This window comes from Triticum aestivum, chromosome 4D (genome assembly GCF_018294505.1).
Source record: "Triticum aestivum cultivar Chinese Spring chromosome 4D, IWGSC CS RefSeq v2.1, whole genome shotgun sequence".
In the NCBI taxonomy this organism is placed as follows: Eukaryota; Viridiplantae; Streptophyta; class Magnoliopsida; order Poales; family Poaceae; genus Triticum; species Triticum aestivum.
The window spans coordinates 218,206,335-218,278,423 of NC_057805.1; the positions used below are offsets into that span (position 1 = coordinate 218,206,335).

At 45.8% G+C, this 72,089-nt stretch overlaps 1 protein-coding gene across 1 annotated transcript; it reads left to right on the forward strand.

The window, feature by feature from the left end:
- Positions 1–25,000: 25,000 nt before the first annotated feature.
- LOC123099863 (uncharacterized) lies at positions 25,001–49,321 on the forward strand. Its single transcript, XM_044521912.1, has 10 exons — positions 25,001–25,217; positions 26,178–26,663; positions 26,750–26,896; positions 26,978–27,250; positions 32,983–33,115; positions 33,197–33,359; positions 33,434–33,562; positions 33,647–33,841; positions 34,189–34,311; positions 48,943–49,321. Exons 2-10 carry the CDS (start codon positions 26,312–26,314, stop codon positions 49,054–49,056), a joined length of 1,629 nt encoding a protein of 542 aa, XP_044377847.1. The 5' UTR covers positions 25,001–25,217; positions 26,178–26,311; the 3' UTR covers positions 49,057–49,321.
- The last annotated feature ends 22,768 nt before the right edge of the window (positions 49,322–72,089 follow it).

Here is a 72,089-nt window from a genome sequence, read left to right on the forward strand (position 1 = left end):
CCTCCACGGGGGCCTGTTCATCCAGCCCCAAACGGCTCGATCGATCGGGGTCCTGTTCATCCAGAGGCAACACCACGGGGCCCTGTTCATCCACCCTGACCGGGAACTGTTCATCCAAACCCCCCCAGCAACGCTCACTGTTCATCCAGAGGCAGCATCGATTGGCTTCAGTTAGCAGCAGTAGCGAAGGAACCGCTCGATCGAGTTTAGTTAACAGCCATCAATCGATCGCTCGAGTTCAGTAACCCATAGCCTACAGTGCAATCGCTCGGGTTCAGTTAGAGCCCAACGCCTCGCTCGGGTTCAGTTAGAGCCCAACGCCTCGCACCCACGCGCGTGCGTGTACGAGAGAAACGCGCATCGCTCGGCCCCGACCACCCACCGTAACCGGGAACACCCCGATATTTTCCTCACCCTCGCTTCTACCACGGTTTTTTCCGTCATGGACGGCCCACAGAATGTCATGCAGTTGTGTCTCCGGTCCGCCCAGGATGGAAGTCCATTTTTGTCATGATTTTTTTGTCATAGAAGTAGGAGCCCACCACATCTATGATGATACCGGGTTTTGTCACAATTATCGTCATAGAAGTGTCATAAGTATGACAGAAAAAATTCGTTCGGCCCAAAATGTCACGGATGTGTCTTTTTTTTGTAGTAGGTACAATTACGATGAAAGACCAAGACTACATCATCGTCGGAAAAATCTCTAATATTGTTTTTGATAAGTAGGGACCTAGCCCAAAAGTGATGGACCGTTACCTGAGGTTGCTGCCATACATACATCAGGTCATATGTGTCTGGAGGGCCTAAATTACTTGGAGAGTATTGATTGTGGTGGGTGGGTGGGCTTAAACTCGTATCCCAACCCAAAGTTGTGTCTGGAGCTTGTAAAGTCTCCGAGGTCACCAGTTCGGGTCCGGGAAGATCCAGGTGCTCCCTGGACCCTGTGTCCGACCCTGAGTTCGGGGGACGTGGAGTCCCATCCAAAGGAAGGGTATCCGATTCCAGGGGTTCGGAGATCCGAGCATAGTAGGTCTTAAATTTAGGGGAAGAAGTGTTTTCAGCTTGTTCCCCGACGACCGCTACCAAGTGAGTGATCGGCGGGAGATTGATTTCCCTCTGGTCAAGTTTAAGCCCGATCCGATCATAGGCCGTTGAAATCCCCAAGTCGGCGATGCGATCTAGCGGCTCGTTTAAAGACAAGACGTCCGCCGGATCCATCTTTTCGGAGTACTCGAGACTGATGCAGGGGCGGTGTTTGACGATCACGGGGGACGCTGTTGGCTTGACGATCGTGCGAGCACCCAAGGTGAAACCTCCGAGCTGGAGGACCTGTCCTGAAGTTAGGCTCCTTCCCGAAGTAATATCGTCGTTGATGACAAGGCGAGCCATAGATCGCTTCTCGCGACTACACATCAGAGCTCTCATTGAAAGCACCAATGTCGGTGTCGAAACTGGAAAATCTCGGGTAGGGGGGCCCAAGCTATGAGTCTAACGATCAATTGTAACAAGGGACAATGGGGACACGATGTTTACCCGGGTTCGGGCCCTCTTAAAGGAGGTAAAACCCTACATCTTGCTTGATTATATTCGATGAGTATAGGGGTTACATGAGTTGATCTACCTCGAGATCGTAATGGCTAAACCCTAGCTATCTAGCCTATGATTATTCTGATAGCCTCTACAGACTAAACCCTCCGATTTATATATACAAGGGAGGGGCCTAGGGTTGTACAGAGTCGGTTTGCAGAAGAAGGAAATAGTACATCTAGACAACAAACTTTCCGTCCACGCATAGAGGAGTCCTACCCGGACACGGGGGATAGTCTTTTGCTTTATCTTCACGACCCATCATTCCGGCCCATATCGAATAAGCCGGACACCTGAGGACCCCCAAATCTAGGACACCCTCAGAGGGGACTGAGGATGACGACCTGGAAGAGGTGTCCCCCCAGTCGCAGCGCGAGCTCCTCCGGAACCTCAAGGACGCCGACGACACCGACGAGCCCCGAGCCGTAGATTCCTTGCGCTTTGTCAAGGTCCACAGGTGGCTGGAGCCTGCCCCTCGGACGATGCTGCATCCGGCCGGGCAGCCTCAGGCTTGGGCGCGGCAGCGCCCCCTACAAGGTGCCCCCTACGCCTCAGTGGAGCAGCCAAGGAGTCGAGCCCATCTTTGGTGAGCCCCAGTCAAAGGGCGGGGCGGCCCCCATCGAGGCGGACACGGCCTCCTCGGCCATGACCCCTCAGGCCGACCCCCTTGCTCCTTTGGGTAGTGGCGACGCATCGGGGCCTGCTGATGATCGCTCGCCAGTCCCCAAGACGCGGCCAAGGACACACATAAGAAGAGCAGGAGCTCCTCGGCCTCTGCCGAAGAAGAAGAAGAAAAGAAGAGGAGGTGGGCCACGACAAATGAGTAAGTAGCCTCCCTTGCTCGCAGACGAGGTGTTGATTGCATGTGTACTCATACCTTTCCCCCTCTCAATGATCAGAGGCAGTAGCGTTGCGAAGAAGAAGAAGATGGGTGTCGTGACAAAGAACCCCCTTGTCCTCAGGGCACCCGTGGCGCCCGGCTGCGGTCGACCGCGCCGGCCTAGCGTGACCCTCAGGCGCTCAGCCGGCGTCGCGCCAGGGCGTACTAGTGTGCCGCCTGCTCCCGGAGCCTCGTCGGCACCGCCCGAGGGGGGATCGCGGAAGCCACGGTGTGTTGGGGAACGTAGCAGAAATTCAAAATTTTCTACGCATCACCAAGATCAATCTATGGAGTAATCTAGCAACGAGGGGAAGGGGAGTGCATCTACATACCATTGTAGATCGCGATGCGGAAGCGTTGCAAGAACGTGGATGAGGGAGTCGTACTCGTAGCGATTCAGATCGCGGTTGATTCCGATCTGAGCACCGAAGAACGGTGCCTCCGCGTTCAACACACGTGCAGCCCGGTGACGTCTCCCACGCCTTGATCCAGCAAGGAGAGAGGGAGAGGTTGGGGAAGACTCCGTCCAGCAGCAGCACGATGGCGTGGTGGTGATGGAGGAGCGTGGCAATCCCGCAGGGCTTCGCCAAGCACCGCGGGAGAGGAGGAGGAAGAGGGGAAGGGCTGCACCAAGAGAAGAAGAACTTCGCATGTTAGGCTGCCCCTTTGCCTCCACTATATATAGGGGGAGAGGGAGGGCTGCGCCCCCACCTAGGGTTCCCTCCCCAGGGGTGGCAGCAGCCCCCAAACCCATCTAGGGTGCGGCCAAGGGGAGGAGAGGGGGGGCGCCACTAGGGTGGGCCTTAAGGCCCATCTGGACCTAGGGTTTGCTCCCTCCCACTCTCCCATGCACCTTGGGCCTTGGTGGGAGGGCGCACCAGCCCACCTGGGACTGGTCCCCTCCCACACTTGGCCCACGCAGCCTCCTGGGGCTGGTGGCCCCACTTGGTGGACCCCCGGGACCCTCCCGGTGGTCCCGGTACATTACCGATAACACCTGAAACTTTTCCGGTGACCAAAACAGGACTTCCCATATATAAATCTTTACCTCCGGACCATTCCGGAACTCCTCGTGACGTCCGGGATCTCATCCAGGACTCCGAACAACATTCGGTAACCACGTACATACTTTCCCTATAACCCTAGCGTCATCGAACCTTAAGTGTGTAGACCCTACGGGTTCGGGAACCATGCAGACATGACCGAGACGTTCTCCGGTCAATAACCAACAGCGGGATCTGGATACCCATGTTGGCTCCCACATGTTCCATGATGATCTCATCGGATGAACCACGATGTCGGGGATTCAATCAATCCCGTATTCAATTCCCTTTGTCTACCGGTATGTTACTTGTCCGAGATTCGATCGTCGGTATCCCCATACCTTGTTCAATCTCGTTACCAGCAAGTCTCTTTACTCGTTCCGTAACTCACATCATCCCGTGATCAACTCCTTGGTCACATTGTGCACATTATGATGATGTCCTACCGAGTGGGCCCAGAGATACCTCTCCGTTTATACGGAGTGACAAATCCCAGTCTCGATTCGTGCCAACCCAACAGACACTTTTGGAGATACCTGTAGTGCACCTTTATAGCCACCCAGTTACGTTGTGACGTTTGGTACACCCAAAGCATACCTACGGTATCCGGGAGTTGCACAATCTCATGGTCTAAGGAACTAATACTTGACATTTAGAAAAGCTCTGAGCAAACGAACTACACGATCTTGTGCTAGGCTTAGGATTGGGTCTCGTCCATCACATCATTCTCCTAATGATGTGATCCCGTTATCAACGACATCCAATGTCCATGGTCAGGAAACCGTAACCATCCATTGATCAACGAGCTAGTCAACTAGAGGCTTACTAGGGACATGGTGTTGTCTATGTATCCACACATGTATCTGAGTTTCCTATCAATACAATTCTAGCATGGATAATAAACGATTATCGTGAACAAGGAAATATAATAATAACCAATGTATTATTGCCTCTAGGGCATATTTCCAACAGTCTCCCACTTGCACTAGAGTCAATAATCTAGTCCACATCACCATGTGATTAACACTCACAGGTCACATCACCATGTGACCAACATCCAAAGAGTTTACTAGAGTCAACAATCTAGTTCACATCTCTATGTGATTAACACTCAATGACTTCTGGTTTGATCATGTTATGCTTGTGAGAGAGGTTATTTAGTCAATGGGTCTGAACCTTTCAGATCCGTGTGTGCTTTACGAATATCTATGTCATCTTGTGGATGCTACCACGCGCTACTTGGAGCCATTTCAAATAACTGCTCTACTATACGAATCCGGTTTACTACTCAGAGCCATCCGGATTAGTGTCAAAGTTCGCATCGACGTAACCCTTTACGATGAACTCCTTTTCACCTCCATAATCGAGAAAATTCCTTAGTCCACTAGAATCTAAGGATAAGTTCGACCGCTGTCATGTGATCCATTCCCGGATCACTATTGTACCCCTTGACCAACTCATGGCAAGGCACACTACATGTGCGGTACACAGCATAGCATACTATAGAGCCTACGTCTAAAGCATAGGGGACGACCTTCGTCCTTTCTCTCTCTTCTGCTGTGGTCAGGTCTTGAGTCTTACTCAATACTCACACCTTGTAACACATCCAAGAACTCCTTCTTTGCTGATCTATTTTGAACTCTTTCAAAATCATGTCAAGGTGTGCGTTCTTTGAAAGTATCATCAGGCGTCTTGATCTATCTCTATAGATCTTGATGCCCAATATTGAAGCAGCTTTATCCAGGTCTTCCTTTGAAAAACTCCTTTGAAACAACCCTTTATGCTTTCCAGAAATTTTACATCATATCGGATCAACAATATGTCATTCACATATACTTATCAGAAATGTTGTAGCGCTCCCACTCACTTTATTGTAAATACAAGTTTCTAACAAACTTTGTATAAACCCAAAAACTTTGATCACTCCATCAAAGCGTATATTCTGACTCCGAGATGCTTGCTCTAGTCCATGGAAGGATCGCTGGAGCTAGCATACCTTTTAGCATCCTTAGGATCGACAAAACCTTTCTGATTGTATCACATACAACCTTTCCTTACGAAAACTGGTAAGGAAACTTGTTTTGACATCCATCTGCCAGATTTCATAAATGCAGCTAATGCTAACATGATTCCGACGGACTTAAGCATCGCTACGGATGAGAAAATCTCATCGTAGTCAACTCCTTGAACTTGTGAAAATACTCTTTGTCACAAGTCGAGCTTCATAGACGGTAACATTACCGTCCACGTCCGTCTTCTTCTTAAAGATCCATTTATCTCGGATTTCATGGCTTCTAACCATTTGTCGGAATATGGGCCCACCATCGCTTCTCCATAGCTCTTAGGTTCAGTATTGTCCAACAACATGATATCTCAGACAGGATCACGTACCACTCTGTAGTAGCACGCATCCTCGTCGTCCTACGAGGTTTGGTGGTGACTTGATCCGAAGTTTCATGATCACTATCATAAGCTTCCACTTCAATTGGTATAGGTGCCACAGGAACAACTTCCTGTGCCCTGCTACACACTAGTTGAAGTGACGGTTCAATAACCTTATCAAGTCTCCACCATCCTCCCACTCAATTCTTTCGAGAGAAACTTTTCCTCGAGAAAGGACTCGTTTCTAGAAGCAATTACTTTTGCTTCCAGATCTGAAATGGGAGGTATACCCAACTGTTTTGGGTATTCTTATGAAGATGTATTTATCCGCTTTGGGTTCGAGCTTATCAGCCTGAAACTTTTCCACATAAGCTTCGCAGCCCCAAACTTTTAAGAAACGACAACTTAGGTTTCTCTAAACGGTGTCGTCTCAACGGAATTGCGTGGTGCCCCTTTTTAAAGTGAATGCGGTTATCTCTAATGCCTAACCCATAAACGATAGTGGTAATTCGATAAGAGACATCATGGTATGCACCATATCCAATAGGGTGCAGTTATGATGTCCGGACACACCATCACACTATGGTGTTCCAGGCGGTATTAATTGTGAAACACTTTCCACAATGTCTTAATTGTGTGCCAAACTCGTAATTCAGATATCTCTATGATCATATCACAGACATTTTATCCTCTTGTCACGACGATCTTCAGCTTCACTCTGAAATTACTTGAACCTTTCAATAATTCAGACTTGTGTTTCATCAAGTAAATACACTCAGCATCTACTCAAATCATCTGTGAAGTAAGAACATAACGATATCCACTGCATGCCTTAGCACTCATTGGACTGCACACATCAAAATGTATTACTTCCAACAAGTTGCTCTCTTGTTCCATCTTACTGAAAACGAGGCTTTTCAGTCATCTTGCCCATGTGGTATGATTTGCATGTCTCAAGTGATTCAAAATCAAGTGAGTCCAAACGATCCATCTGCATGGAGTTTCTTCATGCATATATACCAATAGACATGGTTCGCATGTCTCAATCTTTCAAAACGAGTGAGTCCAAAGATCCATCTACATGGAGCTTCTTCATGCGTTCTATACCAATATGACTCAAGTGGCAGTGCCACAAGTATGTGGTACTATCATTACTATCTTATATCTTTTGGCATGAACATGTGTATCACTACGATCGAGATTCATTTTAGGTGCAAGACCATTGAAGGTATTATTCAGATAAATAGAGTAACCATTATTCTCCTTAAATGAATAACCGTATTGCGATAAACATAATCCAATCATGTTTGTGCTCAACGCAAACACCAATCTCGATGGTAGAGGGAGCACGCGATGCTTGATCACATCAACCTTGGAAACACTTCCAACACACATCGTCATCTCACCTTTAGCTAGTCTCCGTTTATTCCGTAGCTTTTATTTCGAGTTACTAACACTTAGCAACCGAACTGGTATCCAATACCCTGGTGCTGCTAGGAGTACTAGTAAAGTACACATTCATATAACGTATATCCAATATACTTCTGTCGACCTTGCCTGCCTTCTCATCTACCAAATATCTAGGGTAGTACTTCTTCAGTGACCGTTCCCCTCATTACAGAAGCACTTAGTCTCGGGTTTGGGTTCAAACTTGGGATTCTTTACTAGAGCAGCAAATGATTTGCTGTTTCATGAAGTATCCCTTTTGCCCTTGCCCTTCTTAAACTAGTGGTTTTACTAACCATCAACTATTGATGCTCCTTCTTGATTTCTACTCTCGCGGTGTCAAACATCGCGAATAGCTCAAGGATCATCATAACTATCCCTGATATGTTATAGTTCATCACGAAGCTCTACTAGCTTGGTGGCAGTGACTATGGAGAACTATCACTATCTCATCTGGGAGATTAACTCCCACACGATTCAAGCGATTGTGGTACTCAGACAATCTGAGCACATGCTCAACGATTGAGCTTTTCTCCCTTAGTTTGCAGGCTTAAGAAACTTGTCAGAGGTCTCATACCTCTTGACGTGGGCACTAGTCTGAAATCCCAATTTCAGTCTTCGGAACATCTCATATGTTCTGCGACGTTTCAAAATGTCTTTGGTGCCACAATTCTAAACTGTTAGCATTATGCACTGAACTATCACGTAGTCATCAAAACGTGTATGTCAGATGTTTCGCAACATCTACAGACGACGCTGAGGTTCAGCACACCGAGCGGTGCATTAAGGACATAAGCCTTCTGTGCAGCAATGAGGACAATCCTCAGTTCACAGACCCAGTCCGCATAATTGCTACTACCAACTTTCAACTAAATTTTCTCTAGGAACATATCTTAAACAGTAGAACTAAAGCGCAAGCTATGACATAATTTGCAAAGACTTTTTGACTATGTTCATGATAATTAAGTTCATCTGATTAATGAACTCCCACTCAGGTAGACATCCCTCTAGTCATCTAAGTGATACACGATCCGAGTCAAACTAGGCCGTGTCCGATCATCACGTGAGACGGACTAGTCATCATCGGTGAACATCTCCATGTTGATCGTATCTGCTATACGACTCATGTTCGACCTTTCGGTCTCTTGTGTTCCGAGGCCATGTCTGTACATGCTAGGCTCATCAAGTCAACCTAAGTGTTTCGCATGTGTTCCGAGGCCATGTCTGTACATGCTAGGCTCGTCAACACCCGTTGTATTCGAACATTAGAATCTATCACACCCGATCATCACGTGGTGCTTCGAAACAACGAACCTTCGCAACGGTGCACAGTTAGGGGGAACACTTTCTTGAAATTATTACAAGGGATCATCTTACTTACTACCGTCATTCTAAGCAAATAAGATGCATAACATGATAAACATCACATGCAATCAAATAGTGACATGATATGGCCAATATCATTTTGCTCCTTTGATCTCCATCTTCGGGGCACCATGATCATCTTTGTCACCGACATGACACCGTGATCTCCATCATCATGATCTCCATCATTGTGTCTTCATGAAGTTGTCACGCCAACGATTACTTCTACTTCTATGGCTAACGCGCTTAGCAATAAAGTAAAGTAATTTACATGGCGTTATTCAATGACACGCAGGTCATAGAAAAAATAAAGACAACTCCTATGGCTCCTGCCGGTTGTCATACTCATCGACATGCAAGTCGTGATTCCTATTACAAGAATATGATCAATCTCATACATCACATATATCATTCATCACATCTTCTGGCCATATCACATCACATAGCACATGCTGCAAAAACAAGTTAGACGTCCTCTAATTGTTGTTGCAAGTTTTTACGTGGCTTGTATAGGTTTCTAGCAAGAACGTTTCTTACCTACGTAAAACCACAACGTGATATGCCAATTTCTGTTTACCCTTCATAAGGAACCTTTTCATCGAATCCGTCCCGACTAAAGTCGAAGAGACAGACACCCGCTAGCCACCTTATGCAACTAGTGCATGTCAGTCGGTGGAACCTGTCTCACGTAAGCGTACGTGTAAGGTCGGTCCGGGCCGCTTCATCCCACAATGTCGCCGAAACAAGATAAGACTAGTAGCGGCAAGAAGAATTGGCAACATCTACGCCCACAACTGCTTTGTGTTCTACTCGTGCATAGAAACTACGCATAGACCTAGCTCATGATGCCACTGTTGGGGAACGTAGCAGAAATTCAAAATTTTCTACGCATCACCAAGATCAATCTATGGAGTAATCTAGCAACGAGGGGAAGGGGAGTGCATCTACATACCATTGTAGATCGCGATGCGGAAGCGTTGCAAGAACGCGGATGAGGGAGTCGTACTCGTAGCGATTCAGATCGCGGTTGATTCCGATCTGAGCACCGAAGAACGGTGCCTCCGCGTTCAACACACGTGCAGCCCGGTGACGTCTCCCACGCCTTGATCCAGCAAGGAGAGAGGGAAAGGTTGGGGAAGACTCCGTCCAGCAGCAGCACGACGGCGTGGTGGTGATGGAGGAGCGTGGCAATCCCGCAGGGCTTCGCCAAGCACCGCGGGAGAGGAGGAGGAAGAGGGGAAGGGCTGCGCCAAGAGAAGAAGAACTTCGTATGTTGGGCTGCCCCTTTGCCTCCACTATATATAGGGGGAGAGGGAGGGCTGCGCCCCCACCTAGGGTTCCCTCCCCAGGGGTGGCGGCAGCCCCCAAACCCATCTAGGGTGCGGCCAAGGGGAGGAGACGGGGGGCGCCACTAGGGTGGGCCTTAAGGCCCATCTGGACCTAGGGTTTGCCCCCTCCCACTCTCCCATGCGCCTTGGGCCTTGGTGGGGGGGCGCACCAGCCCACCTGGGACTGGTCCCCTCCCACACATGGCCCACGCAGCCTTCTGGGGCTGGTGGCCCCACTTGGTGGACCCCCGGGACCCTCCCGGTGGTCCCGGTACATTACCGATAACACCCGAAACTTTTCCGGTGACCAAAACAGGACTTCCCATATATAAATCTTTACCTCCGGAACTCCTCGTGACGTCCGAGATCTCATCCAGGACTCCGAACAACATTCGGTAACCACGTACATACTTTCCCTATAACCCTAGCGTCATCAAACCTTAAGTGTGTAGACCCTACGGGTTCGGGAACCATGCAGACATGACCGAGACGTTCTCCGGTCAATAACCAACAGCGGGATCTGGATACCCATGTTGGCTCCCACATGTTCCACGATGATCTCATCGGATGAACCACGATGTCGGGGATTCAATCAATCCCGTATTCAATTCCCTTTGTCTACCGGTATGTTACTTGCCCGAGGTTCGATCGTCGGTATCCCAATACCTTGTTCAATCTCGTTACCGGCAAGTCTCTTTACTCGTTCCGTAACTCACATCATCCCGTGATCAACTCCTTGGTCACATTGTGCACATTATGATGATGTCCTACCGAGTGGGCCCAGAGATACCTCTCCGTTTACACGGAGTGACAAATCCCAGCCTCGATTCGTGCCAACCCAACAGACACTTTCGGAGATACCTGTAGTGCACCTTTATAGCGACCCAGTTACGTTGTGACATTTGGTACACCCAAAGCATACCTACGGTATCCGGGAGTTGCACAATCTCATGGTCTAAGGAACTGATACTTGACATTTAGAAAAGCTCTGAGCAAACGAACTACACGATCTTGTGCTAGGCTTAGGATTGGGTCTCGTCCATCACATCATTCTCCTAATGTTGTGATCCCGTTATCAACGACATCCAATGTCCATGGTCAGGAAACCGTAACCATCCATTGATCAACGAGCTGGTCAACTAGAGGCTTACTAGGGACATGGTGTTGTCTATGTATCCACACATGTATCTGAGTTTCCTATCAATACTATTCTAGCATGGATAATAAACGATTATCGTGAACAAGGAAATATAATAATAACCAATTTATTATTGCCTCTAGGGCATATTTCCAACAGGTGATCCAGCCCGCTGCGCCGCCCGGTTCGGCCGTGGTACCTCCGGTCTCAGGGGAGGGTACAGCGGCCCTGATTCCTCCTACTATTCCAGCCCTGGCCTCCGGATGCGACGGATCTCAGCCTGCTGCGCGGCCTCAGGCCACCTCGACATCGCGACCACGGTGGTCAACAAGGCAGCCATGATCGCCCGAAGCAGGAGCTGGTCAAGAGGGGAGGTCAGGAGCCCCCTGCACTCCCGACAGAGGGTGCCACGCGTCCAGTGGCGAAGTTGGTGGCAGCTGAGGACGCAGTGGCGGCTCCTCCTCGGTCAACCCTCGAGCTCATGAGACTCGACCCCCTAATCAGGTATGAGGCATTGCCCGATGCCCGCGCCGCGCTTGACCGGCTCAAGGTGGATCTTCAAGACGCCGAAGAGCGACTCCAGGAGGAGCGCCTGAAGCTCACCACGGGTTGGTGCGAACTGTCTACGACCAGCAAGGCAACATAGGATTGGGCCGAGGCCCTTGCCGCCAAGAGTAAGAAGGAGGCCGACGAGGCGAGGGCGGCCCGCGATGTGGCACTCTATGAGGAGAAGGCGGCCACCAAGCGCTGCCACGAAGCGGAGGCCATCCTAAAAGTGCTCCAAGAGGAGCAAGCCACTCGCGTGCAGTGATTCCAGCAGCAAGAAGACGACCTCCAGGCTCGCGAGGCGAAACTTTCGGACCGTGACCTCGCGCGGTTGAAGGTGAGTGTTGACCAAGCCGAGGAATGCGAGCGCCTGGCCAAGCTGAAGGAGGAGGTGGCCCAAGCCTGGACGCCAGGGAGAAGATCCTTGCCGATGCCGAGGGCACAACAGCCACGGAGCGCGATGCCTTCCCTTCCCTCGAGCTCAGGGCTCACCAGGCGCTGCAGTCCATCTCTAGAGGATGATTCAAGGCCCTGCTCATGACCATCGTGGGCGGCCACGTGGGACTCTCTTCCAATCTTGCTGAGGAGCTCGAGCGCACCGCCGCCAAGGTGGACTCCATCCTATAAGGTGAGTGCCACGACCTCTTCTCCATGGCCGCGACGCATGTCTTTAGCCACCTTTACCTTCGTGATCCCGCCTTTGATTTCGGCGCGGTGATCGGCCCGGTTGCTCTCGAGTCCCGTGCCACCACGGCGGCGGCCGTGAAGGGCCGTGTGGATGCACTGCTGAAGAAGTTCATCTGCACCCCTGTCGCCCGTCGGCGGTCGGGGCAAGCGCCAGCAATGACGACGACGGCGACGACATCGACATTGAAGACAATCCTGCCGCGGCCGAGTCAAGTGGCGGCGATGGCCATGGCAACAATAATCCTTCCTCCTAGAACTTATCCTGCAACACTTATCGTGCCTCGTGGAGGCGTAAGACTTTGCTCAAATTTGCAACACATTTTGGTGCCTGTAATAATTGTTTGAACTTCGCGTTTTCCTTTTCGTGCTTGGTTTCCTTCTTGCTTGCCTTTGTGCTCTATGTCGATAGGGCCCAACCCCGCACATACCTCGACCGCCGTCGGGACGTCCGGTCACGGTGCCAGGACAAAACCGAGGGGTGAGGAGCTACGTGACTAGTGAGGCCCCTGAGTCGCGATGCTCAGGGATCCCCCTTGACGTGCGAGCGGCCCTCATGAAGGAAACATGGGTGGCGGCGAGATTAATCCGGAGCCCTTCATACCTTTCCTCACCAGCTTTCACCTGGGAGGAACGCGGGAAGACCAGGTACCTGGGACCTGGTGAGGTGGCGCGCGCCGGGCCTGGCCCGAGCGCTGGCACCATGTCCAGCCCCCTCGCGCGTGCATCCTAGGGGAATGCTACGTGAAGAGCCGAGAGGCCATCCGAGGTTGGTGCAACCCCTAGGGCACCCTCAGTTGTTTGTCCACCAGCGCGGAGCATGGGGCTTTCACTTGGGCGTGGGCATAGTCGTTGTTCAACCGTTTCGTCCACCAGCACGGAGCATGGGGCTTCCACTTGGGCATGGGCATAGTCGTTGTTCAACCATTTTGTCCGCCAGCACGGAGCATGGGGCTTCCACTTGGCGTCGGTAGGGATCTATGTGTTAGAGTCTCTGGGCATGTACAACCCTATGTCATTCGTACGCGTGACTTGCATGGCTGAACTTAGAGGAGGTGTATCTGGGCACTCGTGAGTCAGCGCAGGACTCAGGGAGGCCCTACCTCAAGGAGGGTTGCGCCCTGATTTTTGGTGCGGGGTGCGCGTAAGAAACTTGTAAGGTGGGGGTGACCTGCGCCAAATGAACCTCCGGAGGACATTGCATGAGAAGGCTGGACACCAAGGACCCTAGGACGTGATGTGAGCAGGGCCCGCCCACCAGACCGAGCTCAGTCACTTGCTTTTATCAACGCTGCATGGATGGACCCGAGCACAGACGCCATGTCAAGTCTTCTCATGCAATAACCCAAGGAAGCACTTCCGGCGCGTGGCTCCCACAATGGCGAAGTGCCGAACTTCCGAACTGCGATTTATCTGAACCGTGACACGCGCCCTTACTCACCCACTCGCGATTAGCTCATGCGAGGGCAAGGCACCAAGGACCTCAGGAGGTGACGTGTACGGGAGCTGGCCCGCGAGATAGAGCCCGATCGCTTGGATTTAACAACGCTGCGGGGATGAACCCGAGCACACACACCGTTCGTGCTCTGAATCATGAGGCAGTCGCGGGCGGGGTTCATGGCGACGAAGCAGCGGGCATGCAGGTTGGAATATCAAGGAAATCTCACCAAAGGTAAAGCTAGTTCTGCTACATGTGCAAAATGATACAGCTGCAGGGGCGGGCCCAGACAGCTTGAGGATAATGCACCCCGGGGGCGCCCTCAATTGAACAAACCAAAAAGTTACCTGGCACCGGTGTTGTAGGAGTGTCGAGGTAGCTGACGCAGCGTGTCGTGGCCATTGCTCCTCATGAGATGGGTGGCTCCTGAGGCCTGGGGAGCTCACGAGGCCCAGGAAGCTCGCAAGGGTCCAGGACCTCCTGAGACGCGACCATCGAGCGCTAGGCCTCATGAGATGCCATAGCACATTGTGCGAGGTGCTGTCACGAGGCGCCCATGTTCAGCAGGCCGAACGGCATGCGAACATAGTTGCAGGGGTAGCCCCCACTCCGTCTGATGCGCGAAGGCCAGAAGAGGTCATGTGAGGCGGCCCTATTGAGGGTCGAGATGCTAACGCAGACATACAGCTCGCTACCCACGTCGGGGGCAGCAGCTGCACTGGCAGACCGGGCAGGGCGGCGCTCATCGTGCATGGCCTGCGCCTCCTGAAGCTTCTCGATTGCCTTGGTGATGAACTCTCGCGCGCCTGGTTTGTCGTGCCGTACTCCTTGCTCGTGGGGGCGCGTGCCAAGGCACGCCTCCAAGTGGTGCCCGAACACCTCCCTCGTTGCTCCTGTCAGGTTGGAGGCTCTCCATACGGAAGCCCCGAGCCCCGTCCTGAGGGAGGTGCCAGGTGCGCCTTCCTATGCGGGAGGAAGGGGAGCCCCAGCAGTGGCCGCGGAGCCCGAGGCACCACCAGCGGGCATCTCGGCCTGCTGACAGCTCTTGGGGAGGAGCTGCTTCTTCTTCATGGGGGTGGCCTCAGGAGGCAGGATGCAACCCTCGTCGTCAGAGTATTTGGCCGCTGCGACTCGGCAGGCTCGCTCAAGAGAGCAGACTACATCCTTCTCATCGCAGGCGACCATGATGATGCTGCTGCACCCTGGCATCTTGAGGACATTGTAGCCATGATGGATAGCCGCCATGAACTTGGCAAGGGCAGGGTACCCCAGGATGGCGTTGTACGGGAGGCTGATGTGGGCGACATCGAAGTTGATGAGCTCAGTGTGGCAGTTGTCGCGCTTCTGAAGGTGACAGGGAGGCGCACCTACCCCAGGGGGGCGGTGGAGCCGTCGGTCACCCCAGAGAATGGCTTCATGGGCATGAGCTGATCATAGGGCACCTGCAGCGTCTCGAACGTCTCAACAGAAAGAACAATGAGCCTGGCGCCACCATCGATAATAGTCTTGGTGATGGAGACGTTACTGATGGTGGGCGTGCAGAGCATGGGGAGCGCGCCCGTGGCGGCCGAGCACTCGAGGTGGTCCTTGGAGTCACAGGTAATGGCATACTGCGACCACCTGAGGGGACGCGCGGCCTCAAGCTTCGGGAGGGCCGCGTTCACCTCAAGAGAGAACTACTTGAAGATACGGTTTGAGGCAGGGACATTGGCACCACCTATGATGCAAGCGATCACGCGGGGTTCCTATAAGCCCTTATCCCCATTATCCTGTCAGTTGTTGTCATTCCTCCTTGGCGGTGGTAGCAGCGGAGGGAGGCCGGCATGGCCCTGAGGACGGGCCTCACAAGGCTGGTCACGCCAGGGGCCGTCACGAGGCTAATCACACCAATGATCCTCGCGAGACTGGTCGTGCCAGTCCCGACAAGAGTTGCGGTTATCCCAGCGGCCTCCTCCACAGCCGAAGCCATGGTGCTGCGCTCGGGGCGGCGGCCGAAGTGCTCATCGCGGATTGCCCTGAGCTCTTGGCAGTCATTGGTGTTGTCGCTATGCACGTTGTGGAAGACGCAGAACAGGCGGTTATCCCTGGGAGGTTCATCGTGGTCACGGCCGCGCTTCGTCTCCTGCTCTGCTGCTAGTACCATGGGGCCCTTGCGCTTAGCTTCTTTTGCCTTTGCTTTCTTGTCTTCGGGGTCGGCCTCAGGTTGCTTGAGGAGGGAAAGGCAGCCCTCTTCAGCCCTGGCGCACCTCTCCATAGGTTGAACATCTCCAGAGCTCAGCATAAGTCGTCGTGGATGGCAAGCTCCTCGTGCATCTTGACATCCCTGACGCCCTCGGTGAACGCCGAGATGATGGCTTCGTCCGGGACCTTTGGGATCATGAGGCGGACGTTCGTGAAGCACTGTATGTACTTGCAGAGATTCTCACCCGACTATTGCTTCACGAGCCGGAGGTCGGTGACAGCGAGGGCACAGTCACGGGTGCCTTGGATGTTGGTGATGAACTGCTCAAGGAGCTCATCCCACAAGGAGATCGAGCCCTCTGGAAGGTGTAGGAGCCAGGAGCGCACACCGTCCTTGAGGGCCATGGGGAACTTGTTCGCCATGACCTTGTTGTCACCATTCGCCTCCTCGATGCTCAGCGAGTAGAGCTGGAGAAACTCCGCAGGGTCGGGGGTGACGTCATAGCATGGAGGGATCTCTGGCTTGAACTTTCTAGGCCAAACAACATGGCGCAGCTCTGGGGTGAAGGTGCGGCAACCCGCTGCACTCACAGGAGCGACACGCACAAGGGGGGCTCGGTCTGGACGTCCTTGCGCCGCAGCCTCCAGCGGCGCGTGGTCCTGATGTTGGCGCGACAGTGCAAGGAGCGCACGTGTGTCACCTTGTAGCCGTTGCACCACCTGGCAGCTTTCCTCATCCCGTGCCTGCGCTCGCGCCCCACGCGGCGGGTCGCGCGGGGGCGCGTCGTGCCTGGGCTCAGGGTCGGCGCCGCACAGAGGAGGAGGAGGCGCGCCATGGGCCACGTCGCCCACCCTGGAGGGCGGGGGATGGAGCGAGTGGGACGACATCGGGGGCTCTCCTACGGCGTTGACGAGCTCGGCGATGCGTCTGAGCCAGGCGTTGTAGCCCTCGTCAGCAGGGCGGTAGCTCGCGCGCGATGAGCAGTGTAGCCTGCGTGTTCACCGGCCCGCGACGAGTGTTGGAGGACGATGCCTTGGCGGGAGTGAGAGATGGAGTGGCTATGGGGCCATCGCGCCGCATGGAGAGTGGCAGCAATGCTCGTGAGCAGCAGGGTCAGTGGCAGCGTTAGCTGCAGGAGAGGCAGAGCGGCTCGGGACGCCGCGGCCCACGGGCGTCGTCTGGGCGAACTCGGCAAGCGTCAGCCATGGGAGCGACAGAACGGAGACGAAGCGGAGCTGGAAGGAGGATTTCGACACGCCCCTACATGGCGCACCAAATGTCGGAATCGGTGCTCTGCGGACCCAAACAAGTTTTGAACTCTGGGCGTGTGCGAAGATCTAAAGCAGCCCCGTCCTCACGCTCGTCAACTCACGACCTTACCTCGTCGAGTTCGTGCGAGAAGGGAATGAAGGACATGGAAGTTTATCCATGTTCGGGCCACCTTGCGATGTAAAACCCTACTCCTGCTTTGTGGTGGATTGGCCTCACGAGGAGGTTTTGGATTAACAAGTACAGTGGATGAGCTGCCTCGCGAGGGCTCTGGGGGTGAAGGTGGAATGTAACCGATCCCCCTCTACGGCAGAGGCTAGCCTATACTTATAGTGGCCTTGGCCCTCTTCCTTCATAGCTTAGGCAGGAAGGGATCCCACAACGACCAATTTGAAAGGGGATAAGAAGTACATCTGTGTAACTCCCCGGACACACCCGCCAGTGGTCGTTACTCCTAGCGGGATCTAGACTGGCCCCACGGATCAATACTAGTCTTTTCCGCGCACTTTGTCCTCACTTGTGCGCACCCAGGAGCAACTTCCCGGTTGGTCACCCATCCTGAAATTACTCCAAGCTGAGCATGCTTAACTTTGGAGTTCTTTCCGAATGGGCTCCCGAAAAAGAAGGAACTCATTGATATGAGTAGTTTATCATCCCTAATAAGCCAGGCTATCACATACACCCCATTCAGAGGAACCGACGTCCTCGTCCGGCCATAGGAACGTTCCCTCTTGGCACATACGTCTGTGCATCTAGTCCGGTACATGTGCCATGCCGTGTGCCACGACGGGTCACAAACGTCATGAACAACATAACTGCGCACCTGTCCGCAAACATCCATGTAACCGCGAGGGTCGGCTCTGATACCAACTTTCAAAGCCCCAGACACCCCCCCGGTGATCGTTACTCCTAGCGGGATCTAGACTGGCCCCATAGATCAATACTAGTCTTTTCTACGCACTTTGTCCTCACTCGTGCGCACCCGGGAGCAACTTCCTGGTCGGTCACCCATCCTGAAATTACTCCAAGCTGAGCACGCTTAACTTTGGAAATCTTTCCGAATGGGCTCCTGGAAAAGAAGGAATTCCTTATTGATATGAGTAGTCTATCATCCCTAATAAGCCAGGCTTTCACGGTCTTATCATGACGAAAGGTGGTCTTCGCCTGCAAAGCTTCTGGTTGTGACGCAGAGGTGGGCTCGGTGATGACATTCGTTCTGCCGAGCTCGTGGTCTTCGTCTTGTTGCACCGGAATGGAAACCTTTGGGGGATTCCTTGGGAACCCATGTACACCCTTGCTTCCTTAGCACCAAAGAGGAAATTGTCCTCCTCTGCGCCCACTGGCGTCCGCCTGGCCGTGGTCGTCATGGCTTGCGTCATCGAGAGCCTCGTGAGGCTGGTTACCTCATAGAAGTCTCTGCTCCTCGGGAGGCAGGCTCGGGGAGCTGCCCCTCGGGAGGTGTTGGCGGCGTCCGCCTCACGAGGCCGGGGGCCCTCTCCAGGATCTTGTCTTGGGGGTCTTGTAGCTCGGCTGTACCGGGCCGTCGATGAGGCCGCATGCTGGGCTGCAGGTAGGAAAGTCTTGGTACCGTTGATCCCAGAATGCCGACACAAAGAAGGGGAGGGATAGCATATTTGTTGTCATGGATTGATTTTCGAAAATGGCAAACTTTATACCATGTCATAAAAGTGATGATGTTGCAAATGTTGCTAATTTTTTCTTTCATGAAATTATTCGCTTGCATGGTGTGCCAAATACTATTGATTCAGATAGTGATACTAAATTTCTTACCCACTTTTGGATATGTTTATCGGCTAAGTTGGGGACTAAACTGCTTATTAGTACTACAGGTCACCCCAAACTGATGGACAAACTGAAGTAGTTAATAAGACATTGTCTACTGTGCTTAGGGCTATTTTGAAGAATAACCTTAAAATGAGGGAATAATGCTTGCCTTATATTGAATTTGCTTATAATCATTTTCTGCATTCTACTATTAAGATGTGCCCTTTTGAGATTGTGCATGGTTTCCTACCTCGTGCACCCATTGATTTGTTGCCTCTTCCTTCTTCCGAGAAGGTTAATTTTGATGCTAAACAGCATGCGGAATTGATTTTAAAAATGCATGAGTTACCTAAGGAAAATATTGAGCGCATGAATGCTAAATATAAACTTCCTGGAGATAAGGGTAGAAAATGAGTTATCTTTGCACCTGGAGATCTTGTTTGGCTACATTTGCGTAAGAGTAGGTTTCCTGATTTGCGCAAATCAAAGCTAATGCCACATGCTAATGGTCCATTTAAGGTGTTAGAGAAAATAAATGATAATGGATATAAACTTGAGCTACCTGCAGATTTTAGGGTTAGTCCCACTTTCAACATTCTAGATTTGAAGCCTCACTAGGGTGAGGAAGATGAGCTTCCGTCGAGAGCGACTTCAATTAGGGAAGTGGGGATGATGAGGACATCACTACCATAGTTACACCCACAGCCCCTGTTGTTACTTAGATGGGAGCAATTACTACTATCCGCGCACGCCAATTAAATTACCAGGTACTTCCGTTTCTTGGTAACGATTCTAATGTTCATGAGAATATGATGCTTCCTAAATTGGATACATTCGTTTTGCTTAGAAATGAAGGGCCTAGCTTGGACAAGAAGGATGAACATTCGAGCATGATCTAGCATGGAGATGATGGCATGCGGAAGGGGAACAAGAACAGAGTTTCTGGTGGAGTTTTCAGCACTTGGGAGTCACCATGATGACGTACAAGGACATGGATGAAATATACAAGATGCCCTTTCATAAATTTTGCCCATGGCTTAATATAGGCACTGCACCACCTTATTTTTGGGCCAGGCCCATGTAATTTCGAAATACTACTTATAAGCTATTTTTAGAGTCCTTATTGTATTGGAAACGACTTAGGAGGTGTTTTAGTCCCACCTTGCCAAGGGGGACGAAATCCCCTCTCTTTCCACCTATAGATACAACCCTTAAGGCACCGTTTAGATTTCGGATTTTGTTTAGATTAAAGTTCGGTATAGCTGCAACTCGCGTACTTCGTTCATGTGCAACGACGTGACAAAGACGTCACAGAACCCCACTTGATTAATAAAGCTTTTCTCTTATATTCGCAATATCCAGATTGCAATCTCAGTTTCTTGCTTGTTCTTCGATTGCATGTAGGAAATAGGCCTACGTGGTCAGGTCGATTGTGCCTGGCGTGGTTAATAACCTCATCAGAGTTGGTTTAGCGGTTGTTAAGGCGCGACATCATCACACGTTTTTAGTCGGATCGTCAAAGTCTACTTCCTCCAAAACAATAGCTACCATCTCATCGAAAGATTGCACACCTTTGCATCTATCATAACGATACATGAAAACACACTGAACGTCCTGATACAGATAGCTGGCACAAAGCACTATGACCATCCGGTCTGTGACCGCAAGCATGATGTTGAGCCTAATCTGATCTTGGGCTAGGCATGTGACTGCGTTGACATTGGAGGCGATGGCAGGCAGAGCTGGTGGTGGCTGATACGAGAGGATCTGGTCGGCAGTGGCGGTTGCCTCTTGTTTTCCTGAAGGCACTTCTCGTAGCCCTCCTGCCAGTCATAAAAACAGCATTTCCCAGTCTGCATTTAAGTAGAAAAATATTCAGGCCCTGGATTGGTTGGTACTAGCTGGATTGAGGTGGGGATGAAAACTTGCATATCTTTTGATACACTTGTAGAGACAATCTCATGTCCTGGATCTGATCTCCCCACACACAATGGTGAGCATCTTATCGTCGTAAAATGGGCATGGAATCAGTGGGAGGGCGTTCGTTGCCGAGCTGCGCTGGGTGGTTGAGGACGACTACTCCATTCGAGATGTGGTGAGAGCTGTGATGTATCTGCACCCTAGTGGATAGGGATATTGTAAATCGTGTGGAGGAAGTTGTCTATGGAGGTGTTCTGGTAGTTAGAGTACCCACAGACGACTCTGTTTAGTGATGGTGCTCCAGAAGGGTGCCATTTTGTACATGTCCGTCATGGAGACATATGTACCTCGAAATCGTTACCTTGTCACGTCATTTCTCTGTTCATGCACGTGGGTCGTGGTTTGACTATATTGTCCGCAATACGATCGCAAATACTTTCCAGGGTGAGCATCACTAAGTGCTTGTGCGGTCTAGATAGCAGGATAATCTAGATTTTCTTTTTATTGATATGATATGATCCCGACGATATATATAGGGTGGGTCTATTATGATAACACCCTTAAGACTCTTATTCTGATAACACCCATCTTATTCTGCTAACACCTGGCGACGACACAGATGAAAAACCAAACCCACCGGCCCACCCCACCCACCACTCCCTCTTCTCCACCTTCCTCCCCCGATCCCCTCCACCTTCCTCCTCCGATCCACAAACCCACCTGCCACACCTTCCCCCCACCCCCTCATGTCGCGACCCCGGCTGGCCAACGACCTCTGCGCGCCGCGGATCCCCCGGTGGCCCCTCTTCTTCTCAAATCTCGCCCCCACCCACCACAAACTGCGACCGGCCACCATCGCCCCATCACATCCCGCTCCGCCGCCCGCCAAACGTCCCACCCCGCCGTGGTGCACCGTCCCACCGCACCTCGCCCCGCCGCAGCCCGCTGTCCCAGCATCGCTGCACCCCTGCTCCGACCACCTTCCCCGCGAGTGCCGCCCCAGCCACCCCCACTTCCAACGCGCACTACACCGGCTCGATCCGGCCGGCAACCACGCTGTATCTCCCCGACGAGCAACTCCCACATCCACATCGCCGCGCTGCCATGGGGATTGGAGGTATTGGATGGTGCTCAGGTGGCAGATCCCGTAGGTTCGCCTCCTCTCTTCGCGGAGCTCGAGCGCAACAGGGCCGACAGTGGCTACCTTCTGCCCTCCTGCCCATCTTGCTTGGGATCCCATGCGAGGAAGGTCAACGGCAGGTCGCTAGTCTCCTTCCCCTCCTACAGGTCGCCGCCGTAGCCCATGCCTCCCGCGGTGGACGGGGTCGGTGCTGGTCCTGGCATCGTTGCCTGAGGTCGTGGTCGCTCTGTCGTGGCAGCCGTCTTGCGGCTCGGTGCAGAATTTCATCTTGCAGTCCACATGGAGGACACACGCGGGGCAATCGCTAACTTTCTGCATCTCACTATTTTTTTCCTTCAATTATTTGTGTATGAAAATGGACCAATTTGATAGTTTTTTAGTTTCTGTGTTTTAGTTTTTGCCATGCGTTGCAGCTCGATTGTGCGCGTGCAGTCCACCCATCTCCTCCACGGCATCCCTAGCGGCGTGGGCCTCATAGTCCACATCGACAGCAGATGAAGCTCCAGCCAGCGGGTTTTTCAGATTTTTTACCATGGCCGGCGAGAGAACCGTGCGGCTCGATGTTCCCATTGGTTGCCCTGCAGTTCCTTCGGCACTGACGGGCGCCAATAATGTGTGTTTTCAGTATATTTGCATTGTTCATGCACTGCACATGTGCACCTTCTGTAGTGTGCTAGACTCGTTCGTGCAGTGTAGAACGGGCACCTATTAAAAATTACGGGGAAACATATGCATACAACTACTCGTCCAGTGTAGAACACATGAATGGAAAAAAGAAAACAAAAACTTCCCAGCAGTGCAGACACTCTCTAATTTTTCTGTAAAATCTTTCTTTGTAAAAGAAGTGCGCTCGGTGAACCGAAGAAGTACAATTTTTCAAAATATTGAGGCCATTGTTAAAAATTTGTGTGGTTTGCTTTATAAAGTCTATGTGTTTCACTATGCAAAAAAATCAATACACTTGAACCTTTCATGCTGGTTCACTGGCCTCAGTCGTGTAGTCCAAAATGCCTTTATACTTTTTTAAAAAAGAAGAAGAAAAAACCATGCAGCTCTCTTCGATTTATGCCGTAGTTCACTTCTCCAAAAAAATTGCACTCATGTGTTCAAAAAAAGAAAAATGCATCGGGAGTTGCAGTGCACTTCGTCGTCGAGTGCGGTGCACTACACTCGGCCTAGTAGTTTAGATGAAACTACAAAATAAAATGTTAGAAAAAATATAAATAATGCAGTTCCCTTTGTAGACATTGCCCTTTTCTAGACATTTTAGTGCGGCTTTGAGTCTGAAGCAGTGCGTTCTTATTGCACTCATGTGTTCGAAAAAAGCAAAATGCGTCTGGAGTTGCAGTGCACTTCGTCATCGCATGCGGTTCACTACACTCGGCCTAGTAGTTTAGATGAAACTAAAAAATAAAATGTTAGAGAATATATTAATAATGAAGTTCCCTTTGTAGACATTGCAGTGCAAAAAATATTAATAATGCAGTTCCCTTTGTAGACATTGCAGTGCGGTTTTGAGTCTGAAGCAGCGCGTTCTTCCGTCTGATGCAGTTCCTTCGTCGATTTTGGTGTTGCGAAAAACAGAGTGCCCGCATTCTGGTAAATTCAAAATTGCTCTTACCCCGTAAGGAATTAGAGAAAGTGTTCTACATAAAAACGTTGCGTCTTATAGTTATCTTTCCAACCGCGTATCATTTGAATCATTCCGACCAACGATTTGTAAAAAATTCACGACAAGATGGCCGCGGCCACTCGTCATCCGCCGTACGATTTTCAAAATTAACTAAAAACCGTAAGGAATCTTAAAACAATTTCAACATATGAAAGTTGCGCCTTGTCCGTAGATTTTCAACGGTGTATCATACGCCTTGTTTCGACAAACGGTTCAAAAACTGGAGCGAAAACAGTACCGAAAATTGCAAAAAAATCAAAAAAAAAAGAATTCCGCGATTTAGTAAATTTAAAACTGCTCTTAAACCGTAACGAAATAGAGAAAATAATACATACGAAAAAGATGTGCCTCGATGATATCTTTCCAACAGTGTATCGTTTGCTTCATTCCGATGAGCGGTTTAGGAAAAAAGCAAAAAAATGCTCGCTGCCATTCGTCGTGAGCCGCACCGTTTTTGAAACTTCTCTTAAACTATAATGAATCTCGAAAAGTGGTCAACACGGCGAAGTTGCGCCTAATCCATAGTTTCTGAATGGTATATTACATGCGTCATTCTGAACGGTTAAAAAACTAGAGCGAAAAAGGTACCAAAAAAACACCGCGTGCCTTTTTCCACCATGAATTTCACTAGTCTCTGTATTGGAGTACCTTTGCTACTGAAAATGCAGTGCCCTCGCGTTAAGCATGCAGTGCGCAAGTGTTATCAGAATAGTTATTCTGCTAATATTAGCAGAATATACCGGCTTTATATATATACACACACATACACACATATTGTAAATAGGAGGGACAGATTTGAAGTATAAGACAATGGATGCATGATTTAAGCCAAGTGCATATCTATGTTTATGCTTATCACCAATGAACTTAATTATACTTCTAACTACACGCTCATGTTTTTCACCACATAACTGAAATCCCCGGCTCAGTTCCTTCCTTTTTGCAACATTGTAAGGCGCTAACCTTGCTGGCTATTATTTGGGGCTTATTCTATAAATCACGCGCTTCTTGCCTCACATCTAAAAATGTAGGGCTCATCACGCCTAGTTTACTGTCCTAGCTATTTTTTGTTGATGCCCTCCCGCATGCATGTGTTCTTGCTTGAATGGACACAAGAACCAAACAAGGAAACATGCTATATATGGATAATGCTAATTAATAGATGGTGTTGTTGTTTCTACTAAGCTTTTTCATTCAATTGTCGGATCCTCTCCCTGCCTCCTCCGTCAGGCCTGCCGGCGGTTTGACGTTCACCGTGCTCGCACAAGGGAGTGGCAACGGGAACACCCATAGTGTCGCCCACATTTTGTCGACCTTCATGTGAGGCAGGGGCGACACTATACTTACATACATGCATGTAGATTTTCTTTACTGCCCATTGTTCCAACTTCCAAAATTAATTTGAGAGGTACTTCATCCCTTTCTCTTTCTCTCTCCTCTATACTCTTTAGATTTGGATGCACTATTTTCCTGGTAAATTTGTACTCATGTATAATGAGATACGAAGAACACAAAAAATATATTTATGAGTGCACATGCTTATTCATATGTATATTCGTATAGGGTGTGCATGTGCATATAAAGATTAATAATAACCGGGCTTGCAACTACTCTAGAAATTTCATATCAAATCTTCCACATGACTTCTTTCAATGTTTCTAGACTATTTTTTCTTATAATGCAGTTACAAAACTAAATTTAATTACGCCCTTCAAAAAATAAAAATAGAACATCTTTACTAACACAATAAAAGAATGTTCTCTATAATAGATATCTTCCAGCGTAGAAGTTGCTTGTTTACGCACAGAAAAATTCCATTATTCTTTTATTGGTTTTCCAAATTATAATTCACATGTTCACCTACCAATTTTTCCTAGCTCATTATTGGTTGTCAAATAGATGGTTCTAAGAGATTTCCTTGTCTTTGACCATGCAAATTCTCCAACAAACACAGTTGTGCCCGCAACCCCGTGATAAAACACTGGATCCATGCATTTGTGTAATAATATATATATATATAATAGCATTCCCTTTCCAACAATAGGAGACATACGTGCTCATCATTATTGTTCTTCAATCAAAGATTCCCTAGTTTACTTTCCTGCAAAAATTATTATTTTTCTCCATTATGCAAACCAAACAAGAAGCTTCTATGAAAGTGAAAGTGGCCTCACAGACTACCAAAAAGAAAGAAAGAAGTTTATCGATCTCATTCCAAAAATGAAAAATAATGTACTCTATGAGCCTCTAATTTTGTAGGATGCCACACATGCACATGCTCCCCAAACATGTTATTCTTGATCGCGAATTGTATTCCAGGCTACCCTTAGCCTCCACCACCCTTATGTATGTGTTCTTGTGCTTACAGACCAGGTCTACTACATTTCATGTTTCCACTGCGTACGTATACTAGTTAATTGAAGGCCGACCAATCAATTACCACGAACGAAGCTAGTATCGTAGATTCAAGCTTAGACGACTAGAAGAAAAGCAAATAGCACAATGGGTTCATGTGCGTCCAAGTCAGCTCTTGAGCATCGTCGGATGGAGAGGTACTACACAACAAGGAGGGGCAGAAGAGGGCGCGGCAATCCCCGGTCAGTGATGCCAGACGGGCCCAAGCCACGAATTGTGGATGCAAGAGGGCGCACCACTGACTTCTCAATGAGCGAGATAGTCCACGTCGAGTCAGCGCGCAAGTCAGATCATTCCAGTACGTTCCACCTCACCCAGATGGAGTGGCACCACAGTGAGCGAGATTCCACTGGTTGCTGCAAAGAAGACGCCTGGTTCGACTCTGTTAGCATCCTTGAGGACGATTCTGATGAGGAGGAATTCAAGAGCATAGATGGAGGTATTTCCGCCATTGAAATTCTACATGTCTTATTTTCTAGTGTTCATTGATTGTTTTCCTTTGTCCATGTATGTCCCGTACTGTAGATTTTTCCGACGATGAAGAAGAAGATGAGGAGAATAACAAGCGAGAGAAGGCATCACGTTTTGCTGATACTCTCTCTCGCATCGTCGAATTATGGCAGGGTGTCCCCGTGACATTATCAATTGAGCAATATCTAAAAAGAGACGACGGTATGTATGTAAGCGCCTAAAAGGAAGGTTGAAAACACCAACACAAAGAGTGCATTCTGACATGCGATCTCACATTTAAAGGTGGTGATGATCCTGCACGTAGGAGCCAAAGCATGGCAATATGTGCCAGCAAGTGCGTGGAAAGTTCCAAGGAGAAAAATGATGTAGAGGACAAGAACAACAAGGATCCTAGCACCCCGTCTCGCATACAAAAGCTGCTACATTCCATTAGTTTCAATGAAAAGATGCAACAACTCACCTGTGTCAGCCCAGCAAAGAGGAAGTCTACAGTTATACGGCTCTCCTACAAGAGGACATCATGCGACGAGGACTCCCAATGTGGTGGTGACATCGGTAAGCCACAGTTCAGGCCCTCTCAATAGTTTGTTTTGTACAACAAGCTCATGACACAGATTTATATATAGAAACCACCTATTTATATGAATATAAAGTAGAAAAATCTAAAATCTTTGAAAATGTTGGGTTTATGGTCTAAAACCACAACAGAAACAAGGTACTCCGAGAAACACTTCATGTACTAATTCGAAGATCATTTTTTAACACAAAGGGAATCTTATGCAAAAGCAAGACCTAGGATCGTCACATGCACTAGCCGACCTTTTAGCTATAGTGAGCTATACTATGTTATAGTGCTAATGTACGCTATAGTCCATGAAAAATTTCTAGGCCATGCCTGAGGCAGCATCCCGGGCTCCCTGGGGCCTAATACTGCAGTACATAGTAACATATATAAGTAAAATACCTCTCGCAGCACCCAGACACACCTAAGATATTATCTAATCAGGAGAGACAATCTAAACTACTACACTAGCATCAACACATGAAAACCATAATTGTACATGAAAAAACCAAAAGGTAGGGTAAAAACCATGGGACAAAGCCACCCAAATCTTCTTCCACTGTTATAAAATGTGGGATACAAGAAATCTACCATAGATAGCACTAGAGACTCTAATACATCAAGTTTTCTCTATCTAGCATGACAACAACTTGATTTCAGATTGCTAGAACTCGGGACTAGTCACATCTAACTAATGAGGGTGGAACAACCACTTGAAGCAGACAATATGGTGGGTCTCATATTAATAACTTTGTGGATCGCTTTACATGATGGAAATATCTTCCTTCAATCTCCCTCTCATCCCCTTTCTCTCTTGGTTTTTCCTTCTCTTTCTCCAGTAGGTGCCAACCTAAAGTTTGCCACACCTCCAAGTGTACTGGATGGGAGGATGGACATCCCCTTTCCCCGTGTGCAAACTCTAAAGTGATCCTAGGTATTAACCATACGGTGTAGTGGTCTTTTTGACAAGTTTGTGCTGCATAAAAAAGATTGTAAATGGTCATATCCACACAACCCATATGAGGAGGATCTCCCAACAAATCTCATGAGGGGGCATGGGTATGCCTATTACCTTTCGACATTCTTGTAAATTCTCATTTGAAAATATATTGGTCATCATATCTGAACCATTCTTTTCGGTATGATTCTTGTACAATTACAACAACTTGAAAAATTTGCAACATCATCGCTACATATGGAATCCAATGGTACCTCACATCACTGTGCTTGGATCAAGAGTGGTAACATGAATTATTGCTAATATTAATAGTGCTTTGATTTATGCAAAACAAAATAGACTTCTCTTGCTTCATGCCCAGCTCTTGCAAAAATTTCTTATCCACAACACTGTTTTACAAGCATCAGCCTCATGTTTTTTACTCGACATATAAATTTGTTGCATAAACACATTTTTATAATTTTGATTGCCATGACACTGGTCCCCCTACACAAGTTGTTAGGTATCCAAACGTTGACCTTCTATGATTGATGTCACCACAACAATCTCCATATGTAATGCCTTGCAATCCAAGATCCCGACTTCCAATGCATAAACACGATGTAGAAGTTCCTTTGAGATACTCGAGAATCCACTTCATTGGTATATAGTGAGCTTTACATGATATTGTTATGAATGGCTAACAAATTTAAAACCATAGGCAATATCAGGCCTAGTGCACGCCATGGCATACATCAAACGACCCACAACATACTGGTACACACTTAAATCATTTTTTTCTTTTCATGCTTGTAGGTTATTGTTCAACAGTCAAATTTTGATGGCCTACTAGTAGAGAGTTAAATGATTTTGCATACTTCATATTGCACATTTCAACTACCTTCGCAATGTGTCTTTCTTGTGAGAGACAAAGCAGCTTCCCCGATCTATCATGGGAGATCCGCATGCCAACTATTTGCATGGTTGGTCCCAAATCCTTTATGGCAGATGATTTACTCAATGCCTTAGTAAGGAGAGCAATCGTCTTGTGCATTTTCGAACACGTGTCATTAAATATAGCAAGATAATAATAAAATCAGCATGGACACACCTCTTAATGAAGACATAATGCCCAAGGTGTGCTTTATGGTAACCAACTCCAGTCATAAAAGACACACTTCTTGTACCACTACGTGGAGCTTGCTTCAAGCCATAGAAGGTCTTTTTTAATTCCACAAATAATGCTCCTTGCCTACAACTATGAAACCCATTGACTTGTCCATATATATCAAGACTTCTATGCCATCATTTAAGAATGCTCCAAGGTATCAATCTCATATAGAAAAATTGTCTTGTCCTGCATGGCTTCCAACCACTCATTCTTGTGTGTGTCAGACATTGTTTCCTCACAGCATTAAGGCTCACTTGCATTGCTCATCACCACATATAAATATGGTGGATACTTGCATGAAGGCACTTGGTCTCTCCCACTTCTTTTCTCCTACACTCATGATGAATCAGGTGAACTGTCATTAACATCATCATTACCATCATTATTATGATTATTAGAGGCTCCTCGTCACTTTGACATATACTGCCTTGGACAGTTGCATGTTCATTGTCTTTGGCATCATCATCTCGTCCATGATCCCCACGCATGAGAAAAAGTGGAATTGGATCCATGTTAACCTAAGATGTGATGGCATTTGGCTTCTCTGGTTTCCCACTATCATATCTTGCTTATCCAAATCTTTGGATCCCTCAAACTATAGCCATACTCCTCATTCAGCTGGCTGAGAGAGATGCATTGCTTTGTCTTGCTATAAAGATTGAATCTCGCATCCATTGGTATGACCACAAATGCACTGCAACCAAAGACCTTCTAGTGATTGTGAGATACCTCCTTCCCTGACCAAATTGTTTAAGGAATATCACCAACAAGAGGAACTAAGCAACATAGGTCAACCATATAAAATTCATGAATCCTTAGTGTAAAATGTATTAGGTAGTTTAGCATGAGATATTATAAGTATGACTCTTTACGTGAGTGTCCTGTTCGTTCTTTCTAAACACCATTGACATAAGATGTCTTTGGTGGACTCTTCTCAAGCATGATGCCATACTTTTTATGGTACCTTTATAAAGGGCCTTCATGTCAACATCATTGTATGGTATCACACATTGTAGCATCTTGTGAGTTTCACTTTCCACTTTGGTAGGGAAATCCTTGAAGATTCTAGCACCCGATGATTATTTTCAACACAAAATAAAAACTTTTCTAGAATGGTCAACAATGAAAGTCAAAAATATATTGCTCCACTAATGGATTTTCAGTCATGTAGCAAACATGCACAATATCAAGAACATTCTCGCATGGTTGAGCGATTGTAAATATGCAAGCCTATGTTGTTTTGCAGTAACACAATGTTCATCGGGTTTCAAGTATATACCTTTCAACTCAGTGAGGTACTTCCATGCTAGAAAGAGAGTTCATGCCATTCTCCCTCATAAGACCAAGCCTGTTGCACCAAAAATCAATCGAGATTTCTTTCTCGGCATTGTTCAACACTTATATAGACAACTTGGTTTTGGTCTTATAGAGAAAAACTTGCCCACTTCCTTGACCAATAATCAAAGAACCTTTGGTGAGTTTCCATTATCCTTCACCAAAATAACTAGGATGTTTCATATAATCAAGATTTCCCACTAATAAAAAATTCAGACTTATGCTGGGAACTTGTCTAGCATCATTTTTCACCAACATGCAACATTTCTGTTCATCAATGCATATAGAGACCTTGCCAATAGCTTTTGACGAACCACTATTTCCCATAATCACTTTTTTTGTAACATATGTTTTCTAGGATGTGCAATACTCATTTTATTTGTAATGTGGGAGGACACACTTACACAGCCAAACTCATTGCAATATCATGAACATCACTATAGAATTATTCATCTTTAGTGACTAAGTAGTCTTCAACTTGTGAAGTCATGGATGAACTGTTCCCAACATTTTTCTTGATTTTCTTTGTATATTTACCCCTGACAAGCTCTCTTTTGTATTTTGGCCACTTGCACATAATACGTCTCGATGTGCCACAATTAAAGAAAGTAATTTCTTTTATGTATTTAGACTTTGATCTCCATCTGCATTTATCTCTAGCTTACTGAACTCTTGTGTGACTGCATCCATGATTCTAAATCTTCCCATCAGTTTCATGCACATACACATCAAAAGAAGTAGTGTCTCTCACCCTTTTTCTTCTTTCTGGTATCTCCATTTAGCATATTGTTCTTCACCATCTCCAAAGTGATCTTCTTACAATCTGGAGCTGAATATTTTAGGATGCAAAAAAGCGTGATCAAACTATTACGGATGGAACCAATTAGCAACAATACTCGCACCTCATCCTCAAAGTTGATCTTCAACATTGAGTGTTGATTTATATGGCATTAGGAGGCAGTCAGGTGTTAGATCACATTGTTGTCATCTTAGTACTCAAACTTAACAAGTATTTTGATCACTGAAGCCGTGCACATTTATGTATTCCTCTCATACATAGCCTTTAAACTCTGGCACGTCTCATACATATTTTTTGATTTTCAACATGGTGGAATATATCGTGGTTAATGTGCGAATGATTCATACCTATTACCTTTCTGTGCATCACTCTCCATTCCTCTTATGTGACACTGGTGTGTACTTTATCTTTACAATTGGCTCCTTGCAGAAGGATGTCTTTCATCATCGAATTTCATAGAGAGAAATGGGAAGAAGCAAGTTTTATCATGCCACTTGTTGTAGCGCCTTCTTCCATAGAAATTGCGAGCAAGCTCTTCGAGTACAATCAAACAACTAGGATTAGCAATTTTGCTGGTATACCTCAATCGGAATTAGCACCCACATACGATCTAAACCTATAGTGGAAACAAAGCAATCTTGCACCATTTCTTGTACTAATTCAAGGATATGAGGAAAATAACTCTCACAACACACCAGACACACCACAAACATTGATTTGGGTGAGCACCGACCTTAATTACAATACTAATGTTAACACACTAACACCATATTTTTGCATGGTAAACCCGCAAGTTTTGGTAAAATCCATGATCCAAAGTGAGCCAATCTATTTACACTGTTATCAAATACGGTATACAACACTTTCTTCTCCAGGTTGCAGTAGATGTTCTTATATATGAACATATTTGGTTCTTTTATGCAACAAGAAGATTAGGGACTATGAGAGCTACAGATTGGAACATCTAACCAAACAACATGGATATACAACTTGAAAGAGATAAGGCGGTAGATCTATTATTCACAACTTTGGGGAGAAATTTCCTTTGCTTGATGGGAAGATCTTCCTTCAATCTTCATCTTCTTCTCATACTCTCTTGGTTTTATCTTTTACTTCATCAATGGAGGCTAACCTAAAATTCATCACACCTCTTCGTAAACTATTGTATAGGAGGTTGGAAATCACCCTCCCTTGATGTGCAAAATCCAAAATGACCAATTGTCATAACCCCAAATGTAGTGGGATCTTGCACAAGTTTTGGCTGCCTACAAAAGGCTTTAAATGTTAATTTCCTAATATCTCATATGAGGATGATATCCTAGTAGAAACTATAAGGTAACATAATAGATAAATGAGCAACTCCAAGCAACCACATCGGGCTAGACATTCCCAATTCAATTTTTTTACATAAATAATTGATGGTAAAATCCCTATCTTTGCACCATAACGAAGATGCATGAACCTAACAATGTAAATAATGTAGGAGAATTGAAGAAATATGTCATCCGTCCCAAGGGAGGGATGACGATCCCATCTGGAGGGGAAAAGCCCACACCCGGAAGATGGTCACAGATTGATCCATCTGTCTTCAAGCTAAGGAGTGAAACATTCCTCAGGCATGAAACACTGTAGAGAAAAATCTAGTTGATAAAGGGGATGACCATACATAACCTTTGATTTTAATTTCTGTTTTTCAGAGATAAGAAGAAATGTCCAGCTCCGAACTATGCCGCCTACTACCCAATAGGCGTTGACTTGTTTGCGAGCCCCAAGAAGGTTTCACACATTGCCGAACACATTGATCTTCCACAGGTCAAACCACACCACAAGCTCCCATCACTGTTGATCATCAACATCCAGGTATATCTACTAGGTATACATGGTTTCTCATCTTCGTTGCTCCAATTTTCATTTCCTTTTTCCGACAATCACAGATGCCTACCTATCCTGCTGCTATGTTCCTCGGGGACAGTGATGGAGAAGGGTTCAGCCTTTGTTTGTACTTCAGACTCTCCGAGTACTTTGATAAGGAGGTTTCAGAACATTTTAAGGAATCCATCGTGGTGAGTGCCTTCTCAAGTCAACATACTAATACTGTAATATTATAACTTCTTTCCAACGAGTTGTATTAATGTTTCTTCTGGCAGAGATTTCTTGAGAATGAATGTGAGAAGGTGAAAGGGTTTGCATCAGAATCTACAATGGCATATAGAGATCGGTTGAAAATCATGGCTGGATTGGTTAACCCAGATGATCTCCAGTTGAGTTCCACAGAGAAAAAGCTTGTCCAAGCATACAACGAGAAGCCAGTCCTTTCCCGCCCTCAACATAGTTTTTATGAGGTTAAGAAATGATTTCCTTTTCATATACATGATTAAATATTATAAATGTTGTGTGTGCATGTGTTTTTGTGTGTTTTCAGGCCAAGAAACTAAGAAATCATTTCAAAACCAATAAATAAGTTGATAGCGTAGCAGATCTTCAAATATGCTCAATAGATAGTAACTTTCCTCTTTCAATTTCTTAACTAACCACATAGTGATAAATAAATAAATTGTAGAAACATTATCAAGCGGATCAAAACCATTTCATTGTTCTGTACATTGTTTCAATGTTTGTAAATATAATAATAAATTGGGCATTACACTAGTCTACGTGAAATTAAGTGTTTTATCTCTTACATAACTAGGGTGAGAACTACTTTGAGGTAGATCTTGATATACACCGGTTTAGCTACATCGCAAGGAGGGGATTGGATTCATTTAGGGAACGCCTGAAGAGTGGCATCCTTGATTTGGGCTTGACAATTCAGGTAAGTTAGTTTTTCCATTTGTAATTACTCCATTTCCTTGAAAACGCATGTCATTTTAATTGACATAGACTACAAGATGCAACTTTTATATATTCATAATAGTCTGCAAAATAAAGTCCAACCACACACGTTTTAGGAGTTCATCGTTTTAGGAGCGGTTAGTATTGATTAGAGATTTCACACCTTTCAGAACTTTTATTGTTGTATTTCATGAATAGGCAAACAAGTTGGTATCTTACCATTTGTAGAGAGAGAGAAAGAGAGAGTACAAGAACACCATGAGGCACTTAAAAATCAAGATGCAGAGTGTATTGGTGGGGATACGCAGCCCTAGCGAGCACTCAAGCTGAAAGTCTAGGGCTAAATTTCAGGCAAGATAGTGACCATGCTAGTTGCCCCAATACACAGTTAGAGACGAGCTTTGTCACGAATGATCAAAGTGAGTAGGAAGATGGAAGGCTTCTCAGCATCGAATATGGATGCATTGCAATCTATCCAAATCCACCATGCTATTATGATCACCAGGGAGGAGAGCCCCATGTGGTGGCTAGCCGACGACATGTCGGAAGCTCATAGTCCACTAGTCAATGAACACTTAGCTATTTTTAGGGGGCTCCTAGTTGAGCGGCACACAGACAACATATTTTACCATACTTGGTGCGAGAACAGGCACCCTCTACTACAGATCCAAAGAGTAGTGACCGGCCAAATTGTATCATCACTAACACACAAGTGAAATGTTAGTAGTCCAGGTCGGTGATGGCATTGCAATCATTGACGGGCCAGGTGGCCTATTAGTGATGATGAATACTAGAGATGGGCTAGACTGTCAATGCTAACAATCCCAATGGCAGCAAGTAGTGGCATATCACTGTCAACCTCTATGTAGAGGCTGGCCAATGATGTCAAATTCTGGCTGATAGTTTTCAGCTGCACTGCTAGCATTCCGGTAGGACTACTGAAGTGTTTCTCAGCTACACAACAACACAAATAATAACATTAAATACAAATCACATATATAAAATATTTTATGTTGTATACAAATAGTTGAATATCATGATAATCACATTGGTAGTTTTTCACTTAGAGGATTTTGTATCCTTTTTTTGCTACTTCTTGATAGATTTATGATGTTGCATTCAATATCCGGACTATTGAAGGAATTAACGTATGTTGAATTTCAATAGCCAGATATCGACGCCCGTGGTTAAGCATGCTAAAAATATTTTGGAAAAATTACTATATAATATATGTGTGTGTGTGTGTGTGAATTAAGTAGAGCGAACCGCACAAAAAAAGAATTAAGTAGAGTGATCTCGTTTGTAATAAATATGTCATTGTCCTACTAACAGTTGCCAGTTCGAATAAATAGTTGGTGCAGTTGTAGCAGGAGGCATTCCTCCGGGAGTTGTGAAGAATCAATTTTTTTGTACAACGCGACAGAAATTGAGAAAGGTCGGTGGCCAGACATTTCGGTTGCACTGTACAGAGCACTCTTTAAAATAAAGTGATTTGTACAGTACACAGAAGGGTCACAATAGAAACATGGTGAATGATGTCTCCCTTCTTGAAAAAAGGTCAAAGTATACTTAGCTAAACACAAATAGAAGAAAACTCTAATTATTTTTCAAGTAGTCTACCTCAGGAACCGAGTGATAAACTCTAGGTAAAGAAATATAACCTCCTTTCTCCCCTGGCTTCTGTAAGAAGCAGGTGGGTGGCGCAAAATAGAGCAGACCATGTTGGTTTCGTTAATGTTCTTCATAGGACAGAACCAACAATATGATCTTATTGTGTACTAAGATAGAAACAACTATATCTGTTCAAAAAGGAGTCCACATGAGATGAGAGGGAATAAGGTCAGAAGGAATATCTTGAACATTATATACAAACTTGGTGAGAGGATATGCTAAAATTCTAACACAGTCATAGGAACATTCTTATATTTTCGAACTCTTAGCACATTCACAATTGAACATGTAGCACCATGACATAGCAATAAGAGCATTCTTATTTTGTAACTTTTAGAACAATGGCATTATTATACTGAAACTGCAACATGCTTATTTTTGTAATTGTTAGTACTGTTACATTATCATATAGTGATAGAGGCGAAGGTCTCCTGATGTTTTGATGAGAGGTAGCTATCATTTTCGGTGGAAGTCAACTTTGACGATCAGACTACAAACATGTGAAGACGTCACGCCTTAGCAATCGCTAAACCAGTTCCGAGGGTTTATTGACCATGGCGAAGCATAATCAACCTGACCATGAGGTTCTATTCCCTGCATGCAAACGAAGAACAAGCAAGAAACTGAGATTGCAATCTGGCTATTCTGAATTTCAGATGAAAGCTTTATAGATCCAAGTGGGGTTCGGTGATATTTTGGTCTGGTCGTTAAACACAAACGAAGGACGCGAGTCGCAACTATGGAGAACTTTTAATCTAAACAAAACCCAACTCTAAAATGACACCCTAAGTGTTGTTTTTAATGGGGAAACAGAGGTGAATTTCGTCCACCCTTGGCAAGCTGGGACTAAATTTTGTCCTAAGTCATTTTGCCGATTAATACAGACTTTGGAAACAACCAGTTAAATCTATTTAAAAATTAAATGGGCTTGGACAAAAAATAATGTGGTGTGTCACCTAAAATATACTATGGATGAATTTTTTTGAAAGCCCGTCTTGTATATTTTGTCCATGTATTTTTATGTCGTCATGGTGGCTTGAAAGTGCTGAAAACTCCATTCTTGTTCCCTTTGTGGTTGCCTTCATCTCGACACTTGATCATACTACAGTCTTCATCCTTCTTGTCCATGCTAGACCCTTCATTCAAAAACAAAACAAATGTATCCAATTTAGGCAACATCGTATTCTTATGAACATTAGAATAATTACTAAGAAACGAAAGTACTTGGTGTTTTAATACTCGTGCATGAGCTCTGGTAATAGCTCCAACATGGGTAGTAGCAGGGGTTGTGGGTGTAACTGTGGTAGTGATGTCCCCATCACATAGAAATTGCAACCCAATATTTTTTCAACTCTCACCATATACAATTTAACATATGCATTTCCATTCAGTGATATAGCACAATGACAATTTATCATACTGTTACCACTGTAATATGATCTATAGCACAATTCACACTAGAAACAATATATTCACAAAAAATAGCTTAGGGATTAACAAGAACATATGAGTGTACTGGAACTCACCATTATGGCCATTGTCGTGGACAAAGAACATGGAAGTGATGCCGGGGTGAACGATAGCGCACGATGGCATGAGAGACGTGGCAACACCGCGCATGCACCAGTCCTCACAACCACATGTGGGAACACACATGACGAGCACACATGGGCACCAAGGTCATGGAATGTTGATTACAATTCACCATCGATGGTTTGCGGCAATGATGTGGTACCGTAAATTTTGTGGCGAGGAGGTCAGGAGATGGTGCCACCGGGCAGCAAGTAGGACAGGGGACAATGTGGCATAGTGGAAGTGATATGGACAGTTGGGCATGGCATACGTCAGTGTCAGATATCTCAATAGGGTTAAGTATTTAGAAAGGCATTACAACAGTACGAGTAGCCGTACCTCAACAGCCTTGCTTTGTGGCCGGTTAGTGATATCGCAATAGTACTGACTACCATATAAGACTGGTAATTGTCACTGATCTAGGGCTTAGGAATTTTAGTTTTCTAATGCTTGAAAATAGATTTTCAGTGCCAATCCCATTGATTTAATCTATAGGTTATGTACGAGTTGTTTTTCATCTAAATTTATTATTGTTGTAGGTTCTCTTCCATGCATGTAAATATCTTTATATATCGGACACGAGAGGGGGCGGTCTCTTGTGTTTAGAAGTGAGGTCTGTCACTCGATTATCAGAAATTTACGACATAATTAGGGAAGATTAATCAGACACTATTAAGACCAACCGGCCTTTGAAAATATTTGTGCACCCAAATGGATTTAAAAAATAAAATGAAATTAAATGGTAGCATGTCATCATAGATGGGCCTGCCTAACGATGTATCAATAATGACAATATTTTGCTCCTCTAGTTAATATGGCGTGATTTAAATGCACTTCTTATTTCATTATCTTTGATCTATAATTCAAAACTCAATGTGTAAATTTTATTTTTGGGATGAATAATTAATCGGACATAATTGATTGCACTTGAATGAAACTTGGTAGACATGGATTACACAAAGCTAATATTACAAGATAAAATATATAAGATCATGACTAAAATATCTACTATTTATACTAGGCTCTTCTTTTCCTCCACCTTGACACGCGCGGTGAAGTCGTGAACTCTCTCTATTCGGCCCAAGGCCAGTTATACAACCTCTTGTGACACTGCCATCTCGGCTTTAGGCTAGCTGCAGTTGCATGGCCGGGGGCTATAGCTGCTTCCGCGGAGGTACAGGCCTTCGCCTCGACTCATATTGACTCTGTGCATAATTTTTTGAAGTTGGCTATGGTGTCATTGCATTGACGAGCTTCCTCCTACGCACACTTTTCCTCTTCCCACTCGACCATAAAGGCTTCCCATGATGCCCACTTCATGGCCAGTTGGTCGCCATCTCCGCCGGAGGCTGGTGCGGGGAATGATCTAACTGCATGTCAAAGACCAAGCATTTCCTGGTTCATCTAGCGTACCCATCCATGCACTGATAATTTGAGGACACATGAATGCGCCTCTATTCACATCCCCATTGATCAACGTAGTAAGGAGGCCAAATAAATTCTGGAGACACATCAATGACCTGACACTAACTAGGAGTTCAGTGATGAGTTAATATAATGGACCGCCAAACAATGGATGGTCATCTATGAGAAAGTTTATTTCGAGAGAAGCAAACCAAGGTGTAAGATGAACTCATCACTAACCGGTGTTCTCTAGAATGGGTAGTGTTAACTATCGTCAGAGGCTTATCAACAATGCCTCTAAGGTGGCCCCTGCAGTGTTGACCCTCAAAACTGACGCCTAGCCAAGTGTAGGTCAATGATAAGGGGCGAGTGCTACAAAGATTTGAGTAGTTACTTGATGACTAGGTTGTTCATCATCTTTCAGTGCTGACCATATAGCATGCAACTAGTGGCATACGTTAGTTCGTGACAGAGAAAGCAGTCAGGAGTCCATCAACACCGCTAACGAGCTAAATAGATACAAAGTTCACCGATTGTGGTGCCATTGATGCTGACTAGTTTTGTCAAGTAACAATGCCTCATAGCATTAGTGGGCAGAGTAGCGTTTGTTCTGCCAAGTAGCAATCTCCCTCAAGTGGATGACATTGTGGTTAACTAAACCAATAGGAACGCTTGAACGCCAGTCAACGATTGGTACCTACATAGAACTACGATACTTGTCTTGGTCCCCAACAAAACCCGTGAAATTGTCAATCTCATTAGGCTCGCTACTTAGAAGGATTAATGCACCTTGTCATAGGAAGTGATAATTGCAACTAGAAAAGTAAACGACTCAGATTGTAGACAAGAAATAAGAGTGTGATCGAAGTTGAAAGCAATCAGGATGAATGCTTCGACATCCATAGTTTCGCTAGTTGCTATCTCCGTAAAACATAACATTGCACGGTGAATGAATTACAGATGTGTATCGACAAAATTATTTCTATAAATATTACTATACATGCCATAATTGCGTATAGGCATCATGTTCAGACTTATATAAACCGTACTAACTATATCTATAGCTAATATTCTACCCCAAGACCGATATCTGGCATGCATCTTAAAGGTATTAACTAACACAGAGTATTGCATTAAGCATGATGACATGATGTAGATAATATATTGTGTTTACCACCGACCACCACCAGGACAACTACTCAACTATCTTTTTATCCTTAGTGGAAGTAATACACTACATGATTTTTCTACTTCCTGTCACTACAGTAAATTACTTGCAAGATTGAATGCATCTAACCTAGAGAACCCCCTTTTAAAGATCATTCACCTAAAGATGGAAAGTACAAGTCTCATAGATCCAAGAGCATACATGTCTATAATTTAAGCAGCATGGATCTCATATGAACCCAAGAAAAAAAATTGTATTGATCCTATCATAATGTGACCATTCATCACAAAACAAGGAATACCACAGAAAATTACATCACATGGTTCAAAATTATGTAGGGAATCTTATGTGATTATTATATTGAAGAGGAAGAGAGATTGCAACTAGCTACTATTAGGGACGCATAGTCTAAACATAACTACACACACATTGACATGTTTGCACCAACGTTGATGTAGGTTATCTCCACGCGGACCCACCTTGCTACTCCCTCCTAGACCGCACCAACCTACCGCCTGGTGCCTATAAGGGGCCTGGGTGGGTCCAAGTCCCTCTGACTTTGTTTCTTCCCTCATCTTTGTGACATATATTATTCCTTTTTTGTCATGGAAATTGATATTTCTATATATCCATAATAGGAAAATTAGAAAGTAGCACTGAATTAATATGTTAGTCTAGAAAAAATGATTTCAATACTATGTCATTACGATATAAGTATAGCATGAAACAAGCAAAAATTGTAGATACGTGTAGAACGTATCAACATCCCAATCTTAATCCATGCTCGTCCTCGAGTAGTTAAATGATCACAGAATATTTTTTATTGTGAATGTTGTCTTACATCAAAATGTGCAAATAAACGCACTCTTGCTTCTCATGAATTAATGTTCCCATTGTTGTATGTTAAGAAAGAATGTCAAATTATATTGGAAACATATCATGACATGGTTTTCATTTTATAATAGCAATCTTATCATAAACCAACACAAGGGAAACCAAGTTACTTTGACCATGTTATACCGGATCACCTCATAATAGGTCATGCAATACTTGAGTGCAAGTCTAGCCATATCACTTTTAAAACTAAACAAAGAATAATAACAGGGGTTTATGAGAAGTCAAAAAGATATAAGAAAGTTTTGCACTACCTAGATTGCTCATGAAGAGCTAGATCATTTGAGGAAGCTCATCATTCGAATATACAAGCCATGTTCTATTATTTAAAGAACCCCAATAAGTGTATGAAACATGATCTATATGACAACTCTATATACCAAATTAAATAGAGCAAGAGCTACTTTCAAGCACTAGTGTATACTACAGAAAGGATAGTAGTGTTGCTTCTCTCACTTCTCCCTTTATCTTTTGGCATCCTTGTTGTAATTTTTCTGTATCTTTGAAGGAAGGAGAAACACTTTAGAATGGTATAAAGTACACCAAAATTTACTTACAACTCAATCGTACTTAACTCAACCCGGCTCAAGTACAAAAACTAATGATTATCATCACGTAGAAACTCTACTGTATGCCTCTGGTAGTGTAACAATATATCACAGAATTGCCATAGACTGCCATGGTAGGTAGGTATGGTGGATAGTTTTTGGTATATAATTTGCGGGCTTATGTGTGGGAGAACAGGAAGAATTCCTCCCATGAGGTTTGAATGTATCAACAATGTAGGCACCTAGTCTCGGTGTGAGAGTGGGCAATGCTCAATACTGAAGAAGCTAGCCAGATTGAAGGTCAAAGATATAGCGTGGCATCGATCTCATATCAGTCATAAAGAACTAAAGCATTTATTATGAAAATTCGTAGTATTATCATCAATATTGCATCGTTAAGAAACTCTTGGGGGGCTAGTTTGGCGGTGCCAAAGCCCATTTACGCGTCTCGGCCTAAACAAAATTGTTGGTTTACTTACAACTGCCCCTCAACTTTGAATTCATCGCAATACTAGAGGTTTCCAATACGTACTCCATTTATTAAGAAATGCAATGATCACATATGATCTTACAACAACTCCTGACTACTGTACTCAACCACTTTTACCAAGTCAACCATTTATTACTCCCACATTACCTCAAAACTATTTCAAAGGATCCTATTTTACCATTATGACTGTACACTTGTCCATGCAATTTTTAATCATACCATTAATGCATACGCATTAATTTTATTACCAAGGTATTAATGACATGCCAACTACCAATTTCTATTCAACTCTCTAAACAAATAGAAATGAAGCAATAGAGTGTTCAAAATGTGTTTCTAACAAGACTCATGCTTTAACGAGAATAAGTAAAGCAAAAAAGCAATTCTACACACATATGACCATGCATGAGATCTTACAAAGAATATTTATTCAGGTGTGATGAATTTTTAAGATCATCTTGCAGAAATAAAACAAAATGACACTCCTAGAATCACACATATCATGTGGACAAATAGAAACATAGGCCGAACCGAGACAAACCGATAGTTCTTATTGAAGAAACAGGGATTCCTTGGGCGTCCCAAAGATTAGATGCTTGAGACTTTTTAATATTTCCTTGAGGTGCCTTCGAAAACCCCAATGTTGAGATTAGCCTCTCCTTGTTCTCCTTGTATCATTGTCTCACCTGCGTTTTAACAGCTTCAGCCACATAGAACTTAAGGAGAAGTTGTGACATGGGTTATTATAAGTAATATTTAAATCAAAGCATGACTTTCCATAAAAAATTGAAGAAAAATATAATTCATCATTAGCTACTATATAGGAAACATTCCTAGCACTCCCATGAAATTGCAAACATAAGTAGTTTTTGACTACTATCAGAAGAATCTTCAAAATAGGGCAATCTATAAAGATGCAAACAATATCCATGCTTACTGTCTAAAAAATTCCCAATTATGTTAGAAACTAATGAATTGATCTCAGTTTTTAGTAGAAGCAAATTTTTTTTTCAACACCAGAACACATAACTTGCAAATTGAGCAATGTAATGGCAATTCTTGGCATTTTGTTAAGAAAAATAACAAAAACCAAAGTTTTTATAGAAAGAACAAGCCTATTAACAAATAAAACAAACAAAAATAAAACATGGGTTGCGACAAACAAGCAACTTTCTTTAATACCTTTTAGCTAGGCATAATGTTTTCTTATATAATTTTTGAGTCTTTTGTCGGCATTCTTGAAGGAGTCCTTACTAGGAGATGTATTTTTCATAGCAAGTCCTTTCAATATTTTAGTAGCACTCTAACCATTAATATCCTTTCCTCCACCAAGTTTAAGGTTGTGACCTTCTTTCGGTGTGTGGATACAAGTGTGGTGAGTTGTGGCGCCAATGGTAGAGTGGGCACTTCGGCAACAAGCTTGGTGAAGAGCTGCATAAGGTTGATGGGTCAATATTGAAAAGCGAGTGTGCCTAGGGATTCTTTGATAATGAAAGCTTGGTTGAGTCCTTGGAACCCCATGCAAGTTCATGTCATAGAACTTCTCGAACGACTCACAAAAGTCCAATTTGATTATACTCCTTCATCTAACAAGGAACTTGGCACTGTACCCTTCCAAGCCAGGTCCCTTGCAAAATGAAAAATGGTTGTTGGCCAGACAAATATCTTTGCCTTTGAACTGGCGCTCGAACTCCACTAGGTAAAAAACCTAGGATCAAGCTCCGACATTGCAAGGGATAAATCATGATCATTTAACGTCCCCAAGAGATGAGATAAATGGTGGAAGACGGCCTACACCATGTAGGCCACATTACAGATGATGGACTGGCCAACCAATAGTTCTAAGATCCTATTTTTTGTTTATGATGTGATGTAGAAGAACAACCAGTTGGTGTCGCCGTCCTTGAGCCATGTGAACAACACATGTTGACGCGGCATACTATGAGTGAGAGGAAGGTGAGTTTGAGGTAGGTTTCTTTGAGATTTTGTTGGAGCCTAGATTGAAATGTATAGAGTGGTCGGATATCCTATGAGGTATCAAGACAAGCGATAATCTTGCAGGATATGAGCAGCTCTAGGGAAGCATTGCCAATCTTCTTGGCTCTCCAGGAACAAAGTTGTTGTGTGGTGGTCATGAGTTGGGAGACAATGCAATAGACCGGGTCAGGCTTAGCATCCATCGAATTCCACGTTTGTATCACCACTTGACGAAACCCATCAATCTTAGGTCAGTTCTACTCGAAGTGGAAGTGACATGCGCTATGGTGCTATAAGCTCAGTTGAGGATCCAATGGCAGTGATTGGAGAATACCCTTACAAGTGAGTAGAGCAGGCTACGGTGGTGATGCTCTTCCTAGTCGTAGGTATAGTTTGCTCCACTGATGTGCTCGATGGTGGGACTGTAGCCCGCATTAGAGTAGGTGTAGTGGTTGCCATGAAGGTATATGTTCTTTATCTATTTTTCAACCATGATGCAGTAACACTGGGACATCATCCCCTAATGGAGTGGTCCTGCACACATGGTCGACAGGGCGCACACTTTCGTGAGAATTTTGATCTTCGGGCCATCTCTTGCAGGTCAAATAACCTCCTGGACCATCTACTTTCTCCTCGGGAGAGGTTCATCAGGAGCACCATGAGGTGGTTAGTGCCAATAATTGGGTTAGATATCAGCACTGGAAGGGCACCATGTAATAATTATACCTCCACGGGTACTGTCAGCTTGGAGGGACAAATAAGCGCCAAATTGGGGGGGGGGCTATGATTTAATTAATTAGGAGTCGGGAGACAATTCTAACCTCATTTCCTGTAGGCAAACCATAGTCAATAGGTCTAAGGAGATCTCCCTACAAACACCAGCGCGGTGCGTACTAGAGTTAATGCATTAAACATTCCAAATAAGCTTCAAGCTTTGATGCATGGAACAATTGTGGGATCCAAGCATGTGCGAGGAAATGTAAAAATGCCGACTAACCAAACCGAGGTGGTTGAGCCCATAAACGTGGCAACAACACACATTGAAGGAACGCGCCGACAGAATGAGTCGGCGGCATCCAAACTGGTGTCTTCACTGAGTTGCAAGTCAAAAGGGCACTTGCAGTTGGCAAGTATACCTTACACTGATTTGCTCATCCTCGTGAAGAACGAGTAGCCATTGTAGAATCACACAATTGGACTTCCTCTACGAGCTAAGCCCACAATATATCCGGGCTCCGCGGTGTTAACTCTAGCGGTAGCTCATTATGTTGTTAGCTGGGATTAGGATGACCACTAATGGGGATATTGGGCTAGGTTCCACGTCACTTCATCATTGGCCCACATGCAAGCCAGATATCTGATCCATCATTGGGCCACCACATCCCAATGGTTCGGAGGGAGCAACTCACATCGTTGGGGCATCCCGGAAGCTTCCTACAGCATATGATCCACTTCATAAATGTGTCGAGGTTAGTTGTCTACCACCCAGAGGGCAACGAACGCAAGGAAGATACACCCATCAGAATACAACAAGTTCCATGTAGCAACATGGGGCGTCGAGTAGCGAGCGGGACCAACGGAGTGGCTTGTGGGGTCGTAGGGTCACTGCATTGCAGAAGCACATTGTTGGTTTCCATTGTCGCTGGAATATGATATGTGGCTCACATCTGTGTCTTCATAAAATGTCCAAAAGATTATGAGCAGCCTTATCAAAAGCTAGGAAAGTGTGCCCGCTTTGGCCAACTCCATTGGGCCCATAGGACGACTAGAAAAGATGAGCAGGATATTCGAAGCTTCCTCCATGTCACCAGACCGACATTGGTCGAGCTTGAAAGACTGCGACAAACAAAACCAGTGAGGCCATGGAAGGGGGCATGCCGAGGAAGGTCTTTCATTGTAGTGACTGTGGGGAGTAGGATGTTAAGCAAAGGAGGTAGTTAGTAGAGCGACAAACATTGCATGCGGTACCAAAGCAAACTGTTAGGGAATGCTTTTACCATGGCCAGATTAGAATCAGTGAACTTGCTGTTTGACTTGGTAATCAATAGACGTTTCTAGCGCAAGTTCCTCGATCAAGCATGAAGGTGAGGAGCATCTCTATCGTCTCGATGCTCTTGGTGTGGTATGTGTCCTAGAGCTCCCAACATTAACCTTGAACCAATGGTTCACTGACTCAGCAGCATTCAATGACTCTAGGGATAGAACGGAAAGTGAAGAATGCACGGCACATTATGCCCATCACAATGCGGGTGCAGACCATGTTGGTGGGGAATCAGATCACGTGTCTTGATGGTAGTGGAGGTGAACATATAAATCTTTAGCGGTGAGGTTGAAACGCTCTCTTGGGGTTGATGTGACCTCCTACTGAAAATAATAGTGGTTTGAGGCTATGGTAGCCACAAGACCACTGATCCACGAGCACCAAGGTGTGACTAGCCTTTCTGAGTCTGGTATGATCTAGAACGCAACATCCGGCCGCCGAGAAGGGTGGATGGTCATGCTGACCACGATTGAGGGGAGCGTATGAGATGCCAAAGTACCAGGTGAGCCACCCACCCAGGAGGAGAGGCCATCATTCTAGACGAGACATGATGATGCCACGTGCACCACTTGAAGAGGTAGATCCGCCAGACCAGGAAGTCGAACCACTTCTATGCCGACAAAGAGGTAGTGCACAACAGGCTGGAAATAAGGAACAGAGCACCCACACACTACATGGATGAAGTGATAACAACTCCTTTATTGGTCGCCCGGCGACATTCAAAGAGGTTATGGCGCAGGACATTGAACATGTGGCACTCATCGTCTGGTGGGTGGGGCAACAATGATTGCGGTTTGTTGCGACTTTCTAGGTGTACTGGGGTTATTGTCCATCACAGAGGACCCAACGTACTTGGACCTCAGGTATGGATGCAAAGTGATCAGAGATGTGTCTGGTGTGGGAACCTCCGCTCAAGGGACACGAGGGGCATGCCCAAATAGTCAGTTTTGGTAGGAGGGCCCCTACTATGAGAGCACACAGAAAGGACCATAGAGCCATCACAGCTCCATCGAGAGGCTAGTGGGGGTGTGGGAGGGCTCCATGGGTTACCGTGTGGGATATGTGGGAGGAGGCAGGTTGACGCCGAGGCCAAAAGTGACCGCTGATGAGGGCTAGAGGGGAGGCTCCTCATATGTTTGACATATGAGGATGTTCAGGTATGTATTTATGAGCATGAAGATTATTATGCCTACATATTGGTACATTATGTAAGGCACAAATGCATGAAGGATGAAGGAACACACATCAACAACTTATATTATATATGTCTTGCACTCTTTAGTTTGCTCAATTTGAGCATAATATATAGGGCACCGCTAAGTCTAAGATTAATGTCCATAACTCAAATCGGTCGCCCAAAAACCACTGATTAATCCCTAATGACAGTTGGATATCTTTCACCACACACATAGGATAAAAGGACCAACTGCCCCATGGGGGACACATCCTTCACAAACAAAACACCTGGGAAAGAGACACCCTTGGTTTTGGGCACGACATATAGACTCCCGCGCATCTCCCTCGATGATTTGCTCCCACAGCTCTTCACCATCATTGCAACACTAATAACTCTGAATCACCCCCTCCATGTCATCGGGCAACCTTGCCCTTGCCTCGTTATCGCAACTCTGTGCATGGGTGGTTCTAGCATCTCCGTCCACTAATTTTAGCTCATGGCGGCTAGATTGGGGGCATCCACCATTGATGACTGTCCAATTCCTCGCATCATCTGTCAAAGCTAGATGTAGCACTGAGAGCCACTGGTTGCAGCTCACAGGCCATCGCTTGAAGCGTCATTGATGTCACCATCCACCAGCTGTCACATGTTTTGGTGTCATCAGGTGTAGTATTTGGCGTAGATGGTATTTGAACTTGGAGCCCACTCCAAAGCCAGTCGCAGCGCAACCTACTGCTAGTTCTACCATCCTGCACCACCCATCACCACCCACCATGGCCATGTGGTCCCAATATGCCCCGCTGTTGGTTCCATCACCCATGTTGTGTGTTCCAATATTCTGAGTTGTTGGTTTCAAAACCGTTGCTTCCTCAGTCACCATACTCACATCTTGTAGGAACTAAGGTTTCATCTTCTCAACTGGCTGGTCACAACTATGCTGATAGGGGTTGCAGATTCTCCGTCGATGCTCATGCCCTAGTCAAAATTCCCTTTGAGATCTGGTCCCTGCGAAGTAGAAGGGGGATGCTTAGGTGGCGAAGACAACTAGCGTCTCTGACGGCAAGAGGCGGGGCACATCTTCCTGTACTCACTTCATCATCGTCTCAACCATCCTCTAGAGGGCAGCGCGAGCGCGGGCATCACTCCATCACGGTCGCTCTCATCGCGTGTTGGAGGCGACACTGTAGTAGTGCTGCAATTGACGGTGGTGAAAGGGCATCATGGTCGGCATGGTGGGAAGAGAGCAAAGGATAGCTGTGCTAGGGCAGGGCATGCATGGTGATCAAGCAACAAAGAATAAAAGGAAAAGTGAGATGGAAGGAAAATCATATTGTTTCTCGGTGGAGGATAACAAAATAAAAGGAAGCTATAGCTCACAGCCACAACGTGGCCCAGATGTGTGCGACTGGAGAGGACGAGATTGGTCAGCCAACTAGGAATATTTTCCTATTATATAGGCTCTACATGATTAAGGATCATATGGTTTACCAAGTGGACACATATTTTCCATGCTAGACCTTCGATAAATAAAACAAAGATGACCAATGAACATTGTAAGAGGTTTCTCCTTTTAGGAAATAAAAATTATGTAGTTATATAAGACAAATATCATATTTCTTTTGTCTGACTTATGTTCATTTCTTTAGTTGATTTTATAATCATACTGCAGGCCCAGAAGCAAGAGGAACTCCCTGAGCAGGTCCTTTGTTGTGTTAGGTTGAACAAGATAGACTTCATCAATCATGGGCAAGTTCCAACGATTGTCACACTTGATGATAAGTGATATACTGGATTGTAGAGGTTTCCTTGTGCAACTTTTTGGAAGGCTAGATATGAAGATCAAGAGGAACAAAACAAAAATCAAAATTCTATGAGAATTATGCACCTGACGTGTTCATTTATGCCTAATATATTCGCTATGTTGCCTGCTTTCATAGGCAGGGATATTTTTGATAGATATAATATATAACTGTAGCAGTGAAACATGTGAACTTCTCTTGTTTTGGTATTGTTTTGGCAAGATAATTCTTAAATGATTGTTGTAATGATGCATATGATGTACCTTCTAACAGATATTGGTTAGGCACAATATTTTCTTGTAAAACACTTGTGATGTAGGGTAAAACCATAGGTGGAGATCTTCTTCACACTTGGAGGTGGGGAAGGAAAAATCAAGAGTAGAATCACAAGAGGAACACTTAAGGCAACATCCAAGGTCACACATTCTACCAAATCCACATACAGATACAAGATTAAAGATCCAAATCCAACAAAAGGAAATAGCAGAGGGTAATTCTTCCCAATCCGTAGAGGAATTGAGGTCTTGATGATCGTCTTCTCCAATCCCTAGGGGAGGAGGTCTTGATATCCACTTGGGGGTCTTCTCCTAAAAGAGGCCTTGATCTCCAAGAGGGTATGTAGGTAGGAGAAAAGCTATCAAGATCTCATAATATGCTTTGCTAACCCTAGAAGGAGGAGGCGAATGTCTATTTATAGTCTTTGGTGGAATAGATAGGTAGGTGGAGAGATACAAGGCCACATGGCCGATTTGAGCGCAGGCAAGGCCGAACGGCCGGGTCGGTACTCGGACGATCCAGACATTTGCCGAATGATCTGGGTAGTCATCCATATGGTATGGCTATAGCTGTAGCAGCTAGGGGCAGCCGGGCATCCAGGACGCTGTCCGGATGTCCGAGCATCTTCCGGCTGATTCGGGTAGGGTCCCGGATGGTCTGACTTCACGGAGAGGCTTCGTGTGTCTTCGGCCTCTCTAGCCGGGTCGTCGGGGCTATAGTTTGGATCATCCAGGACGGTGTCCTAACTTTCGGGTAAGTGCGGACTTGCCCAGTTTTGCTCTTCTTCTCCAAGTTCTTCTTCCGCCATTGCTTGGCCTTGGTCCTTAGCTTCTCCATGGCAGGTGCCGTGGTACCTGATCAGGCAAAGTGTCTCCATTTGAGGTAGTATCCATGTCTCATGTGATTGAAGTTCAACAAGGGGGGAGTTCACCTCGATTTCAATAGCTCATGCACGAGCCCTAGTCATTGGTCCACTTGGTTTCTTGGGTGATGATGTCATGTCCATGGGGATGACCGTAGGATGCTCCGCATCATTCCCTCCCCCCTCCTGGGAAAGATCCACTGTTGGATCGATAACCTCATCACCATGGAAGGAGATAGATCCTTGACATTGAATATGTTGCTCATGTTGTACTTGTCACAAGGGATGTCGACCTTGTAGGCATTGTCGTTGTAGCGTGGAAACACTTTGAATGGTTCATCAGCTCGAGGTAGGGGCTTGCACTTGCGCTTGCTGGGAATCGCTCCTTGCGAATTTGTACCCATACATGGTCACCGGTGTTGAACACCATGGGATGCGTGTTGGCGTTGATCTTGAAGGTGAGGCATTGTACTTGGCACTCGATCGCGAGTCTTTTATCTTCATGCATCTTCTTGATGAAGGTTGCTCTTGCGCTTGCATCCATGTTGGTTCTCTCTTGTAGTAGGAGTGGAAGGATGTACAATGGGGACAACAGGTTGAAGCCGTACAGCACCTCGAAGGGAGACTTGCTGGTTGTAGAGTGTTGTGCTCAATTGTAGGCATACTAGGTGACGGCAAAGCATTCTTCCCATTCCATGATGTTTTTCTTGATCGACACATAGTGTGGATAGCATCTAGTTGGTGACTTCTGTTTGGCAGTCGGTTTGTGGGTGTTATGCCGATGCAAAGAGGAGCTGGATTCCGAACTTGACGCTTAATATCTTCCAAAAGTAGATTAGGAACTTGACGTCTCGGTCCAACACAATTGTCTTGGGCACTCCATGCAATATCAAAATTTCCCTACAAAGAGATTTGCAACATGTGAAGTATCGTCTATTTTATTGCATGGGATTAAATGTGCTATCTTTGAGAAACGGTTCACAACTACAAATACGGAATCTTTGCCATTTTTAGTTCTAGGCAAACGAAGAATGAAATCCATTCTTATATCTTCCCAAGGTGCATATGGTACAGGAAGTGGCATGTGTAAACCATGGGACTGAGCTTTAGACTTAGCTTTGCGGCTTGTGGAACACCTTGGTCCAAAAGTACTTGTTGGAGAGCATTGCAAATTTCTTGTCGCATCCAAAGTGTCCCATAAGTCCTCCATTGTGAGCCCATTGTAAAAGTAACAAATGAAGAGAACACTCGGGGATACAGAACTTCTTAGCATGCATAAAATATCCATCCTTCAGGTAATGTCTCTCCAACAATTGTTAGCTTGGCACTTTGCATATGGAATCGCAAACAAAGCATCGTGTTCATACAAGTCTTTGATATGCTCAAAACGAATCACATTCAATTCAACTTGAGTAACTAACATGCACTTGCGGAACAGAGCATCTGCCACTACATTCTACTTACCCTTAATGTACTTAATGACATCAGGAAAAGACTCAATGAATTCAATTCATTCGGCATACGTTTTATTCAACTTGGGTCAACTTTTATGGTATTTGAGGGTCTCGTGATCAGTATGTATGAAAAACTCACGTGGCCTAAGGTAATGCTCTCACACATGCAAAACTCTCACCAAAGCATATAATTCCTTATCATATATGGGGTAATTCAGTTGAGCTCCAGAAAGTTTCTCACTAAAGTATACAATAGGTCGCTTCTCTTGCATCAACATGCCACCTATACCATTACCACTAGCATCACAATGCACTTCAAATGTCTTATCAAAGTTGGGTAACGCAAGTAATGGGGCACGTGTAAGCAAATTCTTAAGCTCATTAAACGCGGTATCTTGTGAGGGTCCCCAAATAAAGGGTGCATTCTTCTTACTCAAGGCATGCAAGCGTGATGCAATGGTGTTAATGTCCTTAGCGAAGCGATGATAGAAACCAGCTAGGCCAAGGAAGCTACGCACTTGTTGCAAGTTTGTTGGTTTTGGCCAAGTTTTAATAGCACCATTTTAGATTCATCAACATCAACACCCATAGAGGAGACTACAAAACCCAAGAAAATGAGCTTATCTACACCAAAAGTGGACTTGTGATGAGGACATCACTACCACAGTTACACCCACAACCCCTGCTGCTACCAGGTACTTTCGTTTCTTAGTAATGATTCTAATGTTCATGAGAATATTATGTTGCCTAAATTGGATACATTTGTTTTGCTTATGAATGAAGTGCCCATCATGAACAAGAATGATGAACAATGGAGCATGATCAAGCATGGAGGGGATGGCGTGCGCAAGGGAAACAAGAACAATGTTTCTGGTGAATTTTTTAGCACTTTGGAGCCACATGAGGATATACACGAACATGGATGAAATATATAAGATGGTCTTTCAAAAATTTCGTCCATAGCTTAATATAGCTGCTGCGACACCTTATTTTTGGGCCAGGCCGATTTAATTTTGAAATATACTTAATACACTAGTTTTGGAGTCCATATTAATATGGAAAATGACTTAGGACAGAATTTAGTCCCACCTTGCCAAGGGTGTACGAAATTCTCCTCTATCTCCCTATAAATATAGCCCTTAGGCATCGTTTTAGACTTGGGTTTTGTTTAGATTAAAGTTCACCATAGCTAAAACTCGCATCCTACGTTTGTGTTCAACGACCAGACCAAGACGTCACAGAACCACACCTTGGTCAATACAAATTTCCTCTTAAATTCGCAATATCCAGATTACAATCTCTGTTTCTTGCTTGTTCTGCTTTTGCTTGCAGGAAATAGACACTCGTGGTCAAGTTGATCGTGGTCCGGCGTGGTCAATAACCTCTCGGAGTTGGTTTAGCCATTGCTAAGGCGCGACGCCTTTGGACGTTCGTAGTCGTATCGTCAAAGTCGACTTCCACCAAAAATGATAGCTACCTCTCATCAAACCATCAGGTCACCTTCGCCTCTATCAACTTGTCCATGTTTGCATACAGTTGCTCTTTTCATAAAACTTGTAAGACTTCTCTAAGGTGGTTCACATGTTCCTTAAGAGCTTTGGTAAAAACGAGGAAATCATAAAAGTAGACGACAACACAATAACCAATAAGATTTCTAAGAACATAAGCATCACACACTTGAATGTGCTAGGCGCTTGAGATAATCTGAAAGGCATGACTAACCATTCATAAAGGCCAAATTTTGTGTTGAAATATTTTTTCCACTCATCGCCTTCTTGCATGCCAATCTGGCAATAACCACTTTTCAGATCAATTTTTGAGAAAATGGTTGCACCACTAAGCTCATCAAGCATGTCATTCAGGCGTGGAATTGGGTGTCGATACCTAATGGTGATATCATTAATGGGATGGTAATCAGAACACATATGCAAACCACCATCTTTCTTAGGCACAAGAATAACCGAAACCGCACAAGGGTTAAAGCTCTAGCGTACATACCCGTTTTCAAGTAGATGTTGGACTTGACACTAAGTCTCTTTGGTCTCCTCGGGGTTGGTGTGGTATGGTGCTTTGTTCGCTAATGGTGCGACGTGGATGAGGTCAATGCAGTGTTCGATGCCACCAAGTGGAGGTAGTCCTGAAGGTAGCTCATCGGGAAACACATCCATGAATTCTTGCAATAAATGAGACAACAACAAAGGTAGATGTTGTGATGTAGTAGTCCTCACGGCGTCAACTTTGCACACAAGTACAAAGTGTAGGACACTCGATGGGATCTCACTCACAGCCCTCAAGTCTCTTTTGGTGGCTAGTAGAACTAGGTTTTTATTGTCTCTTATTGTGGGGGGCACTTTGATGTAGGGAAAACCCTATGGTGGCCCGATCTTCACGGATTGGAGGTGATTCGAGGAAGGAAATGAGGTGAAACACAAGGGGAATCACAAAGGGAAACACAAAACAACACATGTAGATGTAACAAAAGATACACATAGATATATCCATGATCCAAATCTTCCAAAGAGTGAGATGGAACAAGGTAGTTCTTCCCCAGGTCCTAGAACATGGAGGGCATGATGATTCTATGATGGGAATCCTTCCCCACATGTGGAGGTCTTGATAACCATGGATGGTTCTTCTCCTAAGGGGTCTTGATCTCCATAGGAGAGGTAGATCCCACCATGGGGTACATGAGCTAAGCTCTAGTGTAGTTCTAATCTTAGCTAACCCTAATACAGAACTACAAGAGAGTACTTATAGTACAAGGGCCAAGAGAGGGATGCATGGGTCGTGGCCCTTACATAGCACACATGCAACGTGGTTGTACCTCTTGCCCAAGAGGTTGTACCGCTTGGAAAGGTTGTACCTCTCACAAAAGTGGTTATACCTTTCCTCCGAGGCTGATGGGGCATGTTGAAGTTGTGGGCGGTAGTACCGGATGGAGGACTAGTTGTACCAGTTATTTTACCATTACAGGGACCACATTGGTATTGGCCTTGTACCGCTTCGAAGCCCGAGAAGAATCGAGGTGGAGCAATAGTTGCCGCAGTGGTACCTCTCATGTGAGAGGTTGTACCGCTTGGGCGGTTGTACCTCTCACAAGAGCATTTGTTCCTCTCCTCCCTGACTAGGTACACTTCTGTCCATGTTCTTGATATCCCTCTTCCGCCATGGTTTGGTCTTGATGTCCCTCTTCCGTCATGGTACCTAAGCATGCCAAGAGTCTCCGCTTGAGGTAGTAGCCATGTTGTCAGTATCATGAATGGTTGTTTCAAGAGATCAAATACGCACGGACCACAAGTGGTTCTCCCTCCTGTCAGACACATCAAGACTACAAGACATGGGAACAAAGCCTCCGGCAATGAGGACGATTTCTTACCCTCGAAGGCATCTAGACCAGGTGGTCCTGCGTGTGGCACGTCTCTGCCTCATCGGAGCCAGTGCGACATGTCGTGAGCTTGCGACCTGGGCTGTGAAGATGCATTAGTAACCATGGGTGCGTCATCATCTCACCTACAACAACGGTGACACCTACACTGGTGCATGGCGCCACTAGACCCGGGCACCACCCTGGGCGGCAGCGACAAGATGAACATTCATGCATTTAATGTGCCTACCTACCCTACCGTCTCAGCGTGATTCCTTAGGAACTACGCCATTGTGGTACCTCTTGACATATAAAATGAGGACCGGGCAATAGAAAACAAGGTTGGACACTTGATAGAACACCAGTAGGAACACACAATGCTTCACGTTCCTGGGAACGACTTGTACTCCCTCTGCCCAGTGAAGAGTGTACATCTGGCTTTAAGATTTGTCCACAAAAGAGTGTACTTCATCTTCCCAATGCACTTTAAAGTAAAAAAAAATACTTCTCTCTCATCACACGGTAAAAAAGACCAATAGCAATCTACACATGGTCTTCTTAATTTCTACATGCACTTACCTCATTGGGGGTTGGATAATTAAAGAGGAGAGAGATGGTGGCTTGCACCTTTCCAATGCGATTTTTATTTAACTCCATAATTTGTCCTAAAATTTCTAGACGTACACTCTTCACCGGACGGAGGGAGTAGCTCATAATCCACCAACATAAACACAAAAAGTAGGAGTAGGGTATTACGCATCGATGCATCCCAAACTTGGGTAAATCACCGTGTCCATTTCGTGCATTTCAATAGTGTAGGACCTCACCTTCTTGCCCCATTCATGAACTAGAAATAGGACATCTCTAGTCCACGGTATCGCACGTGTGTCCTGCACACGCCCGCCGACATCTGGTGCGCTACGCAGGGGGGCGCTCGTGCGGATCTACATCGACAAAGCCGTCGGTGTCTCTCACAACACCATACTCGCCACTATCGTCGCCAACCTCTTCACCAACACGCGGTAGGGATGGCGCCTCCAAAGACCCGCGGTTTGTGAAGGGCAAGGGTGAGACGAAGAAAGCTCCACCCCAGCCTCTGATAGGAGGCAAAGGTGTCCCATCTTTCAATGAGACGGTGGTTATCGTTTTTAGTAGAGTAGACTTTGATGATTCGACTATGAACAAGCGAAGACGTCACACATTAGAAATCACTAAAACAACTCTGAGAGGTTATTGACCACGCCAGAGCACGATCAACCTGACCACAAGGGTCTATTTCCTACAGGCAAATGAAGAACAAGCAACAAACTGAGATTCTAATATGGATGTTGCGAATATAAGATGAAAGCATTATTGATGAAAGTGGGGTTCTGTGACGTATGGATCTAGTCGTTGAACACAAACGAAGGATGCGAGTTGCAGCTACGATGAACTTTCATCTAGACACCACCCAAGTGATGTGGAGCATCCTACAGTAATCCCCATGGACTTACCTATGTCTCCCACGACACCAGATGGAACAATGACTAGAGCTCGAGCAAGGGCTATTGAAACTAAGGTGAACTTGCTCCTCTCTAAACTACCACTTTCCACATGTGAGACATGGCTACTACCTCAAGCGGAGATCCTATGTGTGATCAGGTACTTAGAGGAAAGCCACGGAACAACTACATCCAATGGACAAGACGGCGAGAGCACCAAGTACAAGGACAAGGAAGAGGAGCTGCCAGAAAACCTACAGCCATCGGACGAGTGTACCATGTTGGACGTCCGACGCTTGAAGCACTAGCCAGCCAGCCCAAGTCCCATCCAGCCAACGCATCAGCGGCCGGACAACCGACGTGAACCGGACGTCCGACACTCCCCAGCGCCCGGACGACCGCTCCACTCCAGACATCCGGTGCGACATCACAAAAGATAAATTAACGAAAGTCCAAAGACCTCCGGGCGACGGACGACCAGACATCCAACCCTGACAGGAAATCCGACGCCGACCCATCTGAGCCAAAATTCCAGATGTCTAACCCATACCGGACGACCGGACCCTCACGAGCCACTGGACGTCCGGTAGAGACCGGACGACCGACGCCTGTCTGCGCACAGAGTGTTGGGCCGAGGCCCATGTACCCCTTGGCCCCTCTAGACTATATATACGACTCCACCTCAACTTTTCTAGGGTTAGCATTGGTTTAGCTGATTTGAGAGATAGAACCTTGCTCATCCACTTGATACATACTCCATTGGAGACCGAGGCCTCAGTGGATAAGATCCCAAGTGGATTAAAGACCCCGAAACGGAAGATCCCCTAGTGGATTCAGGACCTCCTCTTGGAGAAGAACTAGCTACTTGTCTCATTCCTTTGTTGTTTTTGAATCTTTGTGACCTCTTTGTGTTCATGGATCTAGTACATGTGTGATTGTTTCCTGTTGATTTGAGTGTTTCCTCTCATTTCCCCTCGTGTTTTCCCTCGTGTGTTCATCATGTTCTTCGTGGGATCCACCCCCCCCCCCAATTTGTGAAAGATCGGCCCTAGGGTTGCACCCTACATTACCAAGTCTAAACGATGCCCTAAGGGATGTATTTATAGGGAGACAGAGGGGAATTTCATCCACCCTTGGCAAGGTGGGACTAAATTTGTCCTAAATTGTTTTCCCTATTAATACAGACTCTAAAAACATCCTATAAAGTGTATTTTAAAATTACATGGGCCTAGCCAAAAATAATGTGGCGCAATACCGATATTAACCTATGGACGAAATTTATGAAAGGACATCTTAAATATTTCATCCATGTCCTTGTATATCATCATGGTGCCTCCAAAGTGTTGAAAACTCCACCATAAACACCATTCTTGTTCCCCTTGCATGTGCCATCCTCTCCATGCTTAATCACGCTCCAATGTTCATCGTTCTTGTCCATGCAGGGACCATCATTTCTGAGCAAAACAAATGTATCCAATTTAGGCATCAGCATATATTCTCATCAACATTAGAATCATAACCAAGAAAGAAAGTACCTGGTAGTTTCATTCGCATGTGTGAGCTCTAGTAATTGGTCCGGTATATGTAATTGTAGCGGTTGTGGGTGTAACTGTGTTAGTGATGTCCTCATCATCCCCCCCTCTTGAATTGAAGTCGTCCTCGACGGAAGCTCATCTTCCTCACCCCAATAAGGCTTCAAATCTGCAATGTTAAAAGTGGGACTAACCCCAAAATCTGCAGGTAACACAAGTTTTTATGCATTATCATTTATTTTCTCTAACACCTTGAAAGGACCATGATGTGGCATAAGCTTTGACTCGCGCAAATCAGGAAACCTGTCTTTGCGTAGTTTAACCAAAAAAGATCTCCAGGTGCAAAGACAACATGTTTTCTACCCTTATCTCCAGCAAGTTTGTATTTAGCATTCATATGATCAATGTTTTACTTTGTTAAGTCATGCATTTTCAAGATCAATTCAGCACATTTCTTAGCATCAAAATAAACCTTCTTCGAAGATGGAAGAGGCAACAAATCAATGGGTGCAAGACGTAGGAAACCATACACAATATGGAAAGTGCACATCTTAGTAGTAGAATGCAACGAACGATTATAAGAAAATTCCATATGAGACAAGCATTCTTTCCACATTTTTAGGTTATTCTTCAAAACAACACTAAGCATAGTAGACAATATTATATTGACTACTTTTGTTCAACCATCAATTTGGGAGTGACATGTAGTACTAAAAAGAAGTTTAGTCCCCAACATAGCCCATAAGCATCTCCAAAAGTGGCTAAGAAATTTAGTATCATGATCTGAAACAATAGTATTTGGCACACCATGCAAGAGAATAATTTCACGCAAGAACATATCAACAACATTAGCAATATCATTGCTTTTATGACATGGTGTAAAGTGTGCCAATTTTTAAATCTATCCACGACAACAAATATGATGTCCCTCCCCTTCTTTGTTCTAGGTAAAACAAAAACAATGTCTGTAGATATGTCCTCTCATGGAAGACTAGGTACACGCAAAGGCATATATAAACCATGAGGATTGAGTCGTGACTTAGCTTTTTGACATGTGCAGTGAGCAACAAAATGCTCAACATCCCATCTCATCTTTGGCAAAAAGAAATGTGTAGCAAGTACGTCCTTTGTCTTCTTCACGCCAAAGTGTCCCATTAATTCTCCTCCATGCGCCTCCTGCAACAATAAAAGACAAACAGAGCTAGGTGGAATGCATGCTTCTTGGCACAAAACATAAATCTATCATTAATGTCTAACTTGTTCCATGTTCTTCCTTCTTTACAATTCTGCATTACATCTTTAAATCAGCATCATGCACATATTGATCTTTGATGGTCTACAAACTAAATATTTTAAAGTCAAGTTTTGGAAGCATAGTATAGCGACAAGATAATGCACCATCAATAACATTTTCTTTACCATTCTTGTGTTTAATGATATAAGGGGATGTCTCAATGAATTCAACCCATTTAGCATGTTGATAGTTCATTTTTGCTTGACTCTTGTTTCGAAGACTCATGATCAAAATGTATAAAAAATTCTTTGGGCCATAAATAATGTTGCCATGTTTCTAAAGTCCGAACAAGAGCATATTATTCTTTATCATCAGTAGAGTAGTTCCGACTAGGCCCACTCAATTTTTTTAGAAAAGTTTGCAACAAGTTCACCATCTTGTAATAACACACCTCCTAATACAATTCCACTAGCATCACATTCAAACTCAAAAGTCTTATTAAAATTAGTAAGTTGGAGTTAAGGAGCATGTGTCAGCTTATCTTTCAATACCGTGAAGGCTTTTTCCTATGCGGTACCACCAAACAAAAGGCACATTATTCTTTGTAAGCTCATTGACAGGTGCAACAATGGTGCTGAAATCTCTCACAAAATGCCTATAGAAACCAGTGAGTTAAAGAAAACTCCTCACTTGTGTGACGGTTTTGGGCTGCGACCAACTGTCAATAGCTTCAATCTTGGATTTATCAAATTCAATTCCCTGTGGAGTAACAACATAGCCAAGAAAATATACTCGGCCAGTGCAAAAGGTGCACTTCCCAAGGTAACCAAACAAATGTGCATCATTAGAGCAATAAAAACAACATGTAAATGTTCCAAATGTTCCTCCAAAGAACTGTTATAAATAAGTATATCATCAAAATAGACTAGCACAAATCATCCAATGAAAGCACGTAAAACTTGGTTCATTAATGTCATGAAAGTGGTAGGTGCATTAGTTAACCCAAAAGGCATGACTAACCACACATATAAGCAAACCTTAGTTTTAAATGTTGTTTTTCATTCACCTCCCAATTTCATACAAATTTGATGGTATCCACTACACAAATCAACTTTGTAGAATATGGTAGAGCCACTTAATTCATCAAGCATATCATCTAGCCTAGGAACAGGGTGACGGTAGAGAATAGTAATGTTATTAATGGATCTACAATCAACACACATACATGATGTACCATCCTTTTTCGGCACTAGTATAATATGAACAACCCAAGGACTAAGGGATTCATGTATATAACCTTTGTCGAGCAGCTCTTCTACTTGACGCATAATCTCCTTCGTCTCCTCTAGATTGGTACAGTATGGTGCACGGTTGGGCAGCAGAGCACCAGGAATTAAGTCAATCCGATGCTTAATCCTTCAAATAGGTGGTAATACCGGTGGCACGTCTTGTGGAAAGATGTCACCAAACTCCTGCCAAAAGTTAGTCACAGAGGAAGGCAAAGAGGGAGGCATCTCCTCGAATGAAAATAATGCCTCTTTGCACACAAAAGCATAGCAAACAGATTTGTTGAAATCTAGATCATCAATATCACATTTGGTGGCAAGTAAAAATCCAATTTTTAATATAATTTCAGAGGCAACATGAGATAATGGTTTAGTATTATGCTTGATTTGTTGCTCAAATTGTTTTGCCATGATCTCATTTTCCCTCTTGTTTTGCTCCTGTTTTTCTTTACTAGCTCTAGTAAGATCATCTTTCAAAATGAGTTCAGGAGACATAGGAAGCAAAGTAATATGTTTATCCTTATGAACAAGATTATACTGATTGTTTCAGAATTTTTATCGAATTGCCATGGCCTACCAAGTAATAAGAAGCATGCTTGCATGGGCACCACATCACAATCAACATAATCATCATATGTAGCAATACTAAAATGCAGATGCACAGTACATGTTACCTTAACCTTGTCACTGTCGATAAACCATAATATGTAGTAAGGATGTGGATGTGGTCTGGTGGTGAGAGACAGCTTCTCCACCATCTCCATGCTAGCAAGTTTTTGCAACTCCCTCCATCTATGATAACACGAACATAACATTTCTTCACAACTCCCTTTGTATGGAACAAATTGTGCCTCTGATTTTTCTCAACCTGTGTTACCTACACACTCAAAACACGTTGAGACACAAAACTTTCATACCTGTCAACGTCTTCAACAACCATGTATTGCGCTCTTGTTCAGAATCATCACTGCCATGTTCTTCACTTGAAATAAGAGCCAAAGTCTCCACATCATAGTCACTAGCGGACTCATCCCCACCATCCTCAGTGGCAATCATCACATGCAGAGATGGCCATTTGCTCGCATAGTGACGTCCACCCTTGCAATGACGACATATAACATCTTGTGTTTGCCCAGTTGATGCCATGGATGAAGAACAAATCTTTGCGGGACCAGAAGGTGTGCTCTTGTGATAGAGGCAAAGGTGTCATGTCTTTCGAATGAGTTGGTGGCTATCATTTTTGGTGTAGTAGACATTGACGGTCCGAATATGAATGTGCGAGGACGTGTCGCCTTAGCAATCGCTAAACCAATTCTGAGAGGTTATTGACCATGCTGGAGCATGATCAACCCGAGCACAAAGGTCTGTTTCCTACTTGCAAAGGAAGAACGAGTGAGAAACTGATATTGCAATATAGATATTGCGAATATAAGAGCAAAATTTATTGATGAAAGTGGGGTTCTGTGACAAACGAAGTACGTGAAGCTGCAGTTATGGTAAACTTTTAATCTAAGCAAAACCCAATGTCTAAACGGTGCCATAAGGGCTGTATTTGTACGGGGCAGAGAGGGAACTTCGTACCCCCTTGGCAAGGTGGGACTAAAACACCTCCTAACTCGTTTCCCCTACAATACGGACTCTAAAAAAATAGCATATTAGTAGTATTTCGAAATTACATGTGCCTAGCCCAAAACTATGGTGGCTCAACACATATATTAAGCTATGGACAAAATATATGAAAGGGCATCTTGTATATTTCGTCCATGTCCTTGTATGTCATCATGGTGGCTCCAAAGTGTTGAAAACTCCACCAGAAACTCTGTTCTTTCTCCCTTTGTGTGCGCCATCTTCTCCATGCTTGATCATGCTCCAATGTTCATCGTTCTTATCCATGCTTGGCCCTTCATTTATAAGAAAAACAAATGTATCCAATTTAGGCGGCATAATATTCTCATGAAGATTAGAATCATTACCAAGAAATGAAAGTACCTGGTAATTTAATTGTCGTGTGCAAGCTTTAGTAATTGGTCCAGTGTATGTAGCAGTAGGGGTTGTGGGTGTAACTTTGTTAGTGATCTCATCCTTATCCTCCCCTTCTTGAATTGAAGTCACACTGCTGCAGGATGCTGCTAACGCGACACTAGGATCAGAGACCCTTTGACGAAACTGTGTGCGATGCATTAATCGCAAACAGTGATGTAAAATAACCGTAAAAAAAGATGCAAAACATTTGCGATGAAGGATACATCAAACATGGTTTAGATTTTAGTTGCGTGTGTGATGAGGGGCATACGGTTCAGTTCAATGAACTTTTTGCAATGAGGCAGAACAAAAGAAACATGCAGCCAGATGAAGGCATGTGCGATATACGGCATACAGTTCACTCGGATAAACTGTTTGTAATGAGGCGGAACAACAGAAACGGCAACCAGATGAAGGTGGGTGCGATATACGGCATACAATTCACTTGGATGAACTGTTTGCGTTGAGCCAAGAGAACATAAATGGTTCAACTTAACAAGATGTGTGTGATACGCGGCAAACAGGTCTGTAATCGGAAATGTGTGGCAAGACCAATAATAACACAGACGATTCCTGTTAACAAGCCGTGTGTGTTGTGAGCAAACGATTGCTGGTATACAATTGTCAGTGATTGATGAAATCATCACCGACGGGTTCCATTGTTTAGTCCGTGTGCTATGTGATTTGCTCTGTCTACAGAGCATCAACATATGAAAACACAACATTGCAAAACCAAATTAAGCATACAATTACACAAGTGACTACACACGTAACATTTCCACACACCAAAGTAAGCAATTACATGCATACTAAACGAGGAGAAACGAGGATCTAATCATCTACTTATTGTTGCGACGACGCTTGCCATTGCTCTGCTTCCGGCTGTGTCGCGGGATATCCGCGGCCACCTATGGGACTGGGTGGCCCCTTGTTGGTTCGGCGGGGGAACGTCGCGTTGCACAAAGAGCAGATCAGCACACGGCAGCACGGCAGAGAGCACACAAGCAATTTACCCAGGTTCGGGCCGCTGCCAGGCGTAAGACCCTACTCCTGCTTTGGTGGATTGATGGTGGAATGAGTGTGGTGATGCGTAGTACACTTGCCCGGCAAGGTTTGCCTCGGGGCCGCAGCGACTACGCGCGTATGGTGGCTTTCGTTCATCAACTTTCTAACCCTCTAACCCCTACTACGAGTGCCATGGGCCTCCTTTTATAGATTAAGGGGTCACCACAGTGGCAAAGTGGTCATTATCCACTGATATGATAGCAAACAGTGCTATCATACCTAACTCTGCGGGCTGGCAGGGTGCATCTAATGCATCACCTAGTGTCACATCACTGGTTGCCCGGCTAGGCCTGCCGGGCTATCTTGCCAGCTTCGCGCCTGTTCCATTGACACGTCGCAGGACGGGTGTCATCTGTGGGTTTCTTCTGTAGGAAATGGCTGCCATGTGGCGAATGGCTTCCACTTATTCATCTCGCGGCTTGACACCTCACTGATTGACGACGTGAGTCGCGTTTGAGTGGTTGGTGGGGTGGTTCTTCCCTGCGAGCCCCGGCAGGCTCTGCCGGGGAGTCTTGGTTGCTTGCTTTTGGTGGTGGCCTCGCCCCTTGCCGGGCTCGCCTACCTGGCAAGGGAGGACCTTCTCTTGCCGATATCTTGCTCCTCTGGCTTGATCTTGGTCTCTCTGAGCTGCATGTTGGTTCTTCAAATATCTTGGTCCTCCAGTACTCTGGCTTGAGCTAGTGCTTCAATCTTGATCTTGTGCCTTTGCACAGTTGGGCAACAGATCCAGGGTTTGTTGCACCGACAGAAGCCCCCGGGCCTGCCCCGAACGTGCTGCTAAGCGTCATCGAGGTAGGGCCTAATAAGTGCACAGGAAGAATCGCTGAAGGGGTTGGACCCTTGAGGTTTCCTTTGTTGCTTCATTAGTCTTGATTTTGTGGCGGATTCTGATTTCCCCGCGTGTGGTGTAAAGCCAATAGTGGTGGGGCCGCTGTAGTGATGGCCCGTGATTGACTTTAACGCACGGGGTAGAAACCGCTAAATTACTCTTCCCACGGTGCGCCCTTATCCTTAGTCACATATGCTGCATGCATCACGCGGGATAGGTAACGGAGGCGCGTGGCGTGGGAGAGCATCTTGAGGGGGGGGGGGCGCCCGCCTTGAATAGGTGGAGGAGGGCGGTGGTCACCCGTTGATGGAGCAGCTGCCCTTCCCTGCCTGTCCTATAAAAGGAAGGGGTGGAGGAGGGTGGAGTCATCCATCTATGCGCTTCTCTTCTTCTTCTCTTGTTCTCTGCCTCCGCTGGTGATGTCGAAGAGGAGAGCCTGGGGCCCGCCCCCGGGCTCCCGCTTGGGGCAATCGTTGCCCCAAGCCGGTGCTGACGCTCAGGGAGTGAGCCTGGTCTTTGGCAAGGCGAATCTCTTGGTCTATTCGAGGCTCGGCCGGGTGGCGGGGCTAGAGATCATGGGTAATTCCAGCATTGCCCCTCCCGGAGGTCTTGGGGCCGTTGTCGACGAGGAGCGCGCCTTCCTGCCCGCCAAGGTGGGATGCGGCGTTGAAAGTGCGTTATATCGACTAGAGGGGGGTGAATAGGCGATTTTTACAAATTCGTCACTGAGGAATTTCAGGGTGAGGAAATTGCTAAGTCACGAACAACTAGCAGCAGAATAAGTACTGAGATGTAAGCATAATAGAGTAGTAGCACACAGTCATCATGATGAAATGAAAACAAGCACAGAGTACAAGTAGCGTAAACACAGGATAAGCAGGCTGAAGACAAAGTGACTAAAGAATTTGAACTGAGGAAATTGAGAAAGTCTTCAGTGAAAGTCTTCAAACAGTAACAACCAAGTACTTCAACATATGAATGAGGAAATGAAAGGGTTGAGGAAATTGAACCAGTATCTCGGTGAAGATAGTGATTTGGTAGACCAGTTCCAACTGCTATGACAGTCGTACGTCTGGTTGGAGCAGCTAGGTATTTAAACCTGAGGACACACAGTCCCGGACACACAGTCCTCACCGTATTCTCCTTGAGCTAAGGTCACACAGACCTCGCCCAATCACTCATGGTAAGTCTTCAGGTGACTTCGAAACCTTCATATACTCGGTCACTCGGCGATCCACAATTTCCTCTTGGATGCTCTAGACCATGACGCCTAACCGTCTAGAGGATGCACAGTCCTCAAAGGTAACAAGCATCGGTTCCACACAGGAACAATCTCTTCAGTGATGCTCAATCACTTTGGGTTTGTAGGTGTTTGGGTTTGGGTTTTCCTCACTTGATGATTTTCGCTCAAAGTCCTCGGAGGATGGGATGCTCTCAATGACAAGTGTCAGTTTCTCTCGGAGCAGCCAACCAGCTAGTGGTTGTAGGGGGCGGCTATTTATAGCCTAGGGAGCAGCCCGACATGATAAGACATAAATGCCCTTCAATGATATGACCATTAGGTGGGTAGATATTTTGGGACAGTTGGCGCGTGGCACAACAATGGTCGGAAATTTGGCTATCAAATTCCTCAGGGCTATCATGTTCCTCACTTGTAGGCAATCCACACTGGCGAATTCCTAACTCCTCAGTCAGGATAAATTCCTCAGAGACCAGAAGATCTTCGTCTCTGTCATTGAAGAAATTGACTGAACTATAGGAGATTTCCAATGGCTTCACTCGAAAGGATTGGAAGGTGTAGGATTTTGAGATGAGCATCACCTGGAAACTTTTCCTTAGTTTTACCTCGACCCACTTTAACAGTACGGTGTTTCCTATGACTCAAGAAAGAGAAAAGCGAAACTATGAAAACAAAAGTCTTCATGCTTGATATTCCTCGCATGAATATCAAGTCTTCACGGTCACACCAATTTCTTCACTTTCACAGTCTTCAGAAAGCCAAAGTCTTCAGTTGAAGACATTCATTTTTAGGGGTCGACTTTTTCTGTAAATATCAAAGTCATCATAGACTTATAGACCTGTGTAAACTCACAAACGCATTAGTCCCTTAACATATAAGTCTTCAATACACCAAAATCACTAAGGGGCACTAGATACACATACAGGCGTGCTTCTAGCCCTCTGGCCATCTTGGCCGTTTGATGTCTTCCCGAGGGGGGTGCCGGACTAGAGTCTTAGCCTTTCTCCGGGACGGTGTTGATGAAGACGAAGCTAGGGGAGAAGGAGAAGATGGGAGGCAGGCCGTCCAGTAGGAGTATGACTGCATCGACGTGTCTCGTACTGGTGACCTGCTGCCCGTCAGCCTGGCTCTCCTCCTCTTTCCCCGCCACCGTCATCACTGTTTTCTCGGTTGTCAGGGAAAGGCTCGTCCCCCTGGTGCTTCCGCCTCCCCCGAGGGGTCTTCTGGCTGGGCACCGGCGTCTTCCTCTGCCAGTGCCTGTGCTGGAGTCCCCTGCTCAGCCCTGGAGGTGGTGACCTGGGGATTGCCGAGGCTCTCCGCGTGTCTTCCTCCTTCGCAGCCTCGCCACTCCCAATTTTGTGCCAGTGCTGCGCCCGTCCTCTTCTCTTCCCACCGCAATACCTGGGATAAGTGGGACAGAGGAGCTTACGGGGCACTTATCTTTTTTCAATCTTAAACTTGTAGGCAATCGCCAAAATGTAATTCAAATAATGTAATCTCTCAAGTCCATCTTTGTGTTATGTAATGCTTGTACTTGTGATAGCATATGAATGAAAAATATGAACCTTGCCGGGAACCCGTGCATGTATATGTCCATGCAGAGGTGGAGTGCCTATTTATTGTAAATAAACGAGTTTCCCCGGCAGGATATCCTGCCGGCACCCTCTTTTGTCTGCCGGAGAGCTCCGTCCGCCAGGGAATAGACAGAGGGGCCAGCCCCCCGCCAACTCTTTTTTACCAAATGCTACTGCGACCATCTTGACTGAAGCAATGTTCGAGTCATGGATGGGAGCACCTAAGTTTCAAAAGAGAGGCGAGGTTTCCTCATGCAAAGTTATAGCTTTACAGAACACTAATGGACAAGAGTTAAACTTATCTGTTTGGCTTTGCCGGGGATCGCGGTGTCATGCAATCTTCTCGTCCTTTGTCGAAGTCAAGTTCACGACAGGAACCTGCAACTCCATGTAGATGAGAATGAATGAAGCGTGCAATCCTATCTATATGCATATGCAAATGCTCATGAAATGCTTATGCAGTGATCTGGGTGTGCTCGTGCATGCGTGCAATCTTAGTTGGGCCCCCCTACAACGCTTCTTTATTTTCTCCTTCACGGGATTATCGCCCCGGCTTTGTACAAGGGGTTACATGCAGCTAAGGCAAGGCATGTACAAAAGGGTGGCTATCGAGCAGTGCCCGGCAGCCTCGTGCCTTACGGGTAGTACTTACAGAGATGCTCAATATTCCATGAGTTTTGCAACGGTGTGCCATCTCCGGTCTCCAGATGGACTGCGCCAGGTCTGGTGACTCGTACCACCCGATAAGGGCCTTCCCACTTTGGTGACAGCTTGTTTGAACCCTTGGCGGACTGAACGCGCCTAAGGACAAGGTCACCTTCCTCAAAACACCGGGCAGGAACCCTGCGGCTGTGATAGCGACGCAGGGCTTGCTAGTAGCGTGTAGCACGTGTAGCAGCCCAGAGACAATTCTCCTCGAGTCGCACAGCGTCGTCAAGCCGGTGTTGTTCTTGCGCTACTTCATCGTAGGCAAGCACTCGAGGGGACCCGTAAATGAGTTCCGTGGGGATAAATGCTTTTGCCCCATAGACCAGGGAGAAGGGAGTCTGCCCGGTAGCTCGGTTAGGTGTCGTTCTGAGGCACCAGAGAACTACCGGCAGCTCCTCGATCCACCGCCTGCTGTGCTTCTGCAGCGTATCAAAAGTCCTTATCTTGAGTCCACGAAGCACTTCAGCGTTCACCCTCTCAGCTTGTCCATTGCTCCAGGGGTGTGCCACGGAAGCGAATGAGATCTTGCATCCGAGGTCATGAACGTATTGCATGAAGGCGTGGCTCGTGAACTAGGTGCCGTTGTCAGTGATGATCCTTTCCGGAACTCCGAAACGACACACCAATTCTTTCAAGAACTAGATAGCTGAATGAGCAGTCACCTTTCTCACGGAGCCACTTCCGGCCACTTTGTAAACTTGTCGATGGCAACAAACAAGAATTCAAAGCCCCCGATTGCTCGGGGGAAGGGGCCGAGGATATCGAGCCCCCAGACCGAAAATGGCCACGATAGAGGGATTGACTGAAGGGCTTGGGCAGGCAGGTGTGTTCTCTTGGAATGGAACTGGCAGACTTCACATGTCGTGACGAGCTCAACTGCATCTTGGAGGGCTATGGGCCAATAGAATCCTTGCCGGAATGCTTTCCCAACTAATGCCCTTGATCCAATATGTGAGCCACACATTCCTCTGTGAATCTCGGCCAGCGGTTCCATTCCATCCTCCTAGCAGACACACACTTCAATTTCACACCGTTGGGCCTTCTTCTATACAGAGTGTCATCGACAAACTGATACATACTGGCCCTCCGGGCTACTTTCTCAGCTTCATCTTGGTCGCCAGGAAGCTCTCCAGTTTGGAGGAAGCGGACGATGTGCCTTGCCCATGTTGGAGCCTGGGGCTCGGCAACGAGGACTAGCGGCACCTCCTCGGCTGCGGGATCACCAGCCTCGTTCGCGAGGTCCATAGGCCCAGCTGGAGGGGGCGGTCCGGCAGGCTATGAGGAGTTGTTTCCGGCAGGGTCTCTGCCGGGAGAGGATGGCTCTACCGGGAGAGGCTTACCGTAGTCCAACTTTCTCCTTTTCCAGGCCATTGTGGCAGGTGACACGGAGGGTTGAGAGAGATGGAGAACAAAAGTTCCTGGTTCCACAAGAAGCTTCTGCGCAGCATACTTTGATAGGTGATCAGCTATGCTATTTTCCGCACGGGGTACGTGCTCTGTTTGCAACCCATCAAAGTGCTCCTCCAGTCTCCTCACTTCCTCGACGTATGCTTCCATCAATGGACTTTGATAATCCTTGTTGACTTGTCTCACCACAAGCTGTGAATCTCCTCGAATGATCAACTTCTTAATTCCCAATCCTGCTGCAATCCTGAGCCCGGCAAGGAGCCCTTCATACTCAGCTGTATTGTTGGTGGCTTCTTCCCGGGCAAAGTGCATTTGGACGACGTACTTTAAGTGCTCCTTGGAGGGGGCAACAACAAGCACGCCAGCCCCTGCACCTTGTAGGGAAAAAGCACCATCAAAATACATGATCCATTCTTGGGGTGATTCCTTGCCGGGGAGAGCTGTTTTTGTCACTTCCTCATCAGGGGTTGGCGTCCATTCAGGAATAAACTCTGACAGTGCCCTGCTCTGAATAGTTGATGTGCTCTCAAACTTCAAACCAAAGCTGGATAACTCCAAAGCCCACTCCACTATTCTGCCAGTAGCCTCAGGGTTTCAGAGTATCATTTGCAACGGAAAACGAGTGACAACCATAATCTCAGGGGCTTGGAAGTAGTGGCACAGTTTCCTTGAGGCCATGATGAGGCCAAAGATCAACTTTTGCACACCAGAATACCTCGATCTAGCCCCTTGTAACAAGGAGCTGACGAAGTATACTGGGCACTGCACCACTTTTTTCCTTGCCGCGTCCTTGGGGTTGCTCTCGTTGCCGTGCCCACTGCTATTTTGATCCTTTTCTGACTCTGTCGTGACTTGGCCACTTTCTGCCTCATCCATCTCTCGCTATGCTACCAAGGCTGCACTGACCACTTGGTTCGTTGCCGCCAAGTAAAGCAATAACGGCTCTTGGGGTTTGGGTGCAACCAAGGTGGGCACAGACGATAGGTAAGCCTTCAATTCTTGCAGAGTTGCATCTGCTTCCGGGGTCCACTTCATAGGCCCTGCTTTCTTGAAAATTTTGAAGAACGGTAGGGCACACTCAGTAGACTTGGAAATGAATCTGCTTAGCGCGGCAACACATCCCGTCAGGCGCCTTACATCCTTAACTGTCCTTAGTGCCTGGATCTGCTCAATGTCCTTGATCTTGTCGGGGTTGGCTTCAATCCCCCGATGGGACACAAGGAATCCAAGTAGCTTGCCGAAGGGAACACCGAATACATACTTCTCTAGATTAAGCTTCAAGTTAATCTTGCGCAGATTAGCAAATGTCTCTTCCAAATCCTGGATAATGGTGGTCTGATACTTGGTTTTTACCATGATGTCATCCATATAGGCTCCTATATTTCTGTGTAACTGTGGCTCAAAACCAATCTGGACTGCTCTTGCAAAAGTGGACCCAACACTCTTTAATCCGAAAGGCATGCAGACAAAGCAGTATGTACCACATGGAGTGATGAATGATGTCTTCTCCTTATCTTCTTTGCACATGAAGATCTGGTGATATTCGGAGTATGCATCCAGTGAGGAGAGCAAATCGCAACCTAAAGTGGGACCCACGATCTGGTCGATGCGCAGCAAGGGGAATGGGTCCTTCAGGCAAGCCTTGTTGAGATCTGTGAAATCAATGCAGAGCCTCCATTTCCCATTCGCCTTCCGGACCACCACTGGGTTCGCCAACCATGTAGGGTGCAGTACTCCTCTGACCAAACCAGCAGCCTCTAATTTCTTGATCTCTTCGGCAATGAACTGCTGCCGCTCCAAGGCCTGCCTCTGGACTTTCTGCCTGACAGGTCGGGCGTGTGGGCAGACAGCAAGGTGGTGCTCGAGTACCTCCCTGGGAACACCGGGCATATCAGATGGTTGCTAGGCAAACACATCGATATTCGCCCCGCAGGAAGGCAACGAGCGCGCTTTCCTATTTGTCATCAAGGGTGGCGCTGATAGTGAAAGTACCATCAACGCCAGCCAGCCCTGCCGGGACCCTCCTCACTTGGGGTGCAACAACCTTGGATCTCTTGCTGTTGGAACACTCCGGCACGTCGTCAACGGGTGCCGTGGACTAGGAGGGTGCACGCTTCCCGGACTCCTTGCCGGAGGCCCTACAATCCTTCTTCTTTCCATTGCTTTCCTTGGCGGGAGCTGCTGTTGCCGCAGCCTCTGCCGCAACCGCATCCCGGTACATCTTGTCCATGCAGATAATTGCGTCCTTCTCATCTAATGGGATAGTGATGACTCCCAGTGGACCAGGCATCTTCAAAGTGTTATAAGCATAGTGAGATGCTGCCATGAACTTAGCCAGGGCCGGGCGTCCCAGAATCCCATTGTACAGCAGGGGGAGATCAACCACATCAAACACAATCTTCTCAGTCCGATAGTTCAGTTCTCCACCAAACGTCACCGGCAACGTAATCTTCCCCTTAGGATGGCTCCTGCCGGGATTGATTCCTTGAAACGTGTCGGTAACCTCTAGCTCTTCTTCTCCTATCTGAAGCTTGTTGATGACTGCTGGGGAAACCAGATTCAACCCGGCCCCGCCATCCACTAACATCTTTGTGACCTTGAGGTCACGCATTGTTGGGGAGACCAACAATGGCAAACACCCTATCGCTGTGGTGCGGCCAGGGTGGTCCTCCTTATCAAAGAT

Bases quoted from the DNA above. Each gene is read 5' to 3' on its own strand.
- LOC123099863 (XM_044521912.1), top strand. From the start codon at position 26,312: ATGGGTTCATGTGCGTCCAAGTCAGCTCTTGAGCATCGTCGGATGGAG. The intron at 26,664-26,749 runs GTATTTCCGCCA...CCCGTACTGTAG, and splicing joins ATTCAAGAGCATAGATGGAG to ATTTTTCCGACGATGAAGAA. The intron at 33,842-34,188 runs GTTAAGAAATGA...TTACATAACTAG, and splicing joins CTCAACATAGTTTTTATGAG to GGTGAGAACTACTTTGAGGT.